Source organism: Tiliqua scincoides, chromosome 1 (genome assembly GCF_035046505.1).
Source record: "Tiliqua scincoides isolate rTilSci1 chromosome 1, rTilSci1.hap2, whole genome shotgun sequence".
NCBI classification, from domain to species: Eukaryota; Metazoa; Chordata; class Lepidosauria; order Squamata; family Scincidae; genus Tiliqua; species Tiliqua scincoides.
The window spans coordinates 295,614,364-295,675,644 of NC_089821.1; the positions used below are offsets into that span (position 1 = coordinate 295,614,364).

Below are 61,281 nucleotides of genomic sequence, written 5' to 3' on the forward strand. Positions count from 1 at the left end.
TATATTTCAAAGAAATTTTGGGCTTCTACCAGGTCAATTGCCATGGGTTCCCCCAAAAAGTTTATGGAATTGTAGATTGGTAAGGGAGCTCAGAATTCTGCTTAGTTCCTGCCTTCTAAGAGCCGCATTTCCTGAGATGCTCTGAAGAGCAATATTATACCACTTCCAGAATGTGTTGTGGAAGCTGAATTAATTCTCTCTCATGCCACATTCCCAATTAAACTTGCTTCCAAAGCTGCTATTTGTCCCAGGGGGAAAAATGTTCAGGAGTTTTGTCTTTTTGGCAAGGATAAGGAATATCTACTCCCCTCCTATTTTGTGCTTTTAGTGTCTGACTCTACGTTGGGTCAGTTCAGATAATACTTCAAAGATGGACAATCTCCTTTGCCATTTGGGGCAAGGTCACACATGCTCTGCTCCTTCTCTTGATGCGCCTTCACCTTTCTTCTAATCACACGGGGAAAGGGGTTAGCCAAACGGCTGCTGTCATACAACCTAAAGGGGAAAAAACCGTATGGAAAGTTCTTATATGGCTCACACAGGAGAAAAATAATCACACGCTTATGTTCAAGGAAGATGAACAGGGTCATAAAGATGGGCCATGTAAATTTAGCTCAGAGGCTTAATTCTGATTTAGTTTTCTATAATCACCTCAGCTAATGTGACCTTTCACTCTTCATTTGGTTTTTTCCTCCATTTCAAGGCTGCTCCACACTTCCTATGAGGTGTAGACATGGCAAACCAGACATCCTTCACAAATGAGAGGGCCAGATTTTTGTACATTACCACCCACCCAAACTTTCAGAAGTGGAAAACATGTCTCATGTGAAGAGCAGCTCAGTTACAGGTGACAGGGAGTCACCATTGGGAAGCAACACAGATATCCGTGGACCTCAACACTATTTTATGAGCTTGCTGACTCAGGCTGACAACTAAAACCTTAGGGGAACTCACTGTTATTACAGTCTCGGCTTCACTCTCTGTAAATATCACTAGAAGGTCATGCACACAGCTTCAAAGTGAAGGGGGAGACAACACTGGGATAGGGCATGAAACTGCAGATGAAAAAGGAATGAAAACAGGAGAACATAAACAAATGCACACTTCCTCGTGAGTAAACACCGCTGTCTGCCATTCTTAATTTGACAAATGTCATTTAAGTTTCACCAGGAGGTTTAATGGAAAATTTTAATTAAATAATTGTTCCTGAGTTTTGAGAAACACAAGGAGGATAAGCATAGAGGAGCACAAGGAGCATAAAAATGCTTTTATGCGAATGCCCAAAGTCTACGAGCAAAGGTGGGAGAACTGGAATGTCTGGTGACAAGGGAAAACATTGACATAGTGGGCATAACGGAAACCTGGTGGAATGCGGAGAATCAGTGGGATACCGCAATCCTGGGCTATAAACTCTACAGGAGGGACAGGCAGGGGCGTGTTGGAGGTGGGGTGGCCGTTTATGTTAAGGAAGGGATAGAATCCAGCAAAGTAGAGATTGAAGGTGGGTCCGACTCCACCGTAGAATCTCTGTGGGTTAAATTACCAGGCTTGTGCAGCGATGTAATACTGGGGGCGTGCTATCGTCCTCCAGACCAGAAATCGGATGGGGACCTCGAAATGAGGAAACAGATCAGGGAGGTGACAAGGAGGGACAGGGTTGTAATCATGGGGGACTTCAATTATCCTCATATTGACTGGGTCAATTTGTGTTCTGGTCACGATAAGGAAACCGGATTTCTGGACGTGCTAAATGACTGTGGCTTAGAGCAGCTAGTCACGGAGCCCACCAGAGGACAGTTGACTCTGGATTTAATATTGTGCGGTACGCAGGACCTGGTTAGAGATGTAAACGTTACTGAGCCATTGGGGAACAGTGATCATGCTGCGATCCGTTTTGACGTGCATGTTGGGGGAAGAATACCAGGCAAATCTCTAACAAAAACCCTTGACTTCCGACGGGCGGACTTCCCTCAAATGAGGAGGCTGGTAAGAAGGTGGTTGAAAGGGAAGGTAAAAAGAGTCCAATCTCTCCAGAGTGCATGGAGGCTGCTTAAAACAACAGTAATAGAGGCCCAGCAGAGGTGTATACCGCAAAGAAAGAAGGGTTCCACTAAATCCAGGAGGGTGCCCGCATGGCTAACCAGCCAAGTTAGAGAGGCTGTGAAGGGCAAGGAAGCTTCCTTCCATAAATGGAAGTCTTGCCCTAATGAGGAGAATAAAAAGGATCATAAACTGTGGCAAAAGAAAGTAAGAAGGTGATACGGGAGGTCAAGCGAGACTATGAGGAACGCATGGCCAGCAACATTAAGGGGAATAATAAAAGCTTCTTCAAATATGTTAGAAGCAGGAAACCCGCCAGAGAAGCAGTTGGCCCTCTGGATGGTGAGGAAGGGAAAGGGGAGATAAAAGGAGACTTAGAGATGGCAGAGAAATTAAATGAGTTCTTTGCATCTGTCTTCACGGCAGAAGACCTCGGGCAGATACCGCTGCCCGAACGGCCCCTCCTGACCGAGAAGTTAAGTCAGATAGAGGTTAAAAGAGAAGATGTTTCAGACCTCATTGATAAATTAAAAATCAATAAGTCACCTGGCCCTGATGGCATCCACCCAAGAGTTATTAAGGAATTGAATGAAGTTGCTGATCTCTTGACTAAAATATGCAACTTGTCCCTCAAAACGGCCACAGTGCCAGAGGATTGGAGGATAGCAAATGTCATGCCTATTTTTAAAAAGGGAAAGAGGGGGGACCCGGGAAACTATAGGCTGGTCAGCCTAACATCCATACCGGGTAAGATGGTGGAATTCTTCATCAAAGATAGGATCTCAAAACACATAGACGAACAGGCCTTGCTGAGGGAGAATCAGCATGGCTTCTGTAAGGGTAAGTCTTGCCTCACGAACCTTATAGAATTCTTTGAAAAGGTCAACAGGCATGTGGATGTGGGAGAACCCGTGGACATTATATATCTGGACTTTCAGAAGGCGTTTGACACGGTCCCTCACCAAAGGCTACTGAAAAAACTCCACAGTCAGGGAATTAGAGGACAGGTCCTCTCGTGGATTGAGAACTGGTTGGAGGCCAGGAAGCAGAGAGTGGGTGTCAATGGGCAATTTTCACAATGGAGAGAGGTGAAAAGCGGTGTGCCCCAAGGATCTGTCCTGGGACTGGTGCTTTTCAACCTCTTCATAAATGACCTGGAGACAGGGTTGAGCAGTGAAGTGGCTAAGTTTGCAGATGACACCAAACTTTTCCGAGTGGTGAAGACCAGAAGTGATTGTGAGGAGCTTCAGAAGGATCTCTCCAGACTGGCAGAATGGGCAGCAAAATGGCAGATGCGCTTCAATGTCAGTAAGTGTAAAGTCATGCACATTGGGGCAAAAAATCAAAACTTTAGATATAGGCTGATGGGTTCTGAGCTGTCTGTGACAGATCAGGAGAGAGATCTTGGGGTGGTGGTGGACAGGTCGATGAAAGTGTCGACCCAATGTGCGGCGGCAGTGAAGAAGGCCAATTCTATGCTTGGGATCATTAGGAAGGGTATTGAGAACAAAACGGCTAGTATTATAATGCCGTTGTACAAATCTATGGTAAGGCCACACCTGGAGTATTGTGTCCAGTTCTGGTCGCCGCATCTCAAAAAAGACATAGTGGAAATGGAAAAGGTGCAAAAGAGAGCGACTAAGATGATTTCGGGGCTGGGGCACCTTCCTTATGAGGAAAGGCTATGGCGTTTGGGCCTCTTCAGCCTAGAAAAGAGACGCCTGAGGGGGGACATGACTGAGACATACAAAATTATGCAGGGGATGGACAGAGTGGATAGGGAGATGCTCTTTACACTCTCACATAATACCAGAACCAGGGGACATCCACTAAAATTGAGTGTTGGGCGGGTTAGGACAGACAAAAGAAAATATTTCTTTACTCAGCGTGTGGTCAGTCTGTGGAACTCCTTGCCACAGGATGTGGTGCTGGCGTCTGGCCTGGACGCCTTTAAAAGGGGATTGGACAAGTTTCTGGAGGAAAAATCCATTAAGGGGTACAAGCCATGATGTGTATGCGCAACCTCCTGATTTTAGAAATGGGTTATGTCAGAATGCCAGATGCAAGGGAGGGCACCAGAATGAGGTCTCTTGTTATCTGGTGTGCTCCCTGGGGCATTTGGTGGGCCGCTGTGAGATACAGGAAGCTGGACTAGATGGGCCTATGGCCTGATCCAGTGGGGCTGTTCTTATGTTCTTATGTTCTTATGAGGACATCTCTAGTGAGCCACAGGCTGAAGACTTGTGGGGCAAGTGAAGGAAAAAGGGCAAAAATTAGCAATAAAATGATAAAGTCTGTTTTGTTTCACAGAAAAGATCTTTACCTGAGCCAAAGCTCCAAAAGCTTCGACCACAGAACATGTTTTCAGTCCACAGAGCTAGTCCATGCAGCACATAGTAAATAACGAAATAATGCCATTGAATGTTGCTCTTGAGTAGCCACAATCCAACTCAATACCTATGGGATGGGAAAAAGAACTTCCAGTTTGTTTGTGTATGTATTATTTGTTTAAAATATTTATTACCCAGTCTCTCAATTTCCATTTATGAGGACATTTACAATACAATGAAAACACAGATATAAGCCATTTAACTGAGAAAAAAGTTATAAACCACAGCAAAATATAAAAGTAAAAACAGTCATGAACAGCAAGTTTAAAGGAGACAAAAACATAGGAAACTTACACAAGCCTAAGTGGCCCTTTGGATTGGGCCCCAAGTCAGACCATTGGTCCATCTCACTCAGTATTGCTTATACAGACACCTCTCAATTTATGTGAGGTTTACGTCCCTGTATTTTCTTCGCTGTCCTGCTGAAGCGTGCCTTTGGAACTGCAACAGAAGGCATCTATCTCTGGACCAGATCAGACGGAAAGCTCCTCAACCTCTCAAAGTCCAAAGTCCAGCTGAAATGTCTGCGTGACTTCCTCCTTGCTGACGATGCAGCTGTCACTACCCACTCTGCCAAAGATCTCCAGCAGCTCATGGATCGTTTTAGCAAGGCCTGCCAAGATTTTGGACTGACAATCAGCCTGAAGAAAACACAGGTCATGGTTCAGGATTTGAACTCACCTCCCTGCATTACAATCTCTGCGCATGAACTGGAGGTTGTCCATGACTTTGTCCAACGATCTACGACACTCTTTCTCTTGATACCGAGCTAAACAAATGCATCGGTAAAGCAGCTATCACGTTTTCCAGACTCACAAAGAGAGTCTGATCCAACAAGAAGCTGATGGAACATACCAAGATCCAGGTCTACAGAGCTTATGTCCTGAGTACATTTCTGTGCTGCAGCAAGTCATGGACTCTTCGCTCACAACAGGAGAGGAAACTGAACGCTTTCCACATGCGCTGCCTCCGACACATCCTCTGCATCACCTGGCAGGACAAAGTTCCAAACAACACAGTCCTGGAATGAGCTGGAATCCCTAGCACGTATGCACTGCTGAAACAGAGACGCCTGCGTTGGCTCGGTCATGTTGTGAGAATGGATGATGGCCGGATCCCAAAGGATCTCCTCTATGGAGAACTCGTGCAAGGAAAGTGCCCTACAGGTAGACCACAGCTGCGTTACAAGGACATCTGCAAGAGGGAACTGAAGGCCTTAGGAGTGGACCTCAACAAGTGGGAAACCCTGGCCTCTGAGCGGCCCGCTTGGAGGCAGGCTGTGCAGCATGGCCTTTCCCAGTTTGAAGAGACACTTGGCCAACAGTCTGAGGCTAAGAGGCAAAGAAGGAAGGCCCGTAGCCAGGGAGACAGGCCAGGGACAGACTGCACTTGCTCCCAGTGTGGAAGGGATTGTCACTCCCGAATCGGCCTTTTCAGCCACACTAGACGCTCTTCCAGAACCACCATTCAGAGCGTGATACCATAGTCTTTCGAGACTGAAGGTTGCCAACTACTACATCCCTGGAAAATCCTGAGTGTATAAGAAACATGTAAATTGAAACACCCTTTCCCATTGGAAACAACTGGATTGTTATAGGTTAGGGGAAAAGTCATTTAACATTCACACGGATGACTGGCATCTTCTGCTTGCCCAAGATGTGTAAGGGGAGGGTTGATGAGGGAGGCTACTGGAAGTGAGGGTGGCTACTGATAATAATGGTTGAGAAAAGAACAAGGGAAAATGAAGATGACTGCATGGAAGCAAAGAAAGCAGTAAGTGGCAGAGCTTAGCCTGAGGACCTCTTGTCAGTTATCTTGAGAAAAAAAAATCCATTTGCTATTTCTGCTTCATATCGTTCATGTTGCAATAGGCAACCAAAGGGGATTGCTCCCCCTCTCATAGCAAGTGGCAGAAGTCTCTCTTTTCACATGGAAGAGAGTCAGTTGCTGCCTTGCCAGGTGCTGATCTCCAAGCACAGGTGCACACTCCAGCCCTTGCCATCAAGCAGAATGAATTTTACAAGATGTGCAGCCACAGCTGCCTAAGAAGCTCTGTGGACACATTTTCTTTGTCTGTTTTTTTTGTCTTTTGACTTTAGAGGAGCCTCCCCACACTCACACACAGAAAGCTGCTGGCATCTAACGGAGTCGCTTGTTAGCAACTAATTAGCCACTAATTGACCACATTATTTCAAAGATGAGTCTGCATCAAACGCAAATTAAAACCGCGTTAATCAAGAACTTCCTGTATTTTTCTCTTTTTTAAAAAAAAATTATAGTTTTATAAGATCAAAGATTGAAACATACAAACTCAGTAAGTTAGAAATACAAACTAGAAATAAATGAAAATAAAAATTAAAAAAGAAGAAAAAAACATATTGAAAGTTGTGAGGCAGGTGCGGAGTTCTCAATCTATGCTTCTTTGTTCTTCTACGAACAGCGCAATCCAATCTTGCGGTGGAACAAGCTGGACAGGAGGTGTGCACTATATCCAGCGCAACATTGGGGTCTGAAGTGGCTCAGCCGGAGGCAAGAGCAAACTCTTACCCCTGGGTAAGCCACCATAGCCCCAATGGGTCTCCTCAGAATTGCACCACCTCTGGAGGTGGCATAAGTCCAACGAAAGTGGAGCAGCTTGAAGCCACTCCGCACTGCTCCAGGAACAGGGTTGGGATCTGGCATAACAGCTGGGCTCCAGCCCCACGTCCCACTCCCCGCCGGACCACCGTCTGCCCGCCCTCTCCCCATCCCAGAATGCCTCCCTCTCACCTCCTCCCTGCCCTCCCCAGACTCTTGCATCAGCCAAACTCAGCTGATGCAACCCTCCCTGCCTGACTCAGCACAGAGGCTGAATACAGCCTCTGCGGGCCAGCACACATCACTTCGCCAGCCCAGCCGACTTACGTTTGCGACCCTCCTGGGCTAGCGCAAGATACTCGCACCTAACCAAAGTGCAGTCAGGATTGCACTCAAAATCATGTAATATGTTAGGTATCACATCTTAAACACTCTTACAATTATTCTACAGTACATTTTCAACAAAGAAAAAAGAGAAAAAAAGTTATATATCCCATTGTCTACTCATGGAATCCATAGTTCATTTGACCCATTTTCCCCTTTGCACGCAGGAAGTCCATTAATGGTTTCCAATTGTCCACAAATGTTTTTACTGACTTGTCTTTAAGAAGTTTTTCAATTTCTGTAAGAAGAGCTTCCGTTGTTGATTAGCAGCAGCTCTCCAGGGTGCATCTGCACCTGGAGAGCTCAGGATTTGAACCCAATTCCTTCTTCATGTACAGCGGATACTCTACCACTGAGCTGCAGTTCCTTCCCAACTACTGTTTAAAGGACACAATTTTTTTTAGAATTTATGTTCAGTATTTAAAAAATTTATTTTGAAGGAATCAAACCTTCATGCCACTCTCTTGTTTTGAAAAACTGATATTTAGCTATTTGCCCTCCATCTCTCTGGAGAAGTTAAATTTAGTACAAGTGTCTGGAGAAAATGTCAGATGACACTAGACAGTATCTGTTGCACAACGTGCCACAGGAGTGTGTAGCATTTAACTCAGTTAAAAATAACCATATGCTTAACAAACGTGTCAAGCTCCTGGAAGTTATTGAACACTGGAATAAACAGACTGTGCAGCAATAGGAGAAATCGCTTGTAAATAGAAAAGAGGGATCAGAAAACAACAAAAAAGATGGGAGAAAACGTGATCTCTATATTGAACGTGTTTGCATAATTAAAAAATATTTAGCTATAATTTAAGCAATAAGGACGGATAATTGTGTGCAATTAAAATCTCTAAAAGAGAAAATAAACACCTAAGACTTAGGAATACTAACAAGATGGAAAATTCCACCACTACCTGGGTGATCAAAGAAGGGGCCAGAAGAGTTCCCAAGACCCTCAGAAGCTGCTTATGAAGTTGTGACATACTTTTTGAGACATGTGAGTTGTTTTAGGCCAGTGGTTCTCAAACTTTTTAGCACCAGGAACCACTTTTTAGAATGACAATCATTGGGACCCACTGGAAGTGATGTCATTAACCTGGAAAGTAATGGCCAGAAGTGACATCATCAAGCAGGAAAATCAAGCAGGATCGCCCCCTATATGACAAACAGCGCAATCCAAACCTGCACTGGAGCAGGCAAGCCAGGAGGCTTGTGCTGTATCCAAGGCAGGTTTGGGGCCAGCAGTGGCTCAGCCAGAGGCAAGGGGAAACTCTTCCTCTTACCCCTGGTAAGGGCTGCTGGCACCAATAGGTCTCCTCGGACCTGCGCCACCTCTAGAGGTAGCGCATGTCCAAGGAGAGTGGAGTGGCTTCAAGCCACTCCATTCTCCCCAGGGATGAGGGTTGGGATCCGGCATAACTGCTGGGTCTCAGCCCTGCCTCTGGCTCCCCGTCCACCCCCGGGGCCACCCATTTCCCGCCCTCCCCCATCCAGAAACACCTCCTTCCCTCCTCCTCCCTGCCCCCCCACGCCTACCTTTGCCGCTTGTATTGGCGCCAGTGCGCTGACACAAGTAGCTGTGGGGAAGCCACCACGGAGGCTTCTGTCAGCCTCTGTGCGTTGGCACATCTTGATGTGCCGATGCAGCTTCCTCCCATGGAGGTGCAAACGTGCTTTACGGCTTTACCCAACCCAGAGTTTGGATTGCGCCCAAAATCAAATAAATCAAGTAAGTAAATTAAAAGTTTACAATAAGTTTAAAAATATATTAGACAAATCCTCCTACTCTCCCAAGCAGTTGGTGACCTGTTAAAAAAATTCCCCAAACATCTGAAAAGCTGCAACCCTATCCACACTTACCTGGGAGTAAGCCCCATTGACTATCATTGTTAAAAGCATAGACAGAGTAGTCTGGTAAAAGTACAGATCTGTAACATTTCCCTAAATGCTGTCACAAACCATCACTGGTGTAGCTGGGGGGGGGGGGGACTGAAGTTTTGCAGGAAGCTTCACTGAGGAGTGCAATGGCCCCTCCCCCTCCCCTTGGGAGCCATTTGGGGGGGGCAAAACGGAGGGGAATGGCTCCCAAGGAGAGGGGGAGGGGCCGTTGCACTCCTCGGTGAGGCTCCCTGCAAAACTTAGTGCTCCATCCCCCCTCTAGCTACACCAGTGCATACTATGGTAGCATCAAATCTATTAAAAATAAAATACACATTGCAATGAATGGGGAATTGGCTCACTACCCACCTAGCGGTTCTGGCCCCAGATTTATTTATTTATTTAGCATATGGCATAAAATACATGGACTTATATATCAATTAGACTAGATCAAATGTCAATATCCAGTTCGTCCAGCCATTCAAGGACAGAGTTACCTTCATTGAAAAAGTCAGACCATGGGCCAGTCGTCAGTTTGCAGCCCTCAGTTTGCAGCCAGACAGCCTGCCCCACAGTTTGAGAAACACTGTTTTAGGCTGTCCTAAATCCAGTGTCTAATTTGTGGCTATGTTCAGTTCTCAGCTGCAAGCATGGCACAAGAACCACACAGGGTCAACCCACTAATCCCTATGCAGGGTTGATGTGCTGTCTCCTGCCCTGTATTGGGGGTGCCAACTCTTTGACCTCTTTCTGTGCCTGTATTCACTGACAGCCATTAGCCAGTGACTAGGCTTATCATTCTGCCTTGGAAAGCCCCACCTGTCGCTTTCTGCAGCTCATCTGCTATTAAAGGCAGGAGGCTGTGCTGTTTTTGGCCTGCTGACAACTCTTATCTTGAAGTGAGCCATAACTTGCCTGTGCCTCATGCAAGAAGGAGAAACATAAGGGACACAGTGACCCACCAAACACAGATGAAGCTTTATTGTTGTCCCTATTCAAATGTTCCCAGTTTTAACTTTCATCTGCTATGCAACTGGGGAGGGGCCATAGCCCAATGGGTCTTGCACGCATAAGGTCTCCAACAGACCTGGCTGAAGTTGGCCTGAAGCCAAGCCAAACTTTGGCTGCCCTTTTCCTTTTCATTGTCTCCACATCCCTGCCTTCTCTGCCATTTGGTACTGAATGAATAGGGAGGATCCTGGGATTCCTGGGGAAGTTACACCCAACCTGTCTTGAATACGTAGTAGAGGTGATAAGAAGGCAGCAACGATGCCAAGAGAGCTATCGGGATTGCACTGACCCCTACCTCCTCACCAGTTCAGACCAGGGAGGCCACCTGCCAGCTTGCCACCTTCTTATAGCTTGAAGCAGCCACTTCAATTCCCTCCATGGGTGGACTGACCTTGGTTTTTGCATCTCCAGGTAGGACTGGGAATGATCCCTGTCTGGCGAACTGCTACCAGTTTGAGTAGACAATGCCAACAACAGTCCAATCCTAACAAATACCCTCCCCCCTCTCACACTGATGCAGCCGTGCCATTGGAGCACATTCTGCATCCTGCAGGAAGGTGGTGAGTCCTGGAGTTCTCCTCTAGATAAGGGAACATTTGATTCCTTGCCTGGGGATACGTTGTGCTGCCTGTACGGGTGTACTTGTATCTGTGCTGGCAATCAGTGATTAGCTGGCACAAGTCCGAGTGGACCCGGGAAGGCAGGGACGGGGGATGGAATGATGGTGGTGCTTGCCGCAAATACAGCCCCCCAGCCTCAATCAGCCCTCATCCCACCCCAATCTCCTCCCCATTCCTTCCCCTCCCTGACTCATCCCCCCCACCCACCTCCTACACTGACCTACCAGCACTAGAGGCCATGGACGGACCACTGGCAACAGCCATTAACCATCTGTGGTGGCAGCCTGGTTGCACAAAACTGTGACAACCGTAAAGAACCTTATGCTGCCAGAACAATAGTGTGGGCCTCTTAGGATTGGTGTATACATAATATGGAAAGGTGTGCCCCCATATACGCGGGGGTTACATGAAACCATGGATATAGGCAAACACCTCTCCCCCACCCTCCAGATCCAAGGGGAGGGTCCTTTCCCAGCAGAGGCTACAGGTGTCTACTGGGCTCATACTGAGCCTTAAGGTTAAAAAAAAGCAACTTGCAGTTTCTTAGTGAAACTGGAAGTGATGGTCTTAATGCCTTCTAAGGCATTGGAGGACCCAGGGAAACCAGAATTTGCTTTTTCTTTAACCTTAAGACTTGGTTCCTTTGCCTCTGGAGGGGGCGCATGTGGGGGATATTTGGGAGGACCACGGATAATTGAATCTGCGGATACGGGATTCACAGGTACAAGGGCTCCCTCTGTATACATAGCACATAATGAGAAACAAAGGGATTTTCTTGGGTGCAACTTGTAAATAAATAAGTTGTTAAACATAAGCAATTTATTCAACACAATGTTTTACCAAAAAGGGGGGGGGGAAGGTCATTGCTGAAGCTTCAGCACCACATGTGTATATAGCGATGCCTTCGCGATAACTCCCTGGAGGAAACAGGAGGGCATTTCTCACTCTGCACTCAAGGGCTTGATCCACACTGTGTGCCAGGGTTGCTAAGGGAACATCACAAGCAGCTGAATGCAGAAAGGTAACTGTAGCAACCCACAAAGCTCACCTCCTACACTGAACCCTATGCTTCCAATTTTGCAACTAGATCTGAGCTTGTTGCTCATGCACATGTCTCTGTAATACAAGGCACCATTAAAACCACACGGTTGCACTTGTTTGGTTGCATTTAAAAGCTCCCAAACAACAACCCTCATATCTCCCCTCCCTTTATTTCTCAGAGGGAGACTGCTGCAGGCAGTGCAAATATAGCGCACCAAACTTTTGCAGGCAGGGAAAGTGGCTGGTTTTGTTTTTAAAGAAACATGGCTGCTCTGATGATGGCAAGGGATCATGATCCCAAGTACTTTCTGCAGGTGGAAAACAGGAGGACAAATGTTTTTGTGACCCAGCTAGGAGAATTCAGGTAAGGTTATAATTAAAATGTGTGATGAATGCCATGAAAAACTGTGAATACCTGAACGGAAAGAAGTCACGGGCTAGGGCTTTAATGCACTTGGGGGATACTATGACAAACAAGGCATAATTTGCTTATGGAATTCATGCCAAAAAATTGTGTTCGCCACTCGCTTAGAAGGCGACTAGACTAGGCATTAGACAAATACATGGATAATTGACGTATCTCAAGAGTTAGTAGCCACGATCGATAGATAGGACATCCAAGTACAGAGGCAGTATACATCCAAACATGTATTGTTGAAGACAAAAAGCAGAGGTGGGGCAATCCCCTTCATGCCCTGTTCGTGATTGTCCAGAGACATCTGTTTGGCCAGCATGGGAAATAGGATACGGGACTAGCTAGACCTTTGGTCTGGTTCAGCTGGACTCCTCTTGTGTTCTTAAACTAAAATAAATTGAACATATTCTTGGTCAACAGAGAAAGCTTCTGAAGAATTAGCAGGTGTTTGCCTTCTGGGTTTTGGGTGCATTCATTAAAGACGTCAGAAAGCAATGTAGTATGTGCTTTGTATTTAGAGATCTCAGGACACTGTGCAAACCTCCTGTGATATTGCCAAACCTGCGGCCTGATCTTGTCCATGTTGACTTGGGAATCAGTCCCATTGAATTCTACATAACGTATTCCCAAGGGTGTTACAGGGATTGCAGCCACCATTCCCTTCAACATCTCTCTGATCTTTAGTGCAAGCAGCAACCTCCAAACTCACCTTAGACTTTCCTTTCAGCAAGATTCAGTGGCACTTTAATGATGCATAGATTTCCTATAATTAACTTCAGGAGATCAGTAGCCATATTCTGTTTGGTAAACCTTTGGAAAAAAGCCTAATTTTCCTGCCTCAACAGGCTGCAGTTCAAAAATGCATGGCCACAAGCACCCCACAGTAACCCAGAGATTGTTAAACATAATGGCTGTTGCAAGTAAGGATGACACCATTTTTCTTGGCAGGGTGCTTGCCCCTTTAACAGCCATGACAAAAACAAAACAACCAAAAAAACTTTTCCCATCACTACAACTCTGTGCCAGGGAAGGACACTCCATGACTTGATGCAGCCAGTAAATAAACCCTATCAGGAAAAATTGTGATCATGTGCAAATCAGCAAAAAGGATCAGATCTTGCGCCTAACATTGATTAGGGCTGGGAAGTCCAAGACATAGAACAGGTGAACCGTCTGCCCCTAGAAATCCAAGGGAGAAGTAATCTTTTCTGGGAGCCCAGGCTGGGACCTGCCAAGAGTACAAAAAAAAAATGGTACTTTGCTTTCTCCTTTTTTTTTTTTTTAAGCCTGTATTCAAATGGTCATTGCTGACCCATTCTTCTTACCTGTCTTCTGTCTGGCTAGCTCTGTGTTCATGGTTTTGCAATTGTTTCTTGGGAAATCTTGTCAGGGAAATAGTGGAACACTACAAAAGCACATGAATGAAGATGATCATGGGTTGAATCTCTGGCATCTCCTCCTGGTTGGACTAAGAAAGAACCCAGTCTGAAACCCTGGAGGGCAGCTGCCAGCCAGTGTAAAGTTGAAGGGATTGGACAAATTTATGGAGGAAAAGTCCATCATAGGTTACAAGCCATGATGGGTATATGAATCCTCCTGTTTTAGAAGTAGGTTACCTTTGAATGCCAGATGCAAGGGAGTGGCAGCAGGTTGTCTTCTGTGCTCTGTGTGGCATCTGGTGGGCCACTGTGAGATACAGGAAGCTGGACTAGATGGGTCTTTGGCCTGATCCAACAGGGCTCTTCTTATGTTCTTTGGTTCACTGCTGCCACTCTCCACAGTGTATAACTCTAATACGACGTAAGAAGCAGTTCCCACACATAGTCCCAGGGTGCATTGAAGAGGGGGTTTCTATGCTAAAAAGTGTAACGATGCACTGGAATTTCCATGTTTTCATCTGTTCAAATAACAATTGGCATAATTTAAGGTTCCCCACCACCACCACCACCATTTGTTCATGAGAAATTGGAGCAAGGTTTGCCAAAGCAGGAAACCGTGTGAGTGTTGAAATGCTGAACTTATAGGAGATTGTGGGACATCACACAGATGACATGGAGCCTGCCTACAAACCACCATGCATAATAGCAGGGCTTATAAGCCCAGCTGGTGGAGTCAACCTTGGAAAGCCCAGGATGGATTTGAAAAACTATGTGCAGCTGCTACATCTGTGGGCATGTCTGTTTAGCTAGCTGTCTGCAATGTGGCCCTCAGAATGTCAGTCTGCCAAACTATGGTTTACATTAGACTTGACAAATCTTTGTCCTCTAAACTTCAAGCGTGTTCACTTCTTATGCAGTGTTTTACATAAGAACATAAGAACAGCCCCACTGGATCAGGCCATAGGCCCATCTAGCCCAGCTTCCTGTATCTCACAGCGGCCCACCAAATGCCCCAGGGAGCACACCAGATAACAAGAGACCTCATCCTGGTGCCCTCCCTTGCATCTGGCATTCTGACATAGCCCATTTCTAAAATCAGGAGGTTGCGCATACACATCATGGCTTGTACCCCGTAATGGATTTTTCCTCCAGAAACTTGTTCAATCCCCTTTTAAAGGCGTCCAGGCTAGACGCCATCACCACATCCTGTGGCAAGGAGTTCCACAGACCGACCACACGCTGAGTAAAGAAATATTTTCTTTTGTCTGTTCTAACTCTCCCAACACTCAATTTTAGTGGATGTCCCCTGGTTCTGGTGTTATGTGAGAGTGTAAAGAGCATCTCCCTATCCACTCTGTCCATCCCCTGCATAATTTTGTATGTCTCAATCATGTCCCCCCTCAGGCATCTCTTTTCTAGGCTGAAGAGGCCCAAACGCCGTAGCCTTTCCTCATAAGGAAGGTTTTCTCAAGTCATATTACAGCAGTGTCTGGAATCCCCCCTAAACTCTAGTTCAGTGGTTCTCAAACTTTTAGCACAAGGACCCACTTTTTAAATTGAGAATCTGTTAGGACCCACCAGAAGTGATGTCATGACTGGAAGTGACATCATCAAGCAGGAAAAATTTTTAACATTCCTATTCTGCAAACCTACCCACACTTACCCAGGAGTAAATTCCACTTATTATCATTGTAGTAGACTGTTAAAAGGATGAAATGAAATGCATGAGCATCACCCCTGAGGATGCCCTGGATCGAGCCAAATGGAGACAGACATGCCGAAAAGCGGACTCTGCCATAGCGCGGGAACAACGCTAGGAAGAAGAGACTGTTAAAAGTACAGATCTGTAACATTTCCCCAAACGCATTCCAAATACATTCCATGATAGCATCAAATCGAACATATTAAAAATAAAATATTGAAATTTATGGGGACCCACCTGAAATTGACTCACAGCCCACCATGTGGGTCCTGACCCACAGGTTGAGAAACACTGTTGTAGTCCCTTGTTTATATTTGGAAGCCCTATAATTTCAGAAATAATGAATATCAGGTGAAACAAGAAGTTTGCTTGCCTTGTGACAAGGCCTGAAAAATAGACTGGTTAATCTCTTGCCTTATTTAAGGCTCCAAGAGCCAACCAGATGAAAAGTCTTTCTGATGAAAAGCACTGAGAGAAAACAAGATGGATGACCAAACAGCCACTGTAGTTAGCCCTGGAGACACAGCAGTTCAGTATGCAGACATTATTGATTGGTTGGTTGATTGACAGTATTTTTATCCTGCCCTTTTGCCCCAGGGGACCAAAGGCAGCAAGCAGTAATGGGTCGGATTGTACAGCACATTCCCAATTACCCCTACATGTGTGATGGAAAGTTAAGAGTGCATCTTCTCTCCCTGTTACCTGGCATGCCTAGAATACTGTGTAGGTTGTTGGCAACCTTCAGTCTCGAAAGCCTATGGTATCGCACTCTGAAAGGTGGTTCTGGAACAGCGTCTAGTGTGGCTGAAAAGGCCGATTCGGGAGTGACAATCCATCATCCCACCTACTGTGGGAAGTGAAAGAATTTTGCCCCTGCAGCTCCAGTCATCAGCAGGACCTGTCACTCTCATCAGTGCTTCTGCACCGACTCTGTCGTCTCCAGCAGAAGCCAAAGACAAATTCTATGATGACCTGGCCACCACTATTAAGAAGATCCCTGTAAAAGAGCCATTGTTCATCCTCGGTGATTTCAGTGCTAGAGTTGGTGCTGATAGTTCATGGCCCACTTGCTTAGTTCAGTTCGGCACTGGGAAGATGAACAAAAATGGCCAACGCCTGCTAGAGTTTTGCTGTCATCATGGTCTCTGTGTCAGCAACACGTTCTTCAACACGAAGCCCCAACATAGAGTCTCTTGGAGACACCCAAGATCAAAGCACTGGCACTAGCTCAACCTGATTCTCACCAGACGCTCCAGCCTTCCCAGCATCAAGATCACACGCAGCTGTCAGGGTGCTGCCTGCGACACCGAACACTCCCTGGTGTGCAGCAGAGTGAAACTGCAAACAAAGCAACTGTACCACACGAAAAAGGAAGGAAGACCTCGCATTGATACCAGCAAGACCCGGGATCAGAGAAAAGTGGAGGAATTTGCACGAGCGCTTGAGGAATCTCTTCCAGGCCCGGTCGATGCAAATGTGTCCAACAGATGGGAACATTTCAAGAATGCCGTTTACAACACCGCCTTGTCCATATTCGGCAAGAAGACCAACAAGGCAGCAGACTGGTTTGAAGCCCACTCTGAGGAGTTGACACCAGTCATTGAGGAAAAGAGGAGAGCTCAAGCAGCATACAAGGCCTGTCCCAGTGAGCGCAACCTGCAGGTCCCCTGAGCTGTGTAGGTTATCTGTGCATGTAATCCAGTATGCACAGGCTCAGACTACATGGTAGATTCTTGGAAATCGACTGATATCTAGGTGGATGCATATGGGATTTTGTGTGCACATACCCTGCTCAAACATGACATCCCCTTGAAGTGGCTGGTGACACCAGATGCAGGGTAGGCATCAGACATGAATAGCCACGCTGTAGCTCTCACACCTCAGAATGCACAGGACCTGATTGGGAATGTAGTTTGTATTGGTCGCTCTTCCTGTTCTTTCATTAGTTTGTGTGTGTGTGGATTTTTAATGTGTTATGTAGAGATGTCCCCCCATATTCATGGGGGATACATTCCCTGTACCCCCAGCGGATATGGAAACCATGGATAAAAGGGAACCCATTAAAAAGTGGTTCAGAAATCTCCCCATTGCTAAAATGACTTATCTCAGTGATTTTCAACGTTTGGTCTCCACCATACCACTTCACATCATCTACCTATTTGAAGTACTACCAGACGTAACTGGTGATGACATCATTGCCAGTTACTTCTGGACTGGGAGGCCAGACGCAATGTGACAAACAACAGTAAGAGGCTGGTGGACGGGACGTGGAGTGGCTTTTTCAAGCATGGAAAAGCATGCTTTGGAGCTCTGCCTGCTGACCCAAGCCTCCTACCACTGTTTGTTGCATCACGTTCCGGGTTTCGCTGCAGGGCAACTTTCCAGTTTTCCAGCACTGTTGTAGATGTACCAATGGGGCATGTGCTACATGACCCAAAGTGGCACCTGAGGGGAGACATGATTGAGACATACAAAATTATGAACGGGACGGATAGAGTGGATAGTAGAACCAGGGGACATCCACTAAAATTGAGTGTTGGGTGAGTTAGGACAGACAAAAGAAAATATTTCTTTACTCAGCGTGTGGTTGGTATGTGGAACTCCTTGCCACAGGATGTGGTGATGGCATCTGACCTAGATGCCTTTAAAATGGGATTGGACAAATTTCTGGAGGAAAAATCATTAAAGACCAGGATGTAGATCTCTTGTAGTCTTGTGTGCTCTCTGGGGCATTTGGTGGGCCGCTGTGAGATACAGGAAAGTGGACTAGATGGGTTTATGGCCTGATCCAGCAGGGCTGTTCTTGTGTTCTTATGCAGGGCAGCAGGTGTCCAGGGATCCGATGAGTACCACCAGATGCCACTTCAAGTAAGACTGGTGGTACCCATACGACTGCTTGAGAAACACTGATCTGATTTTGATTTCAGCCTTCCTGTCACTGTTCCCAGTCTCTGTGGACTCCAAAATGGAAGGACTCCTAAACTCCTGCTTCCATTTTGGAGTCAGCAAAGAGCAAATTAGTCATTTGTGCGGTGGGGGGGAGGGGAGGAATTTTTGAAACATGGATAATTGAAACTGCACATACTGGATCCATGAATATGGAGGGGGCACCTGTATTGTATTTTTAAGTGCCAGTTATTATTGTAAATTGTTTTTATGATATTTGTTATTATTTAAGCCATTTCTGTCCAACGTTGCATATACACAACAGGGATCAATGTGTACACCTGTGCACTGGGCAGAAATGGGTTAAGCTGCACTGGATGCCCTGTTGTTTGGGGGGGAACAACAGGATAGAAATCTTTTAAATAAGGTATTGACCAATATGGCCCAAAGCTTTTTTTGCTGATCTCTGCGCATCAAGCCACAGTTAATGGCAGAAGGCTAGTCTAGGGGCTGTTGGTTTTGCTCTCTTTGATGAGGTGGGAACCCTACTTACTGGAATGGGAAAGGCACAGCTGCAGATTAACGTGTGTGTAATTGCAGATTGGATCTGCATTCCAATTTTGTTTACTCATGCTAGGACTCTGGTTTGCTACAAGGTTGTTTTCTAACAGTTTAGGTCCAAATCCTAACCACCTTTCCTGCACTGCCAATGAGACGTGAGCTGCACCCTGCAGTTGGGTGGCATTTGAGGACGCCTCCTCAAGGTTAGGGAATGTTTATTCCCTTACCTTGGAGCTGCATTGCCCTTACCTCAGTGCTGGAAAGTTGGTTAGGACTGCACCCTTAATCTATCTGTTCAGGTATGTTGGTAAGACTCGCCTGTTCAGATGACATGGGGCACTAAGCAGATCTATGGTCTGTGACACTGTAGAATGAATTGATGACACTAAGCTAGCATTAGCTCTCTGTGGACAGTCTTGGAGAGTACTTCCGGAATTAAAGTTAAAGCCTCTTCTCTAAATTCTGGCACTCAAATAATCAAATATCTATAGATGGTCAACTGTTATTGGATTTAACATGGACACTTTAATTTGAAAAAAGGGGTTGTTGCAGCCATGGCTGTCTGTCTTCTGTGTCACTGGTAGATTTAAAAGTACCATACAGACCAGATCTCCAGATGTCAGCCTTATCCGATGTCCTATTTATTTTCGCCTTTTGTTTATTGAACAAGCAATATGTCTTTTCTTGTTTGCCTCTGACAACTCAGCTTTTGGAAGCTGGCAATCCTGAATGGTGTGTGGTCCATTTGACCGTGTGACATCCCTGGATTGGTGAAAAACCTTCTTATATAGGTAGTTAGCTATTTCAAAATGTTAAGGGGATTTATGGACCCCAGAGCAATGACTGTTCCTGGATATTTTATTATCAAACAAAAATATTCCCTTGTTCAATTTTATTTTGCAGCCTCCTCCCTCCAAGGTAGCCTGTGCAATTGCCCCACTCCTCTCCTTTGTCCTGCACCTGTCAGCCATGCAGTATGGCATGCTACCATCAACAGTACCTGCTGCCACCAGCCTAGTATGAGGTCGGGCAGAGGGGACCTATCTGGGCAAAAAATCCCTTCCAGAAGAATACTGAACCTCTGAAGTTCCTATCAAAATTACTCAGAACACACACAGTAGTCTTTGAAGAAATGTGACAATCCACTGTACTTCTTGTACCAGGAATCAGGCAGACTAGGGGTTAAAATATAGTCTGTTTTATTGACAAGTTTGTTTTTTTTAAAAAGGATTAAACAAACTAGCAGAAAAGGAATGCAAATTGGATGGACAGAGTGGATAGGGAGATGCTCTTTACACTCTCACATAACACCAGAACCAGGGGACATCCACTAAAATTGAGTGTTGGGAGAGTTAGGACAAGAGAAAATATTTCTTTACACAGCGTGTGGTTGGTCTGTGGAACTCCTTGCCACAGGATGTGGTGACGGCGACTGGCCTGGATGCCTTTAAAAGGAGACTGGTCAAGTTTCTGGAGGAAAAATCCATTACGGGTTACAAGCCATGATGTGTATGCGCAACCTCCTGATTTTAGAAATGGGCTATGTCAGAATGCCAGATGCAAGGGAGGGCACCAGGATGAGGTCTCTTGTTATCTGGTGTGCTCCCTGGGGCATTTGGTGGGCCGCTGTGAGATACAGGAAGCTGGACTAGATGGGCCTGTGGCCTGATCCAGTGGGGCTGTTCTTATGTTCTTATGAGTGAAAGGGTTTAAGTTGAAAGGGGGAATGTCTCCTATGTTGTGAAGTTGTATGTTAAAGGATTTTCCCTATGTATAAGGATGCTGAAACATGAAGCAGGGAGACACCATAGAGGTGCCATTGTGATGCTTCTTGCTACTTCCCCTCACTGGTAGGCACTGTTGCTTTCAATGCTGCCAGTCTCTGGCAGCCCAGTTTTATCCAGGGCTTAGGGTGGTGGATCTTGCAATCCAGCATCATAAGTCCCAGACCAGCGTGGTGCAAAAGCCGTGCCACTGTCATGCGTTCTGGGGCTGCCCTTGCAAACAACCAGAGGCCCCAAGTGCACAATGGTGGCTCACTGGCACCCCACCAGAGCAGGTAGGTCAGCAGAAGGGGCGATTTGGGGGAGGTTTGGGGGAGGATTGGGGTAGTTCAGGGCAGTAAGCAAGATGGGCAGGATGCAGTTCAGAGGAAGGAAGGATGGGGAAGGTCTCAGCCCTGGCTGTGTGTGCTGAGATCGTGTCCCCCTTTCCCCAACCTGAACTGCCCCCTTAGGGTACAAGCCTAACCAGGTCTACTCTAAAAAAGTCCTACTTTTTTAAATGGGGCTTACTCTCAGGAAAGTGTGGTTAGGATTGCAGCCTTAGTGCCCAATCCTATCCAATTTTCTAGTGCTGTGCTAATGGGGTAATGCACTGCTTCCTGTGTTGGTAAGGCAGTCACAGAGGCCTCCTCAAGGTACGGGAACTTTTGTTTCCTTACCTGGGGGCTGCATTGTGGCTGCACCAGTGCTAGAAAGTTCGATAGGATTGGGCCCTTAGTCTCATAGGACTTACACCAGGTAAATAGCTGAAGAAACCCATTGGAGGCCAGGTGGCTTATGGGGAGGTGAGAAACAGTCTTTAACATACCTGTCCTGGTACAGGTATGTTCCTTCTCATAGCAGGTAGTGCATGCTCTGTCAGCATGCTATGGATAGGTTCAGGATAGGTTTAGGCCCCAAGATTTTTTTGCAGAAGATTACAACATGGATTTTTAAGGAGGATGCTGTAATTAGACTGAATTTTCTTATTAGATCCTGGTCCATGCCATTTGAGCGCACATTTGCAAAGTTTAGATAATGCAAGGGCCAGCTGTTGTATCATTTCTGTAATTTGTGTTGCTATGCACTTCGTAAATGATGCAGACTGGAGTGTGAAAAAATATTAATTTCACCTGATCACTGTGCAGCTCTTACAGTTTGATCCAATAATGCAGACTTAGGTATGCTGCCGAAATCAATGAGCATGGGGGATCTGCCTAACTCTGCAAAGGATTGTAGCCCCCCACTTTCCTTTGCTGCTGCTACTGCATCACAGACGTGAAACAGCAAGCGGTGGAGGGAGCCCTCATCCCACAGCTCACGTGAGAGGTCAAACAGTCGCCCTCATGCTGAGAGCAGTTGCGTTGGGCCAGTGTGGGCTCTAGCAAGTCTCCAGAGGGCCAGAGGCTCATTGGAGACTGGGGCTCCCTGAGGGCTGCATTGGGAGTCCTTGAGGGCCGCAAGTGGCCCCAGGGCCGGGGTTTGGGCACCCCTGTACTAGAAGAATGTAATAGAATGTTGGGGTCTGGCTTTGATATTTAGAGATTATAGAGCTGTATTTCCATAGTGATTATTGGTTTATGTTTCTTGTGAGCCACTTTGGGCATGGTTCACCATGGAACATATATCAACAGTGTATATTTAGCAAGGGGAAAGTAACTGTCCCTTTTCAATACAGCACAGTGTCTTTTCTGTGGCTGTTTGCTGGTGTGTGCGTGCGTGTGTGCGTGTGCGTGTGTTTAAGATTGTGAGGGAGCCATTTAATTATTTGACTTGCCTGTTTACCACTTTGTGAACTTTTTGTTGAAAAACAGTATATAAATGCTGTTAATAATAAATTCAACTAGATGTAAACACATGACAATGTTTCTGCTCATTTATTTCACAGGGAAGAAAAGGATGAAGATGTCTCACACATTCCCATCATCCGTGAGGTTAACTGCACATTTTATGCTTTGTAATTTCATATTTACAAATTTGTCTCTCCTGTGACCTTCTGAAACCTCTTCCTATAGATCAGTGAAGCAATACACACCATGGATCCATGCGCTATCCATTCAGTGGTGACATCAACTTCTATCACAGTAATTTTCAACCAGTGTGCCTTAGCACACTGGTGTGCTGAATAGTCTGCAGCTGTGCCATAGAAGTTTGGGGAAGGGTCATGTATTAGTAGGGCCATTGGGGGGGGGGGGTGTGAGCTCTGTACCGGCAGAATGGTGTGCCTTGCCTGGGTTTCCAACCTGTGTAGGAGGCCCTCGTCCTCTGAAAGAAGACAGAAAGGGAACTGAGCTCAGTACTTACCTGGTCTCCAGCAGGATCAATCACAGCCTCTTTGTTTACATGTTCCAATTTCTCTCCTCCCTCCCAACCCAGTTAAAGCAATAGGGGGACCTAGAGCTGAGCACCAATTCTGCTAGGTACTTATAAAATGAGGGAATTAGTGATCATTGTGATGACACAACCATCTATGTCAAACTGTTGTTGTGAGGAGAAAGGGTGGGACCCCCCAAAGTGGGAAACTTTGAGTGAATTGGAGCGACACTAGCTCACATATCAGGAGAGCTCAACGATAGCAATAGTAGGAGCTGGCCACGGTCTCAGGCCTGCTTTTGGGTACATTCAAATCTGATCTGCAGAAAAAAGAAAAAGAAAGCAGTGTATTTTGAGAAGGCGTTAGGGCTACTATTCTATCACTGATAGCAACTGGAAATACAGGTACTCGTGATAAATATTCAAATGTGGTCTGAAAACTAGCCTCCCCTTTCCTAAATGTTTAGCACCGGTATAAAGGCATCATTGATTTTGTAGGTCCCCAGCAAGATTCTTCAGGATGATAGGAAAACGTTGCAAGACACTTTGCATCTGCAAAAAAAAGCTGAACACGACTGGGTTACTGCCAAACTGATTCAGAAGAAGCAAGAGTTTAGAGAGCAGATGGAAGCGTTGGCCCATCGAAGAGAGGAATTCATCCGAAAAGAGCAGGATGTAAGTATCGTGTTGCATCTTGTTGAGGACTGTTTTTTTTTTTCTTTCTGTAGCTGTTCTGCAAACTGGTTTCTGGGCATAGCTTGATCAATGACTGATTGAATAGTGGGCATGCTAGAGCCAGCAGGAAATGATGTTGGATATTGTTTAGACAAAGTTCAAACACTCTGTTTGGACTCCTTGTATCCCCACTCCACCCCAAGGAACCATATCTAGAGCATAAATAGTCGCTTTCCACTCCATAGAGCATGGAAAACAAGACTCCTCCCATTTTGTTGCTTCTGCCATGTTTTTTACATAAGAACATAACATAAGAACATAAGAACAGCCCCACTGGATCAGGCCATAGGCCCATCTAGTCCAGCTTCCTGTATCTCACAGCGGCCCACCAAATGCCCCAGGGAGCACACCAGATAACAAGAGACCTCGTCCTGGTGCTCTCCCCTACATCTGGCATTCTGACTTAACCCATTCCTAAAATCAGGAGGTTGCGCATACACATCATGGCTTGTACCCCATAATGGATTTTTCCTCCAGAAACTCGTCCAATCCCCTTTTAAAGGCGTCTAGGCTAGACGCCAGCACCACATCCTGTGGCAAGGAGTTCCACAGACCGACCACACGCTGAGTAAAGAAATATTTTCTTTTGTCTGTCCTAACCCGCTCAACACTCAATTTTAGTGGATGTCCCCTGGTTCTGGTATTATGTGAGAGTGTAAAGAGCATCTCCCTATCCACTCTGTCCATCCCCTGCATAATTTTGTATGTCTCAATCATGTCCCCCCTCAAGCGTCTCTTTTCTAGGCTGAAGAGGCCCAAACGCCGTAGCCTTTCCTCATAAGGAAGGTGCCCCAGCCCCGTAATCAGCTTAGTCGCTCTCTTTTGCACCTTTTCCATTTCCACTATGTCTTTTTTGAGATGCGGCGACCAGAACTGGACACAATACTCCAGGTGTGGCCTTACCATAGATTTGTACAACGGCATTATAATATTAGCTGTTTTGTTCTCAATACCCTTCCTAATGATCCCAAGCATAGAATTGGCCTTCTTCACTGCCGCCGCACATTGGGTCAACACTTTCATCGACCTGTCCACCACCACCCCAAGATCTCTCTCCTGATCTGTCACAGACAGCTCAGAACCCATCAGCCTATATCTAAAGTTTTGATTTTTTGCCCCAATGTGCATGACTTTACACTTACTGACATTGAAGCGCATCTGCCATTTTGCTGCCCATTCTGCCAGTCTGGAGAGATCCTTCTGGAGCTCCTCACAATCACTTCTGGTCTTTACCACTCGGAAAAGTTTGGTGTCGTCTGCAAACTTAGCCACTTCACTGCTCAACCCTGTCTCCAGGTCATTTATGAAGAGGTTGAAAAGCACCGGTCCCAGGACAGATCCTTGGGGCACACCGCTTTTCACCTCTCTCCATTGTGAAAATTGCCCATTGACACCCACTCTCTGCTTCCTGGCCTCCAACCAGTTCTCAATCCACGAGAGGACCTGTCCTCTAATTCCCTGACTGTGGAGTTTTTTCAGTAGCCTTTGGTGAGGGACCGTGTCAAATGCCTTCTGAAAGTCCAGATATATAATGTCCACGGGTTCTCCCGCATCCACATGCCTGTTGACCTTTTCAAAGAATTCTATAAGGTTTGTGAGGCAAGACTTACCCTTACAGAAGCCATGCTGACTCTCCCTCAGCAAGGCCTGTTCGTCTATGTGTTTTGAGATCCTATCTTTGATGAGGCATTCCACCATCTTACCCGGTATGGATGTTAGGCTGACCGGCCTATAGTTTCCCGGGTCCCCCCTCTTTCCCTTTTTAAAAATAGGCGTGACATTTGCTATCCTCCAATCTTCTGGTACCGTGGCCGTTTTGAGGGACAAGTTGCATACCTTAGTCAAGAGATCTGCAACTTCATTCTTCAATTCCTTAATAACCCTTGGGTGTATGCCATCAGGGCCCGGTGACTTATTGATCTTTAATTTATCAATGAGGTCTGAAACATCTTCTCTTTTAACCTCTATCTGACTTAACTCCTCGGTTAGGAGGGGCCGTTCGGGCAGCGGTATCTGCCCGAGGTCTTCTGCCGTGAAGACAGATGCAAAGAACTCATTTAATTTCTCTGCCATCTCTAAGTCTCCTTTTATCTCCCCTTTCCCTCCCTCACCATCCAGAGGGCCAACCGCTTCTCTGGCGGGTTTCCTGCTTCTAACATATTTGAAGAAGCTTTTATTATTCCCCTTAATGTTGCTGGCCATGCGTTCCTCATAGTCTCGCTTGGCCTCCCGTATCACCTTCTTACATTTCTTTTGCCACAGTTTATGTTCCTTTTTATTCTCTTCATTAGGGCAAGACTTCCATTTACGGAAGGAAGCTTCCTTGCCCTTCACAGCCTCTCTAACTTGGCTGGTTAGCCATGCGGGCACTCTCCTGGATTTAGTGGAGCCCTTCTTTCTTTGCGGTATACACCTCTGCTGGGCCTCTATTACTGTTGTTTTAAGCTTCCATGCACTCTGGAGAGATTGGACTCTTTTTACCCTCCCTTTCAACCTCCTTCTAACCAGCCTCCTCATTTGAGGGAAGTCTGCCCGTCGGAAGTCAAGGGTTTTTGTTAGAGATTTGCCTGGTATTCTTCCCCCAACGTGCACATCAAAACGGATCGCAGCATGATCACTGTTCCCCAATGGCTCAGTAACGTTTACATCTCTAACCAGGTCCTGCGTACCGCACAAAATTAAATCCAGAGTCACCTGTCCTCTGGTGGGCTCCTTGACTAGCTGATCCAAGCCACAGTCATTTAGCATGTCAAGAAATCCGGTTTCCTTATCGTGACCAGAACACAAATTGACCCAGTCAATATGAGGATAATTGAAGTCCCCCATGATTACAACCCTGTCCTTCCTTGTCACCTCCCTGATCTGTTTCCTCATTTCATTTTGTTTTGTTTTTGCTCTTGTTTTCATGCCAGTCATATCTGAAATATGAGCATGCTCTTTATATAGCTTGGGTCTTCCAGGAATACTAGTGTATCACATCAGCAGAAGTGATTGTGAAAGTTTATGAGAAGCAGAACCACCTTTGCCATGAAGGGAGGGTCTAGTGAAAAAGTTCAGAGGGGGCACCATTCTGCTGCTCCCAGTCCGTGTCATCACTGTGTCAAAATGTCCTTGCTCACAGTAGTGGAGCTCAGGGTCATGTAGTGGAGCCCACTGGAAGTAGATTTGGGACTTACAGGAGGAAATCCTTTAGCTTATGATGCATAAGTAACTTGCAGGAATTCCTACCACAAAATGTGGTCATGCTTAGATCGTTTTTAAAAGATCTCCGACAAATTCATGGAGGATTTTGTCTCATCACCTACTCGCCATGATGGTATCAGGGCTAGTGGCTTTGGGGCAGGCAAGTAGGGAAACTGATGGCCAAGAAGACATTGTTGCAAGGATCCAAGTAGTCTTCATGGAGCTCCAAACTAGGCTAGAGTCAGCAGCTCTGCAAGGACAGTTAGGACCCCACTGACTCCTGGGATTGTCTGATCCATACTGGGCTGAGAACCAAAGTAAACCCTTTGTGACCATGAATGCTCCAGGTCACCGTTACTGATCCTGCACATGTTCCCTCAGATGTGTGGTGAAGAATAGAGTGGGGAGGACAGAATGGGGCAGGAAAAGGGCAGAGTGGGGGGAGGGCGGTAAAGCATGTCGGGGGCAGGAGGCGATCCTATGTTTCCAGATGCGATCCCCTCTGATACCAGCTGGCATGCCATCTTTCTCTTCTCAGACTTAGCTGGTGCAGGTCTGAAGAGACCTACTGGCAGCCAAGGACTTACAAGGAGGTAAGAGAAAATATTTTCCCTGACCTCACCCAAGCCTCCTGAACTGCCCCGCCCCCAGACGAGGCACAAGCCTTTTTTGTGTAGCTGCAATGGTGGGAGTGGGGAAAGGATAGGATTTGTCTGTAAGGCTGCACTTACTTACCCAGAAGTAAAGTCCATTGGGCTCAGTGGGGCTTACTTTTGTGTAGATACACCTAAAATTGCACTGTAACTCCAATGCTCAGTTCCCCTTAGTGTTTGGATATTTTCAATATTCTAAATTAGCTACAGATGTGCGCCACTTAACGACGGGGATACGTTCTCCGATCCCCGTTGTTATCCGATTAGGTCTAAGTGAACATTCAGTCCAATCTCTTGCCTTTGTTGTGTCAACAGACACTCGCTGCCAGACACTAGCTGGCTGCACAGGCTACTGGAGATAGATTGCCTCTTCTTTGCATTAAGAGCCTCTCTGTTGTGTAAACAGACACTCTGCTGCAGGCTTTGGGAGACGCAATTGCATCATTAAGAGCATCTTTATTGTGCTTTGACCACCAACATGTATGTGGTCTGTCGTTAAGTGAATGGTTGTTAAGCGGCACGTGCCTGTAGGAAACGTTTTTTCTATTCCAAACTTTATTTTTTCTTAGACATCTTCTCCCTTTTCTTTGAAAACATTTTTTGCTTTCCATGGGGGACCTGCTCTTCCTGAACTGTGAACAAAATTGTTGTATTCACTAAGCTTTCTCTCTTTTTCTTTGGTCAGAGCAGGATGAAAGCTCTTGACTTTGACCTATACCTTCAGAACTGTGAACTGAAGAGGCAGCGTGCACTCAAGAAATACCAAAGGGAACGAGAACTCATTAAAATAAAGAAGCGTGAGATCCGGAAACTGAAAGAAGAACTTAAAGAACTCAAAGTTAGGTGTGTTACTGGCACCACTGAGGCTGATCTGAGCAGGTTTGCGCATATCAGAGTCTAATCTGAAGGCATGTGAGTTAGCCCATCTTGCTGAAACTAAGCAGGTTTGGTTCTTGCCAGTGCCTGAATGGTGGACTCCTGGGAGATCCATGTGTACTGCCTTGAGTTCTGGGATGGAAAAAAAGTGGGATATCAATAAATGTTTGGACATCTTGTTAATAGCAGGCTCAGCTGAGAGTCACCTTGGCATCATGGAAGTGATTTTTATATAGAACGTTTTGTTGAAAAACAGCATGTAAATAGTAATAATATTAATGGTAAACAACTCTCTCTATATATTTCTTCAGACTAGAAAAGCTACATAAGAAGGTGGCAAAATACAAACAGCATGAAGATTTCTTACAGAAAATTACCCGCATGTGGCCCACTAGTGAGTAATTGCTTCTTGCTTCTTTTCCTTTTTTTGTGTCCCAATTCCTATATTTTTATAGATTTCAGCTCTGCCTTTCGGGTCATGAAATGGCCCACATGGAAGCTTATAAAACCATCATAAAACAGGTCATAACTGTAATTAACATAAAACAAAGCAAATATTCAATAATGGCAGCTGATTTGCATGTGTTTGACCCTAGGTTCAAACACCAGCATGTCCAGGTAGGACTGGGGAAAAAACCCTGTCTAGAACTCAACAACCTTGGATTCAATCCAGTGTCTATAGTCGTACTTTGCCACCAAAATAAAGGATTTATATCACCTATAAAACGATAAAGGTACAGTTTCATAAATTGAACCTAAAAGCAAAAATTCAATGTTTTTCAAATTATTATTCCAATCAAGTTCAAATGGCCAGGGCAGCGCTTCCCAACTTAACCTGGCTTGTGATGCACTCAAAACCTGGACGGAAGTGGTGATGATGCAAAATGTGTTACACGGTGACATCATTGCCACATGTTCAGGTTTGGAGGCTGTTTAAAAGACTCAGAATAGTGGTAGGAGGATCAGAGCACGTGGGAGGGCTATTCCCAACATGTGGTTCTTGCGTGCTGCAGCTCTGCCCATTGTGCTGAGCCTCCTGCTTCTATTTGGAGGCTCGGACTGTGGTCTCTCTGCTGAACACTGGGTACCCTGCAACGCCCCAGCCTCAGGATGCCCCAGGTTTTCATGGGCTAGAGTATAGCCATTAGCTGTTATATGAGGATCCCAAAGGATCTCCTCTATGGAGAACTTGTGCAAGGAAAGCGCCCTACAGGTAGACCACAGCTGCGATACAAGGACATCTGCAAGAGGGATCTGAAGGCCTTAGGAGTGGACCTCAACAAGTGGGAAACCCTGGCCTCTGAGCGGCCCGCTTGGAGGCAGGCTGTGCAGCATGGCCTTTCCCAGTTTGAAGAGACACTTGGCCAGCAGTCTGAGGCAAAGAGGCCAAGAAGGAAGGCCCATAGCCAGGGAGACAGACCAGGGACAGACTGCACTTGCTCCCAGTGTGGAAGGGATTGTCACTCCCGAATCGGCCTTTTCAGCCACACTAGACGCTGTGCCAGAACCACCTTTCAGAGTGTGATACCATAGTCTTTCAAGACTGAAGGTTGCCAACAAGAAGATTATCAGCAACATTCTAAGAGCTCCATGTGCTGCTGGAGTGACTGCTGCAGCAGTGCATACTGTCGCAAACGTGCCGTAAAGTACGTTGTGTCAGCACAGAAGATAAGGGTACTGGCAGGAAGGACAGTGCCATCCTGTTGGTACCAGTGCAAGCAGGAACACATGCCAGAGCAGGGAAGAGCTGCTCTGAGCAGCACTGGGGCAGGAGAAGGGTGGGGGGGGGGTGTAACAGGGCAGAGGAGGGTAGGGGGGGGTGTAACAGGGTGGGGGAGGGCAGTGATGATCCTGAGAGGGGGGTAGGATCCGCGGCAGCCATGTACACCATATGCTATACCCCTCCCTGGGCTTGGAATCCCACCACGGCTCCACTCAGATTTACGTCAGCAAATTGGCAGGTGCAGGTCTGAGTAGATCTGTTACATGGCCTGGGGCTTTCCCCAGGGCAAGGGGACAAAGGTCCCTTTACCTTGAGGAGACCTTCAGCCTGCTCAGTCCCAGCATAGGATACAACATGGTCATGCTGGCCTGCCTATATGGGGGTGGTTAGGATTGGGTCACCTGTAGCCCTGATGCAACTTGGACTAGAAATTAAAGCGGTGAGAAAAATTAAAATAAAAAGAAATCTTTTTCTTAAAATTTTAACTGAGGTGCCACATTAATAAGAATGTACATTCTTTAAAAAGTTTAGTCAACACACAGATTTAGTCAACACATGAAATAGACATTCTCATGCTATATACTTCCAATAGGGTTCAAGCTATAAGCTTATCTTTTCAACTAAGATTCTAGAGTTAAATCACCCAGTATTTCTCAGACTTTAGCAATAGCATTTTGAGTATTTTAAAGGGGTACTGGCTGAATATAATGTTCAGGCTTCCTCCACACTTGAAGGGCATGTGGTTGGTTCGAGGGGCTGAATGGATTGTAGGCATTAGATTGAAGCACACCCCCTGAGCAGATCTGCTGATGCAGGCATGTGGGTTTTCCGTATATAATGTAACTTCCCTGTGTCCCATTGCAGACTATTCGGAATCTGGGGCAGACTCTGTGGTTAGTTCCCTCATAAAAAGGCATCGAACATTGCTGACCGCAAAGCAGACCTTGACGGCAAATTTGTCGAGCCTGCAACAAGACCTTGAGAAAAACCAGCGTGAATTTGGGATCTTGCGGAAGGAACATGACACCGCAAAAGTTGTAAAGTTACCCAGCATGTACTTTGATGAAGCATGATCCAAGCCTCCTTTCACATTTGATTGCGCATGGCACTGAGCACCAAAATTCTCCCCTGAAAGTTCAGATAAGATCAAGTCTGTCTGCTGAACAGGATCACACTTTAAACAGTACTGAGAGCACGCAGCAAACTCCTGCTGTGAGAGTTCCTTCCTCACAGACTACTCATAGATCTTTGCTGAATAGGGCCCAACTGGCAATATTATCAGGCATGCCAAAAGACCTGAAGAAGCAGGTGGCCATGGTCTGCAGCATTGGTAGGAGAGCTGATATGTCAGTGGAAGAGCTTTTCCATAAAGAACTATGATTTTTCCCTCTGCCTTTTTATTGTGTGCTAAGACTATATGTTCCAGTCTGGTCCCTACTGCAAGTGAGAAATTTATTTTATTTATATTGAAAACTTTGTTTTCTTGCAAGAAAAAGAACTCAAACTGGCTAACTGGAAGCATCAAACAATCCAAATGACAGCAAAACAAAAGCAACAACTGTGATTCAATGGCAACAACTGAACAAGGCAGCGGCAGGGCATGAACACGTATTGTCAGTTTGCACAGAACTCTAAAACCACATAGATCAGCCTACTCCAAAGGCTTTTGGAGTAACCAGATCTGGACCTTACAGAGTGGAGTGCATAGTGGGTGCTTGGTGTCAGTGGCGTCACTAGGGTTGGTGTCACCCAATATGGTAACTCATGGTTTATGGCTCCATTTCCGGGTTCCCGTGGGTGACGCCACCTTGGATAGACCGAGATCTCGTGAGATCGCCTGAGATTTCTGTTGGTGCATCAGCGGCCTCATTGGGCTCCCAGGATGGGCAAGGTACTTGCAGCCAACTGTCCTCCACTTCCCAAGTGCCGCTAAGGCCAGGGTGAGGGGGGGGGAACCTTTAAAAATCCACAGCTGTTTTGTAGCTGTAGGATGTACAACTTGTGATGTCTCAGAGAAGCCATGTATCCATCAAGGAAAACTAGCCCTGACATTCCCAGCTCTTCTACGGTTTTTCTTTTGTTCTGCTACCATTCAAGATGCTGGTTGTCTATTTTGTCTGTTGTGTGTCAAGCAGTCCAGCACTATCACCACAAGGCCACACGTGTGAACTTCTTGTGCATATGTGGGTGGAGGAATTGCCTGCAGACATTAGGCCTTCCTCATGCAAGCTGCAATGTGTTCCTAACTTTCTATTTTTTATTTACCTCCTCTAGGTTCTGCTTAGCAAAATTTCCCAGCTTCAGGCAAAATCCTACACATTACAAGAAACAAATGAGCAGCTGGGAGAGCACTTTAGCTATGAAGCCAGTCTCTTAAGAAATCAGGTAGGTTCCCCGCGTGCTCACCCCTGCCCTGCCCTCCACCTGTTTCTTCCAGCAGAGCTGGACTCAAAGTGGAGAGAAAGGTCAAGCTTTTCACTTGAAGATGTGACTTCAGTATCTCAACAGCCCAGTTTAATTGTGGAAGAATATTTTATACCCAGTATTCCTCTTTTCCTTTTCATTAGTTACAGACAAATCCAGAGTGCAGTTTCATGTGCTGCTGGCTAAGGGCCCAATCCTAAATGCTCCTAGCACTGGTGCTGAGCCCTAGCATGGGGGCCGTAAATGTGCACATTTATCTCACCCAGTGAGTAGGGAGCGCTGGGCTCATGCCAGTCAGGCTCTGGGCCCAGCGCCAGCAGGAGGAGGTCACATCGCCACTGGGGTTAGTGAAACCACCAGGCAGCGGTGTGTCCTCTGAGGGAGGGGGGAAGAGTGGAATGAGGGCAGGGAGGGGGGAAGAACCATGGTGGAAGGGGTGGTGGAACCAGCTGAGTTCTGCTCCGACATATTCTGAACTCTGTGTTGGGCTGAAAAGTCTGCGCCGGCAAAATAGCAGTTCATTTTCACTGGCTTGTCCTCTTCTTGCTGCCTACAGGATAACAGGTTGATTTCATTTGAAAGGCCCTAATCCCTCTTCTTTATCCCTTTGCAGAAACAAGAACTAAGCAAAATGTTGTTAGCCATCTCAAACATGGCAGAGCAGTGTTACATGTCACATTATGGTCCTTTGGAGGAAATGCCATTGTTGTCCAAGCTGGACATGATCCAAGTAAGTAAAGCTATAGGTCATCCTGAAATCAAAAATGTCCAAGCTGGAGTTCAACATCGTCTCCATAACTAGGACAGGAAACTTAAAACCTAAGTGCTCAAAAGTGTAGGTTAGGTCAGGGAATGGAACATTTTTAAGGGTGAATGGACCCCTTCCTTTCTGTTCCATTATCCCTTGAGTTACATTCTGTTTGAATTCTGCCAGGAATTCTAGATGTCAGAATGTTAGTGATGAATTTTGTGCCCCCACTAGAGTAACCGAAAAATCAAACCCCATGCGATTTGTGCTTCTAGTGAAAGTTGAGGGGAAGAAAGGAGAATGATAAAATAAGCAAAAGTTCATAGTTTTAAAAAGTGTAATTTTTTCATGCATTCCCTCTCCAATTGAACAAATTTACAGAATGAAACATGAAAAACAAAAAAAACACCCAACTTGGGATAGTTTTGGTAAGAGAATTTCTTTGGAAAGTTTGACTGGAAAACCCTGTGAGTCTTTAATTCACCTGCGAGAATAATGGATTTCAACATTTGAGATCCACTCCTGTAATTGAAATTCCTCAATTTTTATTCAGGAAAATCAAAGCTAATAATTTGGCTCAGAATTTGTTAGAGAGGGATTCTGTGAGAATCGGCAAAGCGTTTGTCATTGGCTATTACACACAAATGCTAATTGTTTATTTTAATGCAGTTGAAAAATAAACACATGAATAAAATGTCAAGATGGTAGGAAAAAAACAACATTAAGCCCACAGAAGCAGCAGCAGTAAAAAAAAAAAATTAGCAATACCATGAAGTAAAAATAAATTCACCTGCAAAATATGCTGGGATCCCTGGACAAACAAAAGCATCTTTGCCAGACAGATATCAATATATCAAAAGATATCAAATATAAGGCAAGCTTCTCTCTGGGGAGAACATTCTATATCCAAGGCACAATGTCTGGGAAGGTCCTTTTCTCAGTTACCACCGTCCTAACCTCAGATGATGGGGGACATCTAAAAGAGTGCCTCAGATGAAGGGTTCGTGTGGAAGAGGATAATGGGATTTTTATGTTCAGAGGCAGTGTACCTTTAGATACCAAAGCTAGAGACAAGCAGCTGGAGAAAACTGTCTTTATCATGCCTTCTTTATGAAGTTCTTGGGTCATCTGCTGATGAATAGTGGACCAGGTGAACCCTTGGTACAACAATGCAAGATTCTTGTGTTCTTTGGCTTCAGCAGGTTTTATTTTAGAATCTAAGCACTGATCACATAAGAGTTGGGTAAAATCTCTTATGAAATCTTTCTCTTTCTGTGACCAGGAGTCCATTTTGGAAAAAATGGATATTAAGCAAGAAACAATGCAATCTGATCTTCATGAAGTGACATCACAAACTAGTCTCAAGGAACAAGTATGCAAAAAAAGCAAAAAAAGAGCGATAAGTGTAGAAAAGCTATAAAACAGAAACCTAGAAGGAAAGATGACATGAGACCAACCTGGAAAAAAAAATCCTATTTTGTGTGTGGTGGGCAGGGAGTGGGGTACAGGATTGCACAGAGAGATGAAATGCACCTTTTACCATACCATGTGTGTGCAAGGTACCACAAATAGATGTCAATACACTGCCAATATATAAGAGACTTGCTTTGATAAGAAACAAGTCCCTCATACTGGATTTTTACAAATATGAAATTCACAACATTTGTGCTAATTTCTCTTACACAAACATTTTCTTACTATATCCAGAAAGCCTCAATGATGTAATTTTGTATGGGTGTATTTCTTCATGTTGTATTTTGCTCACTTCCACACTCCTTTGTGTATGAAATTGAGGGTTTATGACAGCACTTTCATACCTGTGAGCTTCTATGGCCACTTGTGGAAACAGAATGGTGATCGAGACAGAACTCCTCCAGCAGGGCTCTTAGGTTTTGTCTGCAGTGATTAGCATCTTTCAAACATCAGGCATTTTGGCAACAAAAATGGTATTTACCATCTTGTAGCAGAATCGCACACATCTTGTCAAGAGTTTTGAGCTTGCGCATCCACTGCGCATGGCTTTAATGCATGATTGCATAGTATTTGCAATGAAATTAAGAATGTCTTTATTATTTGGAGCTGGTGTAGTGCTGTGGCTAAGAGACAGGGCTGAAAATCAGAACTTCTCTGGTGCAAATCTCACTTCTGCCATGAACTCACTAGGTGACCTTGTGCAAGCTTCTCAGCCCCCCAGGTGAAATATGGGCATTGTAATACTTAACATAATGGGTTGTTGTATGGATCATGACATCATGATGGTACCTGTGAAATGCTTTGCACGTTATGAAAGACTATATAGATATTAAACAGTATTATTACTTCAGTCCCCTTGAAGGGAAGAAAGATATGCTGGGTATATATGAAGTACAGTGAGAAACTGGAACCGATCAAGTAACTTTCCAAATGCATTTTTGGTAGGAGGTGTTCATCTTTCTAGAAGGTCCAATGTCCAATCCTTGGAATGAACAGATAAGGTCTCTGTGTAAGACTGCAATCCTATGCACATTTTCCTGAAAGTAAGACCTATTGAGAACAACTAGATTTATTTCTGAGTAGACTTCTGAGTAGAATGTATGTCACTGACTTTGGTGGCATTTATTGGTTCTTTCTGTCTCCTGGCTCTCTGTAGCCAAAGGCAAGAAACCCTTGTATCTGTAGGGGACACACAAGGCTGAGCGGCTTTTTTTCTGCCTGCTGGTTTCATGGATTTTCTGGATACAAAGACTTCCTAGAGGAATGGAGGTCAAAGGGAGGGAAGAATAGGCTTATTGGGATTAGACTGAATATGCATTTCAATAAATGTGTATTAAGTCTCTTTCTGCCCTCTGACTTGGCTGTGTTTGATCGACGTACAGCACAATCCAGCGCACATTTACTCAAAAGTAAGCCTGATGGAGTTCAATGTGACTTACTCCCAAGTACGTGTGTATAGGATTGTAGCCTTATTCTTGTTTTTCTTACTTTTTTTATTTAAGCCACCTTGGCAACCATTCTTGGAATGGCAAGATATTGTATTGGCAACCTTCAGTCTCGAAAGACTATGGTATCGCACTCTGAAAGGTGGTTCTGGAACAGCGTCTAGTGTGGCTGAAAAGGCCAATTCGGGAGTGACAATCCCTTCCACACTGGGAGCAAGTGCAGTCTGTCCCTGGCCTGTCTCCCTGGCTATGGGCCTTCCTTCTTTGCCTCTTTGCCTCAGACTGTTGGCCAAGTGTCTCTTCAAACTGGGAAAGGCCATGCTGCACAGCCTGCCTCCAAGCGGGCCGCTCAGAGGCCAGGGTTTCCCACTTGTTGAGGTCCATCCCTAAGGCCTTCAGATCCCTCTTGCAGATGTCCTTGTATCGCAGCTGTGGTCTACCTGTAGGGCGCTTTCCTTGCACGAGTTCTCCATAGAGGAGATCCTTTGGGATCCGGCCATCATCCATTCTCACGACATGACCGAGCCAACGCAGGCGTCTCTGTTTCAGCAGTGAATACATGCTAGGGATTCCAGCACGTTCCAGGACTGTGTTGTTTGGAACTTTGTCCTGCCAGGTGATGCCGAGGATGCGTCGGAGGCAGCGCATGTGGAAAGCACTCAGTTTCCTCTCCTGTTGTGAGCGAAGAGTCCATGACTCGCTGCAGTACAGAAGTGTACTCAGGACGCAAGCTCTGTAGACCTGGATCTTGGTATGTTCCGTCAGCTTCTTGTTGGACCAGACTCTCTTTGTGAGTCTGGAAAACGTGGTAGCTGCTTTACCGATGCGCTTGTTTAGCTCGGTATCGAGAGAATGAGTGTCGGAGATCGTTGAGCCAAGGTACACAAAGTCATGGACAACCTCCAGTTCATGCTCAGAGATTGTAATGCAGGGAGGTGAGTCCACATCCTGAACCATGACCTGTGTTTTCTTCAGGCTGATTGTCAGTCCAAAATCTTGGCAGGCCTTGCTAAAACGATCCATGAGCTGCTGGAGATCTTTGGCAGAGTGGGTAGTGACAGCTGCATCGTCGGCAAAGAGGAAGTCACGCAGACATTTCAGCTGGACTTTGGATTTTGCTCTCAGTCTGGAGAGGTTGAAGAGCTTTCCGTCTGATCTGGTCCGGAGATAGATGCCTTCTGTTGCAGTTCCAAAGGCCTGCTTCAGCAGGACAGCGAAGAAAATCCCAAACAAGGTTGGTGCAAGAACACAGCCCTGCTTCACTCCGCTTCGGATGTCAAAAGGGTCTGATGTGGAGCCATCGAAGACAACAGTGCCCTTCATGTCCTTGTGGAAAGATCTGATGATGCTGAGGAGCCTGGGTGGACATCCAATCTTGGGGAGAATCTTGAAGAGGCCGTCTCTGCTGACCAGGTCGAAAGCCTTTGTGAGATCTATGAAGGCTATAAAGAGTGGCTGTCGTTGTTCCCTGCATTTCTCCTGCAGTTGTCTAAGGGAGAATACCATATCAGTGGTGGACCTGTTGGCTCGGAATCCACACTGCGATTCTGGATAGACGCTCTCTGCAAGTACCTGGAGCCTCTTTAGTACAACTCGGGCAAACAGCTTTCCTACAACGCTAAGGAGAGAGATGCCGCGGTAGTTGTTGCAGTCACCCCTGTCACCTTTGTTCTTGTACAGCGTGATGATGTTTGCATCCCTCATGTCTTGAGGTACTCCACCTTCTCTCCAGCAGAGACAGAGGATTTCATGCAGCTCAGTGACGATGATCTCTTTGCAGCATTTTAGGACTTCAGCAGGGATGCTGTCTTTTCCAGGTGCCTTGCCAAAGGCAAGGGAGTCCAGGGCCACGTGAAGTTCTTCTAGGGTTGGTTCACTGTCAAGCTCTTCCAGCACAGGCAGGCACTCAATGTTGTTCAGTGCTTCTTCGGTGACTACATTTTCTCTGGAATATAGCTCAGAGTAGTGCTGCACCCAGCGTTCCATCTGCTGCGCCCGATCCTGGATGACCTCGCCTGTGGCAGACTTCAGAGGGGCAATTTTCTTCTGTGTTGGACCTAGGGCCTGCTTGATACCATCATACATCCCCTTGATGTTGCCCGTGTCAGCTGCTATCTGTATCTCGGAACAGAGCTCGAGCCAGTAGTCGTTAGCACATCTCCTGGCAGTCTGTTGGACTTTGCTGCGAGCAGTTCGGAGGACCTGCAGGTTGCGCTCACTGGGACAGGCCTTGTATGCTGCTTGAGCTCTCCTCTTTTCCTCAATGACTGGTGTCAACTCCTCAGAGTGGGCTTCAAACCAGTCTGCCGCCTTGTTGGTCTTTTTGCCGAATATGGACAAGGCGGTGTTGTAAACGGTATTCTTGAAATGTTCCCATCTGTTGGATGCGTTTGCGTCGGCCGGGCCTGGAAGAGATTCCTCAAGCGCTTGTGCAAATTCCTCCACTTTTCTCTGATCCCGGGTCTTGCTGGTATCAATGCGAGGTCTTCCTTCCTTTTTCGTGTGATACAGTCGCTTTGTTTGCAGTTTCACTCTGCTGCACACCAGGGAGTGGTCAGTGTCGCAGGCAGCACCATGATAACTGCGTGTGATCTTGATGCTGGGAAGGCTGGAGCGTCTGGTGAGGATCAGGTCGAGCTGGTGCCAGTGCTTTGATCTTGGATGTCTCCAAGAGACTCTATGTTGGGGCTTTGTGTTGAAAAACGTGTTGCTGACACAGAGACCGTGATGACAGCAAAACTCTAGCAGGCGTTGGCCATTTTCGTTCATCCTCCCAGTGCCAAACTGACCTAAGCAAGTGGGCCATGAACTGTTATCAGCACCAACTCTAGCATTGAAATCGCCGAGGATGAACAATGGCTCTTTTACAGGGATTTTCTTGACAGTGGTGGCCAGGTCATCATAGAATTTGTCTTTGGCTTCTGCTGGAGACGACAGAGTCGGTGCATAAGCACTGATGAGAGTGATAGGTCCTGCTGATGACTGGAGCTGCAGGGACAAAATTCTTTCACTTCCCACAGTAGGTGGGATGATGGATTTCAGCAAGGTATTTCTGACCGCAAAGCCAACGCCATGTTCCCTGGTTTCGTTTGGTGGTTTTCCCTGCCAGAAAAATGAGAAATTTCTCTCCTTGACAGATCCGAAATCTGGCAGCCTAGTCTCTTGAAGGGCGACGATGTCCATCTGCAGTCTGCTCAGCTCCATGTCGATGACAGCTGTTTTGCGTGCGTCGTCTATTTCTTGCAGGTCATCAGAGAAGCCAGGTGTCATTGTCCTAACGTTCCAGGTGCCCAGCTTTAGGGCAGTAGTTTTCTGTTTTCTGTTGCATGGTGCAGAGTTGTCGATCCGCTTGTCGGTTTTCACCCTAAACCCCACGCACCCCATGAGGTTAACGGACCGTGGCGAGGCAACACCTTACTGGCTGGGGACTGCCCAGCTTAAGGCGGGCGGTAGCTGCCCAATGAGATGCAATGATCTCTCCCACCGTCGGAAGCAGCCCCTGGCGTCATGCTCTACGCCAATCGAGCAAAGACTTATAACCGGTAAACTGCTGCTTCCCGTGTTGTGCCGACGCCGTATGGCGAAGTTGGAGTGTCCTCTCCAGTGCACGAAGCCTGGGTAAAGAAGGTATGGAGGATAGGCTGTTACCCATGCAGCAAATCCCCCCTCTCCACGTCGCTGGAATGGTCCAATGGAAAGGCAGAAGCCAATACGGTTGGTTCCAGCGGCGTCGCAGGAGTTGCCAGAACGTGACTGTGTTCAGCCATGAACTGCCTAAGGGACTCCGGCTCCTGATTTTGCCTCGAGGTTGACTCCTGAAGCCTTTTCCAGAACTGGATGTAGCCACAAGGCAGTGGAGGTTTGAGGTCAGAGTTTCCTTCTCTTAGATGAGCTGCCTTCCTAGGCTGACGAGTCCCATCTACCCGGTGGCTGTTTAGTCGCCTCTTACGACAAGGCAAGATATAAATCTTAAGGCAAGATATAAATCTTTTAAATAAACAAATGTCAAAAAGGAGAGTGGTGTCTTTTTATTTGCTTGCCTCTCTGTTAATCTGGGATAGTTTTGTGAAAGGGAGCAGAGCCACCCACACTCTAGATCTGTGAGATTTAAAATTGTGTTTATTACTGTTATTTATTCATAAGGACTTTTCTGTCTTGTACCTTCCTTAAAACAACTCAGAGCAACTGAATTATAGCATTAAAATATAATAGTGATTATAAAGATTTTTTTTAATAGTTTAGCCCCTTCCAGAAGGGTAGCTAGAGAGGAAACAAAGTACTAAGTTTTCTAGGGAGCCTCCCTGCGGCTTGCAAATGGACCCTCCCCTTAGAAGCCATTTCAGACAGGAGGAGCAAAATGGAGGCATATGTACGTACCCAGAATGGCTCTGAAGGGGTGGGGGCCACTTGCATGCCTGGGGGGGGAGTGCTTTGCAGCCCTTCTAGGTACACTTCTGGACCTATCATTGAGGTAGTCTAGGATAGGCTATCTAGAGGATAGTATTGGGCCTTTATGTGCAGCATCAAGGCATTTCTTTATATCCAGTTCAAGGCCATTATCAACTCTTACTAGCAGAATTTAGGTGGCATGACTTGCTGCCTGCTGAACTTCATGGTTGAGCAGAGCCACCATAGAGGCAGATCAAAGAAACTCCTGTGCTGTAGGCCACAGTGAAAGTGCAGCCATGCTCAGAGCAGTCAAGATGGCAACCAGTGCTAGGTAAATCGAACACACTGCTGATAAATGGAGAAGTGATTTCTCCATATCCGTGTTGTCTTCTGTCCAGTGTGCTGGTTTCTCCCTTTTATCATGTGAGAACTGATGCATATGCATATGCATATGCACAGATGATGGGGGTTAAGGAGTCGGGAAAGACCTGGAGAAATTCAGCAAACTGCACATACAGTGGCTTCAAACAAAACATACAGCCCAATCCTAACTAAATCCCCTGCCAATGGAGCTGCATCAACGGAGTATGTGCTGCATTCAGCAGGGCGCAGTCCTGTGGCCTCCTCAAAGCAAAGGAGAGCACACTGGTACTTGGTAGACTGACAGGACTGAGTAGGACTCTTACAGCCCAATCTTATTTGGTTGCCAGCATGAAGTTTGTCATATCCTATGCCTGTCCTGGCAGTGCCACACTGATGGCTCACCAACGCTAGCACAACAAGGGCCAAAGTCCAAGCCTGTCCTGTGAAGCAGCACTGACACAGCCCTTCCCAGTAACACTCCCAGCCTCCGTTGAAACACTGACACAGTCAGTTATCCAGATAGTGACATACCGATGGCAGCATATCGTTGCTGTGGCATCCATGTGTCACTGCTGTGAAGTTGGAGCATCATATGGAGTAAAGAAAATATTTCTTTACTCAGCGCGTGGTCGGTCTGTGGAACTCCTTGCCACAGGATGTGGTGCTGGCGTCTAGCCTAGACGCCTTTAAAAGGGGATTGGACGAGTTTCTGGAGGAAAAATCCATTATGGGGTACAAGCCATGATGTGTATGCGCAACCTCCTGATTTTAGGAATGGGTTAAGTCAGAATGCCAGATGTAGGGGAGAGCACCAGGATGAGGTCTCTTGTTATCTGGTGTGCTCCCTGGGGCATTTGGTGGGCCGCTGTGAGATACAGGAAGCTGGACTAGATGGGCCTATGGCCTGATCCAGTGGAGCTGTTCTTATGTTCTTATGTTCTTATGTTCTTATCATCTATGCGTCATTCATGTGTCAATGTCAAGAAATCAGTGTGTCACCTGTGTGACATCCATGTGTCATAGGTGTGATGTTCAAGAAGTCAGTAATGCATCCAGTCAGCCCTGACAGCAAGAGAAGCACCACCAGGGTGAACTGAACAGGAGGTGGGGGCCAATGAGCGAACAATCATAGGTAGAGGTGGGATTTTTTGGTAATAACGAAACAAATTTTCTGCACTTCTCATTTTTGTAAAAAACAAAAAACTCACAAAAACCCAAAATCTGCAAAAACACATTCTCTTTGTCTCTATATAGTCTCTAACACCTCTACATGCATGTGGCTGCATCCGCTGACACTATACCACCTATATCACCTACCTAGTACACTTTTAAAACAGTTCTAATTTAGAATTAGAATTTATTTAAATGTGCCCTTGGAATAAAAACACAAAGTACCACTTTCTGCACTTCTAACTTTGAAAAACACCAAAATCAATGAAAAATAAAGCCGTTTTCACTCACCTCTAATCATAGGGTTGGAATGAACCCACAAGGATAAAGGCCTATAACCAGGAAATCATCCTAGAGCATCTACAGCAAGCCTCTGCTTGAAGATCTCAAGTGAGGGAGAAGCCACTACCTCCCTTGGCAATCTATTCCACTGCTGAACCACACTTACCATCAATAATTTCTTACTGATGCCCAACTGGAATCTCCTCTTTTGCAGTTTTTATGCATTAGATTTAGTTCTATTCTAGAACTAGGTCCAACAGATACCCCACCACCACCACTAGAAATGAATAACATAGCCAGAGACATCATTGCAACACGGGAAGGTGCTCCATGTACACCACACACAAGCACACACCTACCCAACATGACAGCAAGATCCCACAGACCTGACCCCCCCATCTCACTGAAGTCACAGTGACAGCAGCAAAAGGGCAAAAGCAGAGAACTACTAGGAAGCCCTGTAGCCAGGCAGTGGACTTCTATACTGGTGACGCTGTTGTTGCAGCAGTGATGTGCAACCATACCAGCATATCCCAAGGATAGGATTGGGTCTTACATGCAGTATCAGGCATTTCTTTATATCCTGTTAAAAGCAATTATCAACACATCAGCAGAATGCATTTTTCTTTATACCAGTAATCTCATATACCCCCTGCCTCTTGACTTCAGGATTTGGCCATCCTTCCCTATTATTTTTCCTTTTTGGGTCTCATTTAACGGCTACGGTGATCTTCTGGTTTGTTTTCCAACTGTGATTATGAAACGAAGTTTAAGTGAATGTGGTGTAAAACCGTTGATGTGTGCCAAATATTTTTTTTCTTGCTGTTACATAAAATAAATGATGCAACTTTAGTTGCTCGGTCTTTCAAAGTGAATTTGTCAAAGAAAGACAGTATCCATGCCGTGTGTGCGTGTGTGTGTGTGTGTGTGTGTGTGAGTGAAAGTAATTGGAGTCATTCCCCAAATACTGTTTTGATAATGTTGTATCTTTTGGCCAACGGTGACCATTTTTATTTATTTACATATTGTTTCAAACAATTCATTTTTCCATTCTGTCATGGCACTTGCAGCAAAAAGATCACAGGTCTGTGCATTGTTTTTCCTGAAAGACACTGTAAAGTCCCAGTTCGTATATCTGCTACAAAGATCTCTTTTGTAACAGTTTAATGAACATGGTTCCCCCCCAAGAATCTTGGGTATTGTTATTTGTTGAAGGGGCTGAACTGAGGATTCAGAGAATGTATCCGTAATCTTCCTCACAGAATTACAATTCACAGAATTTCTCCAGAAAGAAAGATATAATCTTTAAAAAAACAAAATATAGTTTAAGGAGAGATCACCAGTCTCCAGATGCTCTTCCTGGAGCCAAGACTACAAAGCATTTTTGCTCCCTAAAATACCTGCAGTGGAATCAGAACATGAAATTTTTTAGGTGTGTTCCATAAGTGGGAATGGTAAGAAACTGAATCCATCTCTGAGGCAGGAACACCAGTTTTTTCCACTGGCCCTTCCCTTGTGCCTTTCAGAGCAATAATACATATAGACTGTAGTAGTAGTTGGCAACCTTCAGTCTCGAAAGACTATGGTATCGCGCTCTGAAAGGTGGTTCTGGAACAGCGTCTAGTGTGGCTGAAAAGGCCGATTCGGGAGTGACAATCCCTTCCACACCGGGAGCAAGTGCAGTCTGTCCCTGGTCTGTCTCCCTGGCTATGGGCCTTCCTTCTTTGCCTCTTAGCCTCAGACTGTTGGCCAAGTGTCTCTTCAAACTGGGAAAGGCCATGTTGCACAGCCTGCCTCCAAGCGGGCCGCTCAGAGGCCAGGGTTTCCCACTTGTTGAGGTCCACTCCTAAGGCCTTCAGATCCCTCTTGCAGATGTCCTTGTATCGCAGCTGTGGTCTACCTGTAGGGCGCTTTCCTTGCACGAGTTCTCCATAGAGGGGATCCTTTGGGATCCGGCCATCATCCATTCTCACGACATGACCAAGCCAACGCAGGCGTCTCTGTTTCAGTAGTGCATACATGCTAGGGATTCCAGCACGTAATATAGACTGTAACCAGGTGATAAGTCTTAAAATTGAACCAATTCTTCTGTTACTTTTGAGGCATAGTCGCTGATTCTGTGTGGTGAGTTTCCAGGGCTGGTGGGTTTCTGCTATGCAGAAAGAGCAAATACCTTCCAAAAATAGGAGAATCAAACCATAGCAACTTCACATAATGAAATTATTTATGTTTATACCACCATTAGTCAGTGGAGCTCAGGGTGACATAAAAGATTTTTCTCTCCCATCAACCCTGTGAGGCAGGTCAAACAGAAAAACAGCCACTGGCCCAAGCTAGTCCCATGAGCTTCGTGGCTGAGAGGGGAATTGAACCCAGATCTCCCCACTCTACATCTTTTACTCTAAACCAGGGGTCTCTAAACTTTTTGTCCAAAGGGCCACATCAAATATCTGGTACAGTGTTGAGTGCCAGAAAAAAAAATTAAATATAAAATTTAAATAAATACATTGGAGATGAAACTTAGATGAATGAATAAATGAATGGGCTCAAATATCCAGGATGTCTCCAAGCACCAACAGAGCCCAAGAAATAAAGCATGCACTTAAATGGACCCCCATTCCCCCCACCCCACAAGCACAACTCCGGTTGTGTTTGGTCAACTGGACCAGAGCTCTCAGGGGATCAGAGGCTGGCTGCAAGCTGGATAGAGGCTTGCTGTGGGCTGCATCTGGCCACTGGGCCAGGATTTGGAGACCCCTGCTCTAAACACTACATCATATTGGCTCACAGTTTATGATCCATTGCCATTTAAAATGCTCACAGCTCTTGCTTCCCTATATTAGGTAATGAGAAATTTGTGCTTTTAACCCAATACCAACTAAAAATTAACAGAACAGCTCCACTAATGGAAACATCAATACTGCCTTTCAATCATGAAATGAAAGAAGGTCTTGTAGCCAAACTGTTAAGGATCAATGGCCCAAACATCACCGAGAATGATCACAGTGAGAGAGCTTATTACACTGCATTTTTATAAATGATCTCCGTACCCCAAGGTGGGGCACTTCATAAATTCACATTTTTATATTGCTGGAAGTGGTGGATAAATGGCAAACCTAATGAGTAGCAGTAGAGATGAAAAGCAATCTACTTTGGGGTGGATTATTTTTAATGCAACAAGACAGTGGGGTTGATTTTTCATATAATATGAAGGTCATTTCTCTACACTGAGATCAGCCCCATGTAGGAAAAATCTTGAACGTAGTTAAGAATCTGTTTTGCTGTGAATATATATTGGGCTTTGTGGTCAGAACACAATCATTGTGAAATGTCCCTCAGCACCTAGTGAGGGAAGGCTCCATTGCAATAAATGAAGGTTAGCTCAAGGGTCTGATATGCCCATTTCATATAGATTAGATTCCTGAAAGAGAAATAATATATTTCCCATTAAAGCTCCCATCCTCCCTTCTTTTCAATGAAGTAAATCATACTGATTCCATATTGCATGGAGTCTCTAGCATGTATGCACTGCTGAAACAGAGATGCCTGCGTTGGCTCGGTCATGTTGTGAGAATGGATGATGGCCGGATCCCAAAGGATCTCCTCTATGGAGAACTCGTGCAAGGAAAGCGCCCTACAGGTAGACCACAGCTGCGATACAAGGACATCTGCAAGAGGGATCTGAAGGCCTTAGGAGTGGACCTCAACAGGTGGGAAACCCTGGCCTCTGAGCAGCCTGCTTGGAGGCAGGCTGTGCAGCATGGCCTTTCCCAGTTTGAAGAGACACTTGGCCAACAGTCTGAGGCTAAGAGGCAAAGAAGGAAGGCCCATAGCCAGGGAGACAGACCAGGGACAGACTGCACTTGCTCCCAGTGTGGAAGGGATTGTCACTCCCGAATCGGCCTTTTCAGCCACACTAGATGCTGTTCCAGAACCACCATTCAGAGCGTGATACCATAGTCTTTCGAAGGTTGACTGAAGGTTGCCAACATATTGAAGAAGTGCACCTAGGACTGCAGCTTTCTTTCCATTTCCAGATTGCTAGCGGGCATGGGAGATGAGTGGGGCAAGTAACTTATCTGGAGGGGCACTTGCACCATGATCCACCCTTCGGCCGCCTGCCTGGATCAGTTAAAAAAGGGGGAAAGTCAAATACCAGGCAGTCCACAATATCCATTCTGGCAGGCCAAAGTGTTTGGTAGAACTTCACCAGGTGGTGTCAATTGATCTACTGCTAAAGGACAGGGTGGGACTGGGCAGAAGAGAGAGCACATGAAAGCACATGAAAGCATAGGCATAACAGGCACATCTGCAGTGTTGCCTGGGGCCATGGTGTCTGGGGCGGTGACACCGTGATGTTGCATGAAGTCACAACGTCACTTCTGGGTTCTCCTGCAGGAGGAGGCAGCCTCCTGCTTTGCACTCACCAAAGGTCAGACCAAGAAGACACTGCACTGAGCATGAAGACAAGGAAGCCATGCTTCTTGATTTGGCCAACGTGTCCCCTCTTCCTCCCTCAGAGGCAAGCCTCTGTGGGAAGAGGAAGGAGTGTGTCAGCTGGACTGCAAAGCCCACCGAATACAAAGAGATGAGTATAGGGGTTACCACAGTTGGAACCACTACTGCCTCTCCTGCTGCCGCCACCTTGGCTGGGCCTCAGAAAGCAACCCTTCTGGCCTAGTACCCAAGGAGGACAGCCCCCCAACTCCACTTGCTACAACACTGGGGCACATTAATTAGCTTTCCACTGCAGCAATTTCTTCTGCAGATGCCAAAAAGCAAGATGATCTCTCTCTCTCTTTTTATGCCTATTTTATTTAGTTCTATTTATTTGGTGAATTTATAGCATGCTTTTCAACCATTGTTTTCAGTCAGTTACAATTAAGTGTCAAGAAAGCAAAAGTGTCCATAAAATTACAGTGATAGCAAATGTTGGGAAAGACCTTTGCCTGATTCCCTGGAAGACTGCTGCTAGCAAGAATGGACTGGGCTGAACGAATTAGTGGTATGATGCAGTAAAGGATGGTTTCCTGTGTTCAGTTAGCTGCCATTTGCCTGTGCATTTGAAAGGGGCTATCTTTGCTTTAATCTTTGCTTTTATCCCCTGGGGGCTGGGGATAAGAATAGGCCCTCAGTTTGGCTGTACTTGTCGTAAGAGGCGACTAAACAGCCACCGGGTAGATGGGGCTCGATAACCAGGGAAGGCAGCTCATCTGAGAGAAGGAAAACTCTGATCCCAAACCTCCACTGCCTTGTGGCTACATCCAGTTATGGAAAAGGCTTCAGGAGTCAACCTCGAGGCAAAATCCGGAGCCGGAGACCCTGAGGCAGTTCATGGCTGAACATAGTCACGTTCTGGCAACTCCTGCGATGCCGCTGGAACCAACCATATTGGCTTCTGCCTTTCCACTGGACCATTTCAGCGACGTGGAGAGGGGGGATTTGTTGCATGGGTAACAGTCTGTTCTCCATATTTACTTTACCCAGGCTTTGCGCACTGGAGAGGACACTCTGTTCCAGAACCACCATTCAGAGTGTGATACCATCATCTTCCTAGACTGAAGGATGCCAACAACAACATCTTTGCTTTTGTGGGAGGCCTGAAACCTGCACTCCAATGTTCTAAAACTATATTCTCCTATAGTGGTGTTGCTAGGGGGGTGCAGACTGTACCAGGTGTCATGCATAGTGTGACACCACTATTCACCAAAATTTTTAAAATCTTTGTATTTTTGAATAATACTATTATGCTATATATCAATCATTGTGTAATTTCATGCAGAATGCAATGAAATAAACCGCGTTGAAATATCTCTATTCTATCAAAGATTATAGCCAAAAAACCAGCAGAACGGGGCAATGGTACATCACCACGCCCACTGCCTGGGATGTTGCCCCACCCACTGCATGCAAAGAGGTCCATTATAGGGACCTGGCCTCCTGCACCAGATGATGCAAACCCTAGTGACACCACTGTTCTCCTATATTCTCCTAGATTTGACCGCTTACTATTTCAGAAATCAAAACTCTTCTCATATACAGCCAGAGTCCAGGGAGATACATACATTGATGGTCCATCCTCACTGGAAATCTTTCCAATGTGGCCCACACTTGCTCCATGATTTTTGGTTTAGTGCAGGGGTCTCCAAACCCTGGCCCAGGGGCCAGATGCCCGCGGCAAGCCTCTATCCAGCCCGTGGCCAGCCTCTTGTCCCCTGAAAGCCCCTGGCCCACTTTGCCAAACATGAAAGGAATTATGCTCTGGTTGCAACTGGAGGGTATTCTAAGGGCCAGAGAGGTTGAATGAATGAGCCCATTCATTCACTTATTCGCACATCTAAGTTCTATCTCTAATTTATTTATATAAATTTTATATTTAAAATTTTTTATGGCCCTCAGAACCATGCCAGACATTTGATGCGGCCCTCTGACCAAAGTTTGGAGACCCCTGGTCTAGTGCAACAAGGGGATAGATTTGTTAAATACGAGGAAGCTGTGAAGCACCTTGAGTCTATTTTAAAACAGGATTGGCTTTATAAAATTCAAAACAGATTCTGATGAAGCATTTTGCAAGTGCGGCAAAGGGCTTAAAATGTGTTGACCGTCTTATGTGTCACTTGATGGCAGAGGCAGTTAATGTTCTTGTCTTGGAGTGATAAATAGAAGAGACAGGGATGTGCATTATCAGCATCACAAATCTGACACCCAATTACATTTGTCTTCCACATTTTCAAAAAACCTTATTAGTCTTGACAGGATTTTTCTTTACACACTGGCAGTTGGACTGGCCTCTCCTCTACTGCTGCTCCCTGATCAGAACCACGTCTAAGGTCATACCTCTACCATGTTTCTGACTGGTAGGGAGGCTTAATCTGGCTTCTTTCACCCAATTCCAATACAAATAAAGTTTATTATTAATGGCCTCTGTTAATGTGTTTTTAATATGTTTTTATCTGTGTTAAATCATGCTTTTAAAAATTGTTTTTACATGTTGTTAGCCGCCCTGGGTCCCTTTCAGGGAGAAGGGCGGGATACAAATAAAGTTTATTATTTATTATTATTATTAATTCCCCCAAATATACTGGTAAGATCTTATACTGCAGTGGGGCAGTGGAAGGACAAAAAGAAAGCAGAGAAACCGGGGGTACACTACACTCCTTACATTAGGTCAAGTGAGAGGAGCAATTTGTAAGTCTGGATAAGTCTAAATGAGAAGGGGGAAATCGGTGCAAAGCCCAGTTAGTCCTAGACCCTTTAAGGTGTAACATGTAAGGTGATGTGGCTTACAAGTTGGAAATTTCTAAATGAAAACAGTATATTGAGGCTCTGGGTCAAGGATGCTGGCAACATGGACCTGAAAAGGTGCAGATGTGCCTGTAGAATTAGCACCGGAAATACTTGTACTTTGGTGCCATCTAGAGTTGGTTCATTTTATAGCACCACTTTATGAATTTCCCTCATTTATTCTTCTTCAAACCTGAGAACTAATTAATCATAATTAAACTTATTCGTTCATTCCTTTCTATCCCACCTTTCACTGAATAGTCCCAATGCAGTTAACAAAAAGTATCGGGAAGAACTAAATGGACAGCTTTCTAAGAATTTGCACAGAACTTGTTAGGTCACATATGCATCAATGATGGGGGGGGGGGGTTTCGAGAGAACAGCGAGGAGACCAGTTTTGTAGATGCAGCCGCATTGTCCAGAAGAGTGAGATCCGAGCTGCATTGTGAGGAGCTCCAAATTAAATTAAAGGCACAACCAGGCTAGCAAGTGGCTTCATCCATTGAAGGGTGAAAATGTGAATAAATAAAATAAGTACTATTCATTGCGGCAATTACATACTTTTGTTACTCCCATTTTAATTACATGTAGCACAGTGGCAAGGATAGGTTTGGTTTTGGTTTTTGCCTTTACTATGCATTCACAGTGGTGTGGCTGAGGCATGATGAAGGGTACATGGTCCCCCTGTGGCAGAGTGGTAGTTTTCCACCATCTCTGGTGAGGGAGGTGACAGTGCTCACCTCAGCCGTGTGGCAAACACCAGTTTCAGAGATGATGGCAGCCTATGTACAGGGGAGGGGTTGACAGCACAGTTATGGGGGGGTGCCACCCTCCTTTATATCACCGAACCCCAGATGCCACCACGGCCTAGCACAGCTGGGTCCTTTCCTAGCAGCTGCCACCTTTTCTTTACCAGTGTCCCTCATATTGTGTTAAGTTCAGGACATTGTAAGGAAAAAATGGCCATGTTTTTGAGGTGGCATCTGTTTCCCCACTGTGTATGCCTCAGGTGGACATTGCACCCTTAAAACGCTGGGGGGGGGGAAATGACAACTGGAAAAGGGGTTCTGTCATTGGTGTTGCCTACTTAAAGCATAGTGAAGATTTAAAAAAGTTTACAACTGCTGTTGCATTCAAGGTAAGCCGCCTCCTAAGAAAAATGAATGGCAACCTGAACAAAATGAACAGCATTTATTCATTGAACCAAATGGGCCTGAGTTGGTTTTGTCATTCATCTGGAAATTAATGCAGGCTTCTATTACATGGCAGAAATCAGCAGGTTGCATTTGTGGCACAGAAATTGGAATTACACACTACGAATGACAGCAGTTCAAGGAGAGCAAAAGAACGGAGACCAGGGACAAAATCACTACCCCATTTCCAAGCCCCATGCAAGGACAGCAATTCAAAGCCTGAAGGCTATAGTAGTGCCTATTCCACCAGGGCTTGTGCCTTTGTGTTATGCAGCTCTTCTCAGAATGTCCCCTGAACACAGCAGTAATATTAGCAACAATTCTAATTGAAAATTATAAATGGCCTAGAAAATCATAGCTCTATAGGTCAGTGAACAGTCCCTTGAGCCACCCCACTGCATTTCATAAGGTTAAAGTCCTCTGTACCCGACAAGGAGATACTTGAAAGTGTCAAGCAAAACTCACACATAAGTAGCCACCTTTTTATTGTGCCTTCCAACCGCTGCATGACCCAGGAGGGATAGCCTTTTGTTTGGCTTCGAGACAGTGATGGGGACACTTCATTCATTGCATTTCTGCCTATCACAGAGTTGCAAAGGCACAAGAACACTGCTGTGGAGTAGTGGACTACATTCAAGGATGTAAGGTGCTTTTATCTGAAATAACTTCCTGGATCTCCCTGTAGGGTATCTACTTATGACTGCATCCAGTTTGGTCAAGCTGTCTCTAGCGTCTACCCAGCCTGCTTGTTGAACTTCTCTCCATCTCCTCATTTTAAATTCCTTTTTCTTTAAGTTTTAAATAAACTGGCTGCATTTTGACTTGTCTGGTTGCCCGCATTCACTGATAATACAGTGGGTTGTCACATCTGACGGCTTGCAGGAACTACTGTGTTTTTAAGCAAGATCATGAGCTTCTGTGCTCTCGTGGGAGGGAAGGTTTTTCCCCCAGATAGCTCCTCTTTGCCTGGGATGGTGGCAGCAGATTTATCTGCTAAATGTACTCCCCTCTTCAACCACTGACCAGTAAAAAAGATGAAGTAGAGAGCAGGAAGGAGCTCACCACACATTAATCTCGCCTCCCTTTGGTTTGCCCCTGGCTTTTCTAACAGTAGGTCATGAGTTCATTCCACTTACTATTTAAAACCAGTGCTCCTCCAAACTTGACTCTATAGAGTCATCAGGCAGCTAACAACACAGCACAATACAGTAGTTTAAAAAACATCAAAGATACAAGGGAGGTACAAGTACTTCTTTTCCAAAGGTAACCAGTACTGATGAATTGTGGTCAACTGGTTCCACCCTGAGCAGCACAGCACATACATACCCAATTCTCTATTTGTTAAGACTGCAAAGCAAGATGATCGTGTTTAACTTTTGCCTACCCACTTGTTGTCCTCCCCCCACCCCAAGTCAGTAATTCTCACTGCAATTAGGGATAATTTCACAAAATTGATCTTCTGCACAAAGTTCTTAAGTTCGTGAGGGCAATGATTTCTGAAAATGTAATTTGTTTTTAAAACATCTCCAAGAACAAGCAGGTTATTTTCCTTTTTGACTTTCACTCTGTCAAAATCACGAGGACCAAGAAAAACCCAAACTAAATTCTGTTCAGATCAGGCGTGCACCACTTGTGACCCTTCCAGATCTTACGCAGCCCATCACAGCTCCTTGCCTTTTACAATAGTTTGCTCTACAGACATCACACATTATTTGTTTTCTCCTTTCCATGAAAAGCCCCACCTGCCGATTTCTGGAATGAAGCTGGTTTAAGAGAATAAAAAAGGGTTGCACGCAGAACATCTAAATTCTGCATTCAAAATAAGTTAGGCAGAGATGTGAAGTATATTCCATTCTGCTCTGCAGCCACCGTTTGTCACACAAGGTTGTTGTAGAGCCTCATACCGGGGTGCTGCTCCTGCTACCTGTCACCCCAGAAGACTCTGTGCCCCAATTTCCCGGGGAATCAACTCCCCGAATTGAGGATCTACGACAATCCAGCACAACGAATGGTTGCTGCAGGCCAGACTGGCAAAGCTTTGCCATAGCCACCCAGGTCTAGAACTATAATCCTGGTGCACCAGATCTGGCCTAAGGGCCAGAGTTTGGAGGCCCCTGATACATACATTGGAGTGTGCAAATAATAATGTAGTATTCTGCTAATCTACTAACTAGATAAGAGGCTTTTTTTTTCAAGTGGGTGCTCCTCTTTCGTTTAGCAGGGGGAGAGTAACTGGCCCTCCTCACCCCAGCAGTGTCTTTCCTAGTGGCTGTCTGATGGTGTTCTTTTGGATCTTTTTAGATTGTGAGCCATTCTGGGACAGGGAGCCATTAGTTAGTTGATTTTTCTCTGTAAACTGCTTTGTGAACTTTTAGTAGAAAAGCTGTATATAAATACTGTTAATAATAGGAATAATAATAACAACAATAATTTTGTTGTGAGTCATGACAATTCTGTTAGGTAAGTGATTATTTATTATCCCCCTATTAGGGAATCACCAAATGGAGGACTGAGGCTGTCAGGTTAATTTGCGAGTTCATGGCAGAGACAAGATTCAAACCAGACACTTCCCGATTTGCAGTAGCTTAGCCTCCTGAGCTGCAATCCTATACACACTTTCCTGAATGCAAATCCTACTGAACACAACAACTGAATGTACTTCTGAGAAAACCTTCATAGGATTGGGCTGTAAGCCACTATGCAACATTATCTTTCGATCCAAAAATCATGGCCCTTTTCATGGACAGACTTGACCTAGATCTTCTAGGTCATGTATTCTAATCCAAGCACCGCTTTTAAAAAGCAACTTTTTACAATGTTTTAATATAGATTTCTGTTGGACAAGTTAATATAGGCAGAAATATATTTTCATTGTTAATATATGTTCTGTTGCTGCTGTTTTCACAATGTAAATATCAAATGTTGACAAGTTGAAGAATTAAAAAATAAGGGTCTTCTGTAGAAATATAACTCCAATGTCTCACAATTTATATCAGGACAATCACTTTACAAAATGGAGGCTCCTTTCATATGTAGCTGTACTGGCCCCAGTTGCTGCCCCCTTGCAGTTGTTTCCATCCTGTCCCAGTCTGAATACATGCAAAGATTTCCACCCATCCTGACAGCATATGTGGCACAACAGGCAAACACACCATACAGGAGAGCTGGGCATTATTGACATGAAACGCAAGCCTGGCACCAAGTAGACCCATGCAGACAAATGTCTTACATATACTTTGATAAACATGGGGGCAGAATTGGAAGAGAAAACTGCAACCATCTCAGGGTCAGTATCCTGGAATACAACGGGTGGATGGATGAGTCTGAGCACCTGATGGCTAGGACCAGCACGAAGGGGAGAAACAGTCAAATCTAGCATCTCCATCACTCTGACCAGTTATTTAACTTGTCACTATATTTTTCTTCTTCCTCGTCGATGCTTTCGACAAGGCACCCAGCGCAGACTGGGAATGCTCTCTTGTGAGATTAGGCAAGAGCAGTTTTCCAGACTGGGTAGGATATTTGGTCTTCATCAGGTTTTTAAATATTGGCTGCGAAAGGAAATATTTTAGTTGCTTTTTCATTCCTTTCAGCATCTTCTGCTTCTCATTCTCTTCTTGCTCACTGGGCCGGCCTCCTAGAGAGGGAGAGGGACTCTATTATTATTTATTATATTTAGAAAAACACAATGAAAAATCAAAAGGTGCTTGCAAGATATACGACTTCAGCCACACTTAAAATGACTAGAAATGATAGTTTTTCCAAAATAAACACCAATTGCATTCTTAAGCAAGTCACAAAAATAAAGAGCATTGACATTCTGGTTGTATCATTAAAAAGAAAAGGAGTTTTTTTTTATTATGTTTTATTATGTGTTTTATTATGAATAAAACATGAAGCTTTTCAAATTTAAAAAGATGACAAAGAGGGAAATATGCCAGAGGCTTATAAAATTGTGCATGGTGTGGGAAATGTTTCTCTCACATTAGGACAAGTTTACCAAAGGTGAATGCTCCCTAGAAGTTCAGTAGTGGGATGCCTCTGAATACCAGTTCCAGGGGTGGGGTATGCCTTCATCTCCGGCTTGTGGGCTTTCCAGAGGCATCCAACTGGACACTTTGGGAAACAGGATGCTGGACTAAATGGGTCTTTGATTTGATTCATCAGGGCTTTTTTTATTGAGAGAACTTGGGCTCACCCAATAAAACGGATGGGGAACAGAGTCAGGGCAGACAACAGAATATATCTGATCACACGGTGCAAAATGAATTTATGGACCTCACTGTCAAGATGTGGTGATGACCACTGGCTTAGACAGCGTTAAAAAGGGATTAGACTAACTCACGAAGGCAAGCCCGTTGATGACACTGGGCCACGACTGCTTTATGGAACCTTCAGACTCAGAAGAAGCAGTGCACTGAACTGCTACTCATGTTGTGCTCAAGTCCTACTTGGGGGCTTCCCAGAGGCATCAGGACACCGACAAGATGGACCTCTGGTCTGATTCTGTAGAGCTCTTGTCCATTTGAAAAATGCAAGGCCATAGCTCAGAGCGTAATGGCTAATTTGGGCAAGTATGATCTCCTATTCCTACTTTTTAGCTTAATAAGAATTTTATGACTGGATCACATATTACCTAGTGCTGCCACCACTTTGGATTTCATAGAGCTTCTGAGCGTTCAAAGTGCTCAACATGCACAACTGTGTTATCATTCTCAGAACAGGCCTGCATGGTCAGTAGTATCACTGTACTATTTCTGGTCACCCCCCTCACTGAAGTAGAGAAGGAACACAGCTCCTGCTTGCGCCTAGGAGTTTTGATCCTTGATATCTCCAATTTAGTCAGTGAAGGGACTAAACAGATAGATGGCTAGATCTATCCATTCATCTAGCTCAGGGGTCTCCAAACTTTTTGGCCAAAGGGCCGCATCAAATATCTGGCACAGTGTCGAGGGTTGGAAAAAAAAAATGAAATATAAAATTTAAATAAATACATCAGATATGGAACTTAGATGAATGACTGAAATGAATGAATGGGCTCAAAAGTCCAGGATTTCTTCAAGCACCAACACAGCCCAAGAAATAAAGCATACACACTTAAATGGACCCCTGTTCCCCCACCCCACAAGCACAACTCTGGTTGTGTTTGGTCAACTGGACCAAAGGCTCTCAGGGGATCAGAGACTGGCCATGGGCCAGATAGAGCCTCTCTGTGGGCCGCATCTGGCCCCTGGGCCGGGGTTTGGAGACCCCTGATCTAGCTGGGGGAGAGGTTAGGAAGAACTGCTGCTTGAGTCGTGGAAGAGCTGTTCTAGCCACTGCAGACATTACAGAGCTAGACAATCCAAAGATCAGGCACCTCCTATCCTCAAACAAATCAGAATATGAGAAGTTATGATCCAGTGCCACACTAGAGCCAAGAGCCCATGAATTTCAGGGCAGCGGACTCCCTGGGATGCTAAGCATTTTGGAGCTGAATCAGCTCTAAATTGTGACCACTCTTTCTTGGTCAGGAGCCCCAGGAGTTTTCTTAGCAAACCAAAAAACCAAAAAAAATAACCAAACCCCTAACCAGACATATCCATGCTGTGTCTCAGACCCTGACCAGAGTTCTCAGGTATGTGGGTATACCAGAGTTACTGTATACATTTCTTCCCCAGGGAGGTAGGCTTTTCATCTTTGTGGAAGGCCCCATGCACAAACACACATTCCTACTTGCCTAGTAGTGCATCATCATCCAGATCAAGCTCAAGAGCTTCTGCTGCTTGCTGGAGCCAAGAGTTGTGGTGCTTTGCTCGGTTGTTAAAATATTCCACCTTCTCAATCTGCTTTGCCAAGTTCACTCTCTCCTGCAACAAAGCACAATGGGATTTTCCAGCAATCAGTTATTTGTGTCATGCAGAGACGGAACGTGGGCGCTCAAAACAGCACATGCAGTAATGCAGCCTTACAACCTGCTAGGAAAAGCTCACATAGATGTGTGGGAAGTGAGCAAAGCAAGCACCTACAGAAATACAGGCAGCCTGGAGGGGGCGGGGCCAGAGGCAACTGAATGGCTGTGTTTTTCTGAGCTCTTGAAAGCTCTTGGGAAAGCATGTTATTTCCCCCCAAAAAACCGTGGGTCTGAGGAGATCCAAGGATCTGTGATCAGGAGAGATTCGATCCTACAGATGGTGTATGGTTTCAGAGAAGAAGGGTTCAGCCAGGGGCTGTTTTTTCCTCCAAGGGAACCCAGCCATCAATGGGTGTTGGTGAGGATTCATCTTGAAACTAAGCTGAAGAAGAAAATAAGAACATAAGAACAGCCCCACTGGATCAGGCCATAGGCCCATCTTCCTGTATCTCACAGCAGCCCACCAAATGCCCCAGGGAGCACACAAGATAACAAGAGACCTCATTCTGGTGCCCTCCCTTGCATCTGGCATTCTGACATAGCCCATTTCTAAAATCAGGAAGTTGCACATGCACATCATGGCTTGTAACCCGTAATGGATTTTTCCTCCAGAAACTTGTCCAATCCCCTTTTAAAGGGGGGATTTAGGCCAGACGCCATCACCACATCCTGTGGCAAGGAGTTCCACAGACCACACACATGCTGAGTAAAGAAATATTTTCTTTTGTCTGTTCTAACTCTCCCAACACTCAATTTTAGTGGCTGTTCCCTGGTTCTGGTGTTATGTGAGAGTATAAAGAGCATCTCCCTATCCACTCTGTCCATCCCCTGCATAATTTTGTATGTCTCAATCATGTCCCCCCTCAGGCGCCTCTTTTCTAGGCTGAATAGGCCCAAACGCCGTAGCCTTTCCTCATAAGGAAGGTGCCCCAGCCCAGAAATTCAGATGGAGAGTATTCTCGAGTGGTGAGAATACAAAATGTACCAGAACAGAAAGGGGAAGATACAAGATGTCTGATTGGTGATTTAATATCAGAGTGGATCGACACACCAACAGAGGAGATACTCGTGGATCTGGATTCAGCGAGAAGAGTGAGCACTTTTTATCTAAGAAAACATGAACTACCAAGAGAAATCCATGTGAAATTCATCAGAACTTTTTACAGAGTTAAAATATTGAAGATATTGAAGAAATATTGAAGAATTTTGAAGAATTCTTCAAAAATATTGAAGAAATATTGAACATACAGAGTTAAAATATTGAAGATACCGCTGTCCGAACGGCCCCTCCTGACCGAGAAGTTAAGTCAGATAGAGGTTAAAGGAGAAGATGTTTCAGACCTCATTGATAAATTAAAGATCAATAAGTCACCGGGCCCTAATGGCATCCACCCAAGAGTTATTAAGGAATTGAAGAATGAAGTTGCAGATCTCTTGACTAAGGTATGCAACTTGTCCCTCAAAACGGCCACGGTGCCAGAAGATTGGAGGATAGCAAATGTCACGCCTATTTTTAAAAAGGGAAAGAGGGGGGACCCGGGAAACTATAGGCCGGTCAGCCTAACATCCATACCGGGTAAGATGGTGGAATGCCTCATCAAAGATAGGATCTCAAAACACATAGATGAACAGGCCTTGCTGAGGGAGAATCAGCATGGCTTCTGTAAGGGCAAGTCTTGCCTCACAAACCTTATAGAATTCTTTGAAAAGGTCAATAGGCATGTGGATTTGGGAGAACCCGTGGACATTATATATCTGGACTTTCAGAAGGCGTTTGACACGGTCCCTCACCAAAGGCTACTGAAAAAACTCCACAGTCAGGGAATTAGAGGACAGGTCCTCTCATGGATTGAGAACTGGTTGGAGGCCAGGAAGCAGAGAGTGGGTGTCAATGGGCAATTTTCACAATGGAGAGAGGTGAAAAGCAGTGTGCCCCAAGGATCTGTCCTGGGACCGGTGCTTTTCAAACTCTTCATAAATGACCTGGAGACAGGGTTGAGCAGTGAAGTGGCTAAGTTTGCAGACGACACCAAACTTTTCCGAGTGGTGAAGACCAGAAGTGATTGTGAGGAGCTCCAGGAGGATCTCTCCAGACTGGCAGAATGGACAGCAAAATGGCAGATGCGCTTCAATGTCAGTAAGTGTAAAGTCATGCACATTGGGGCAAAATATCAAAACTTTAGATATAGGCTGATGGGTTCTGAGCTGTCTGTGACAGATCAGGAGAGAGATCTTGGGGTGGTGGTGGACAGGTCGATGAAAGTGTCGACCCAATGTGCGGCGGCAGTGAAGAAGGCCAATTCTATGCTTGGGATCATTAGGAAGGGTATTGAGAACAAAACGGCTAGTATTATAATGCCGTTGTACAAATCGATGGTAAGGCCACACCTGGAGTATTGTGTCCAGTTCTGGTCGCCGCATCTCAAAAAAGACATAGTGGAAATGGAAAAGGTGCAAAAGAGAGCGACTAAGCTGATTACGGGGCTGGGGCACCTTCCTTATGAGGAAAGGCTATGGCGTTTGGGCCTCTTCAGCCTAGAAAAGAGCCTGAGGGGGGACATGATTGAGACATACAAAATTATGCAGGGGATGGACAGAGTGGATAGGGAGATGCTCTTTACACTCTCACATAATACCAGAACCAGGGGACATCCACTAAAATTGAGTGTTGGGCAGATTAGGACAGACAAAAGAAAATATTTCTTTACTCAGCGTGTGGTCAGCCTGTGGAATTCCTTGCCACAGGATGTGGTGCTGGCGTCTAGCCTAGACGCCTTTAAAAGGGGATTGGACAAGTTTCTGGAGGAAAAATCCATTACGGGGTACAAGCCATGATGTGTATGCGCAACCTCCTGATTTTAGAAATGGGTTATGTCAGAATGCCAGATGCAAGGGAGGGCACCAGGATGAGGTCTCTTGTTATCTGGTGTGCTCCCTGGGGCATTTGGTGGGCCGCTGTGAGATACAGGAAGCTGGACTAGATGGGCCTATGGCCTGATCCAGTGGGGCTGTTCTTATGTTCTTATGATCTTATGTTAAGATCTCACAGGAAAAGGAATGGATGGTGGAGGGTAGCAACATGAAAATTCTGAGACATGTCCCACGGAGAGTGAGAAAGAAGAGAAAAGAATATGAAGAGCTAGCAAAATTCTTAAGAGGAAAGCAAATACCATATAGATGGCTTCTCCCAGGAGGTATGTTTTTTCAATTCCAGTCACAGAGTTATAATATAAATTCAACAATGAAAGCAGAAAATTTTTTGCGTACAGTGATGAAAGATGAGACAAGAAATGAAGAAACTGAGGAAGAGGAACTGAGAAGAAAAGAACTAGAAAGTGTAGAAATGGAGGTGGAAGAAAAATCAGATGATTCAGAGATAACTGAGGAATCAGAAAAGGAAGAAACTAGAGGGGCAAGGAGGCACTCACTGATAGCAACAAGAAGAAGACAAAAAGAGAAGGTGAACAGTAAAAAGAAACATGATGGTTAAGGGAGGATGGAGTATTTACTCTGTCAACATAAATGGCTTAAATTCACCTCAAAAACAAAAGAAAGTCTCCTTTCAATTGTAAAAGTTAAATATGGATAGGTCATAAGAACATAAGAACATAGGTCATAATATTATATTAGAACAATGGGAATAGATTTGAAAATATAATATAAAATTTATTAGAGCAACAAATTTTAAAGAAAATGTATATAAAATGTTTTATAGATGGTACATGACACCAGTAAAACTGGTAAAAATGGATCCGAACATATCAAAAAATTGTTGGAAGTGTAAATGTGTAGAAGGAACGTTTTATCATATGCAGTGGACATGTAAAAAAAATGCAAGTATATTGGAAAATGGTAAGGAATCCAATACAAGACATAGTTGGATTTACAATTTCGCTGAATTTTGCTTAATATTACCTTAGATATTATAGATAAAGAAAATGATGTGTATTTTGTTACTATGATATTAACTGCTGCAAGGATTTTATATGTTAGATACTGGAAACATATTAAAATTCCAATAACAGATGAATTAATAGAGAAAATAATGAACGTGGCGGAAATGAATAGGCTTACAGAGATTTTGGATCAATAACGCAAACTGACACAGATAGAGCAATGGAGACCATTTGATGCTTGGTTGAAAATGAAGTTGTAGATGTATAAGATAGGGCATTTAGATGAATATATACATGATATATTATACAGGATATGATGGATAAATGATATTAAGAGGCTAAACTAGAAGAGGAACAAGATTAGAAGATATGTATTGATTGATTAGATATATTGATACATGATTGCTTGCACCCTCCAACGGTGTGTTTCTGTGTTTGTTTGCTTTTTTGTGTTGTGTATTGGGTTTGTGTTTGTTATGTTTGTTTATATTTGTTGTTTGTTTTTATTTTGGAAAATAATAAAAAATTTAAAAAAAATTAATACAGGCAGCCTTTTTTTGGCACCATTATAAAGGTACTGAAGTCCTATAGACT

At 45.2% G+C, this 61,281-nt stretch overlaps 1 protein-coding gene across 4 annotated transcripts; it reads left to right on the forward strand.

Annotated features, from left to right (window-relative positions):
* Positions 1 to 1,032: 1,032 nt before the first annotated feature.
* CCDC197 (coiled-coil domain containing 197) lies at positions 1,033 to 48,232 on the forward strand. Of its 4 annotated transcripts, none has more exons than XM_066612212.1 (9): positions 1,033 to 1,110; positions 22,533 to 22,578; positions 23,456 to 23,632; positions 28,214 to 28,371; positions 28,716 to 28,798; positions 30,992 to 31,164; positions 32,402 to 32,512; positions 33,165 to 33,281; positions 34,582 to 36,299. In XM_066612212.1, the coding sequence occupies exons 1-9, from the start codon at positions 1,073 to 1,075 to the stop codon at positions 34,717 to 34,719; spliced, it is 1,041 nt and encodes a 346-aa protein (XP_066468309.1). In that variant the 5' UTR covers positions 1,033 to 1,072; the 3' UTR covers positions 34,720 to 36,299. The 4 variants fall into 4 exon arrangements, with proteins under 4 accessions (XP_066468309.1, XP_066468310.1, XP_066468307.1 ...); XM_066612213.1 differs by lacking the exons at positions 1,033 to 1,110; positions 34,582 to 36,299 and adding exons at positions 12,095 to 12,302; positions 47,909 to 48,232; XM_066612210.1 differs by lacking the exon at positions 1,033 to 1,110 and adding an exon at positions 12,095 to 12,302.
* The last annotated feature ends 13,049 nt before the right edge of the window (positions 48,233 to 61,281 follow it).

Bases quoted from the DNA above. Each gene is read 5' to 3' on its own strand.
- CCDC197 (XM_066612210.1), top strand. From the start codon at position 12,202: ATGGCTGCTCTGATGATGGCAAGGGATCATGATCCCAAGTACTTTCTG. The intron at 28,372-28,715 runs GTGTGTTACTGG...ATATTTCTTCAG, and splicing joins CTTAAAGAACTCAAAGTTAG to ACTAGAAAAGCTACATAAGA. The intron at 32,513-33,164 runs GTAGGTTCCCCG...ATCCCTTTGCAG, and splicing joins CCAGTCTCTTAAGAAATCAG to AAACAAGAACTAAGCAAAAT.